At 42.7% G+C, this 72,089-nt stretch overlaps 1 protein-coding gene and 1 long non-coding RNA gene across 2 annotated transcripts; one reads left to right on the forward strand and one right to left on the reverse strand.

The window, feature by feature from the left end:
* Positions 1 to 13,783: 13,783 nt before the first annotated feature.
* On the reverse strand, positions 13,784 to 18,881 carry LOC140710804 (uncharacterized). Its single transcript, XR_012091870.1, has 3 exons — positions 18,571 to 18,881; positions 15,556 to 18,188; positions 13,784 to 14,844 (listed from the first exon to the last, which is right to left on the reverse strand). It is a non-coding gene; the product is annotated as an uncharacterized lncRNA (long non-coding RNA).
* A 216-nt stretch (positions 18,882 to 19,097) lies between these two features.
* MXRA5 (matrix remodeling associated 5) lies at positions 19,098 to 54,642 on the forward strand. Its single transcript, XM_007990963.3, has 7 exons — positions 19,098 to 19,724; positions 22,425 to 22,640; positions 36,841 to 36,970; positions 37,203 to 37,593; positions 42,502 to 47,469; positions 49,567 to 50,467; positions 51,593 to 54,642. The coding sequence occupies exons 1-7, from the start codon at positions 19,678 to 19,680 to the stop codon at positions 53,499 to 53,501; spliced, it is 8,562 nt and encodes a 2,853-aa protein (XP_007989154.3). The 5' UTR covers positions 19,098 to 19,677; the 3' UTR covers positions 53,502 to 54,642.
* The last annotated feature ends 17,447 nt before the right edge of the window (positions 54,643 to 72,089 follow it).

The following is a 72,089-nucleotide window of genomic DNA, read 5'->3' on the forward strand; positions in this document are numbered from 1 at the left end:
TCCCTGAACTACTCTTTCTCAAGGTGAAATTGACCTGTCATGGGCCCAGTCAGGGTTATCACTCAAAAAGCCAATGAGCCAGTGTAAACAGGAGATTCCTTTGAACCAGAGTATCCTCCAGGAGATGCACGATCCACATTCTACTTGCTTCAGAAACAACTTGGGTGTTTGCCAAAAATGCGCAGTCCCAGGTCAAACACTCAGATTAGTTCAATGAAGGTTTCTGCAATGGGGCCTCGACTATCTCATTTTCTGGTTTTCCAATGGGTCCTTCCTGGTATCACCTCCCATAAACACCTTACCCTCAAATCCTAGTCTCTGCTTGTGCTTCTCGGGGGAACTCAGTTTCCTACATTTAATTCTGCTTAAACCTCTACCGCAATAACCCTGTCATAACCCTACCATTAACTCTTTCAAGCAATCCATGTAAGTCGTATGAGCCATAGACAGATAAACTAAGTGTAAGAAATGTTGGAATAAACAGATCAAACATTTAGATTTCAACTCAAGTTTATTTATGTTTTTTCCAGTTGAAAAAGAAGGACAGCTTACACAGAATAATGAATTCCCTAAAGACAAAGGGAAAATATGTTTGCATGCTTATCTAATTAATATTGAAATCTGCATAAGATATTCATACATATTTAAGTGCATAACTTAAATTTATACATGTTTGAAAAAATGTGAATTTATTGTATTGTAATACATAAATATTTCATAATGCACAATATATTGATGTTGATACATTTACATGTATTGATATAATACTATAAAACATAAATATATAATTTATATAAATATAAATTTTATTTAGATGTTATAAGTTAGATAATTAGATAACTTGATTAGGTAAACATTAGATATTTTTAAATGAATGTACGATGTATAATATACAAATATATAAATACAATATATATGAATATATTATATAATAGAATGAATATATCATAATAACATAAATATTACATATTATAGAAAGATATTTATGTTATGATGCAAGTTATATATTCATACGTAACTTTTTTTTTTGAGATGGAGTCTCACTGTGTCGCCCAGGCTGGAGTGCAGTGGCGAGATCTCAGCTCACTGCAACCTCCGCCTCCCGAGTTCAAGCGACTCTCCTGCCTCAGGCTCCTGAGTAGCCACACCACGCCCGGCTAATTTTTGTATTTTTAGTAGAGATGGGGTTTCACCATGTTGGCCAGGATGGTTTCGATCTCCTGACCTTACGATCCACCTGCGTTGGCTTCGCAAAGTGCTGGGATTACAGGCATGAGCTACCACGTGTAATTTATATGCAATATATTATATATAATATAATATAGTGTGTATTTTATGAATGTGATATAATTTTGTAATATATCTTATACAGCCATATAACTTGTAAAATATACCTAAAGACACATATATTATATAATAGATATCATTTGCATTATTAACAATAAATACTACAATAATTACTACATTAAATCATTTGTGATACAATTATTGACAAATATACACAAGGTAAAGTTGTTCTAATAAATTTTGAAGAAACCAATGATAGAACACGATGTGCCTGGAAATCAAGTGATCCCTTATAGGTGTTATGTTAAAAATGAAGGCTAGGCATGATGGCTCATGCCTGTAATCCCAGCACTTTATGGAGGATCGCTTGAGTCCAGGAGTTTGAGACCAGCTTGGGCAATATAATGAGACCTTGTCTCTACAAAAAATATAAATGTTAGCTGGGCATGGTGGTGCACGGCTGTAGTCCCAGCTACTCAGGAGGCTGAGACAGGAAGATTACCTGAGCCCAGGAGGTCAAGGCTACAGTGAGTCATAATTTCACCACTGCACTCCAGCCTGGGTAACAGATTGAGACTCTGTCTCAAAAACAAAACAAAATAACAACAACAAAAAGACTCTCACTTTCCTTCGAAGTTTCCGTATTGTATAATTAGGAGATATTTACAAACAAATCTACTATCTTTGTTTCAGCAAATAAACTGATGTAAATCTTTTTTTCTCCCAAAAAAACTGTTAGAAAAATCTTTAAAAATTGAATTAAGATATTCTGTGTTGGCCGGGCGCGGTGGCTCAAGCCTGTAATCCCAGCACTTTGGGAGGCTGAGACGGGCGGATCACGAGGTCAGAAGATCGAGACCATCCTGGCTAACACGGTGAAACCCCGTCTCTACTAAAAAATACAAAAACCTAGCCGGGCGAGGTGGCGGCGCCTGTAGTCCCGGCTACTCGGGAGGCTGAGGCAGGAGAATGGCGTGAACCCGGGGGGCGGAGCTTGCAGTGAGCTGAGATCACGCCACTGCCCTTCAGCCTGGGCGACAGCGCGAGACACCGTCTCAAAAAAAAAAAAAAAAAAAAAAAAAAGATATTCTGTGTTAAAATTAGGTTTTAGTAGGCTGGAGAAGCACATTCCTAAAACTACACAGGCAAGTATGTTACCAATGTGATATGGTCTGGCTGTATCCCCACCCAAATCTCATCTTGAATGAATTCCCATGTGTTGTGGGAGGGATCCAGTGGGAGATAATTTGAATCACGAGGGAGGTTTCCCCCATACTGTTCTCATGGTAGTGGGTGGGTCTCATGAGATCTGATGGTTTTATGAGGGGTTTCCGCTTTTGCATCTTCCTCATTTTCTCTTGCTGCCACCATGTAAGAAGTGCCTTTCACCTCCCGCCATAACTCTGAGGCCTCCCCAGCAACGTGGAACTGTCAGTCCAATGAAACCTCTTTCTCTTCCCAGTCTCAGGTATGTCTTTATCAGCAGCGTGAAACGGACTAAGACACAATGCAATAAAAGTTTGCACTGAAGTAGCATTTGGACTGATGAAGGCAGGTGTGCTAATTGAATGCCCCTGTGTCCTCCTTTCTCCCAACCCTTGGCAGACATCAGTGATTTCTCGAAGTGATTTTCTCTGCTCAGCCCAGACACATCCCCAGACTGGTTCTCTATTTGCACTAGACAGGTTGCTACTGATCTGCAGGAGCAGACAGGCAAGACAGCACATGCTGCTCCCTGCTGAGATGTGGAGCGTAGCCACGAGTTCACATTCTAACCTCCCTGCCTGAGTAAAGAATTCAGCAAGTGGGATTAACACAGTTTAGTCCCGTGTGGAGTTCAATCTACATCAATACACTCGATAGTGTGTGATTCATTAATTAGACAAATGATTAAATCAACAAATGCATTTTTTTATCACTTGACTTTTTATAAATTATGACTGTTAGAAGCAGTGTAATTGGGTTTTTAAAAAATTTGTATTAATTTATGGGGCACAAGTATGATTTTGTAACCTAGATTGTGCAGTGGTGAAGTCTTGGCTTCTGTAACCATCACTGGCATAATGAATATTGTGCCCATTGAGTAACTTCTTATCCCTCAGCCCTTCCTACCCTTCCCAGTCAGCAATGTCTGTTGTTCCACACTCTATGCCTATTTGGAAACATTATTTAGCTCCCACTTATTAGTGAGAACACGTAGTATTTGTCTTTTTGTTTCTGAGTAGTTTTACTTAAGAAAATGACCACCACTTCCATCCATGTTGCTGCAAAAGACATGGGTGCATTCCTTTTTGTGGCCAAATAGTGTTCCACTATGTACATATACCACATTTTCTTTATCCCATCATCCATTGATGGACACTTCGGTTGATTCCATATCTTTGCTATTGTAAACAGGGCTTCCAGTACAGGTATCTTTTCTTTTAATTTTGAGATGGAGTCTCCCTCTGTCTTCCAGGCTGCAGTGCAGAGGCACTATCTCGGCTCACTGCAACCTCTGCCTCCCGGGTTCAAGCCATTCTCCTGCCTCAGTCTCCCAAGTAGCTGGGGATACAGGCGTGCACCATCACAACTGGCTAATTTTTGTATTTTTATTAGAGACGGGGTTTCACCATGTTAACCAGGCTGGTCTCGATCTCCTGACCTCGTGATCCGCCCGCCTCAGCCTCCCAAAGTGCTGGGATTACAGGCATGGGCCACCACGTCCAGCCAGTGCAAGTATCTTTTTGATATAATGATTTCTTTTTTTCTTTTCCTTTGGGTAGATTTCCAGTAGTGGGTTGCTGGATTGAATGATAGTTCTATTTTTGGTTCTTTGAGAAATCTCCACACCCTTTTTCATAGAGATTGTACTAATCTACATTCCCATGAACAGTGTATAAGTGTTCCATTTTCTCTGCATCTTCACCAACATCTGTTTTTTTCTTTTTTTTTTTTTTTAGTAATAGCCATTCTGACTGGTGTAGGATGAAATCTCACGGTATGTGAATAGCTGTCTTGCTAAAGGGTGTTTGAATGTACTTTGCTGTGTGGCTCACTTTACCATGAAACAAAATCACAGCCCATCATATCTTTTAGTGGCAATTAAAACGCTCACATGAGGCCAGGCGGGGTGGCTCACACCTGTAATCCCAGCACTTTGGGAGGCTGAGGCAGGCGGATCACTTGAGGTCAGGAGTTCAAGACCAGCCTGGTCAACATGGCAAAACCCCATAGCCAGGTGTGGTGGTGTACGCCTGTAATCCCAGGTACTTGGGAGGCTGAGGCAGAAGAACCACTTGAACCTGGGAGGCGGAGGTTGCTGTGAGCCGACATCATGCCACTGCACTCCAGCCTGGGCAACAGAGCAAGACTCTGTCTCAAAAACAAGCCAACAAAAAGTGCTTACATGTTAAGGATCTAACAGAAAATGTGGTATGCACACAGAGGTTACAGATAGGTCTAGGCTGAGTGTACTTGTGGCTCCATGAATCTACATAAAAATCAGTCATCTACTTTGTCATTTACAGCACTGTTCATATGGAAGGGGGGCAGGGAAGTGCTGCGTAGAAGAGGGTGTGGTCCCTGGCTAGGGCTCCACCTGTGGGCCTGTGCCCATGGACCTAAGTGAGGACAGGCACTCTTGTTTTCCTGCCCAAATGTTGCATTTCCCAAGAGCACTCTGGCCTGCTATACTCCCAATCTGTGCTTATAAAAACCTCGAGACCGTAGCAGGCAGACACGCAAGTGCCTGGACATTGAGAGGAACACATCAGCGGAAGAAGACACAGTAGCCAGACCTCGAGGGGAGCACGCGAGCGGAAGAGTGCACCGGCAGACGCCAGCAGGCTGGCTGGCCGGCCGGCCATTGACCGGCAGAACCGCAGGGAGTTTCACGGGGAAGGTCAGAGGAAAGCCGGGGCTGCTGAGCGGCCGGCAACTCCAGGCGAAAACCATCTCCCTTCTGGCTCCCCCATCTGCTGAGAGCTACTTCTACTCAATAAAACCCTGCACTCATTCTCCAAGCCCACGTGTGATCTGATTCTTCTGGTACACAAAGACAGGAACCCGGGGTACAGAAAGCCCTCTGTCCTTGTGATAAGGCCGGGGGTCTAACTGAGCTGAGTAACACAAGCCGCCTAGGAACGGCTAAGCTAAAAGAGCACCCTGTAACACATGCCCACTGGGGCTTCAGGAGCTGTAAACATTCACCCGCAGATGCTGCCGAGGGCAGAGCCCCGCAACCTCCCCAGCTGCCTGCCCCTCCAAGCGGTTTGCGCAGCGGGGCACTGAAGAAGTGAGCCGCACCCCCATTGCACGCCCTGTGAGGGAGATGGGGGAACTTTCCCCATTTCGCGGTGGTTGAGATAGTCAGATTCCTACATGATACTCATTTTCCCTTACTTCTTTACTCAGTGTACCATGCTGCATACAGGTGCCCAAAGATGTCCACATCCTAATCCCTGGAACGCATGAATATGTTACTTTGTCTGGCAAAAACGACTTTGCAGATGTATGAGGTTGGTGCAAAGATAATGGCAAAAACCGCAATTACTTTTGCAGCAACCTTATAATTAAGTGAAACGTCCTGAGATGGGGAGATGAGCCTGGTTGTCCAGGGGCACCCTGATGTCATCACAGGGTCCGTAGAAGAGGGAGCGAGGAGGGTCAGAAAGAGAAAGACTGGAAAACACTAGGCAGCTGGCTTTGAACATACAGAAAGGGACCACTAATTTCCCCACAGGAGCCTCCAGAAGGAACACAGTCCTGCCAGCACCTTAATTTTAGACTTCTGAGCTCCAGAACTATAAGATAATACATTTGTCTTGTTATAATCCACTAAATGCGTGGCAATTGGTTACAGCAGCTATAGGGAAAACCACTCACATACCCACACACTATGCAATATGTTCAACAGAAAAATTTATTCTTTTCTAAACACTCTTCCAATTGACGCTGTGAAAGTTCAGTGGTGCTGGGAGCTCCTGGAGGGCGTCTTGTTTTGTTTGTTTTTCTTCCTTCCTCCTGTTCTCCTGATTTATGTCTGGAATACAGATGGGGTGGCTGAAGAGTCAGCAGTTTTTGTCTTTTTTTTTTTTTTTTTTTTTTTTGAGGTGGAGTCTGGCTCTGTCCAGGCTGGAGGCATGACCTAGGCTCACTGCAACCTCCGCCTCCTGGGTTCAAGCAATTCTCCCGCCTCAGCCTCCTGAGTAGCTGGGATTACAGGCGTGTGCCACCACGCCTGGTTAATTTTTGTATTTTTAGTAGACATGGAATTTCACCATGTTGACCAGGCTGGTCTTGAACTCCTGACCTCAAGTGATCTGTCTGCATTGGCCTCCTGAAGTGCTGGGATGACAGGTGTGAGCCACCACGCCTGGGCAACAGCTTTTGTTAAACGTGGGAGTCCACATGCTAAGTAAGGGAAGAAGGTGCTGGTATCCCAGAACTCCAGCCTTGGGTTTTCCATCTCCAGAATTCTTATAAGTGAGGCAGAAACAAATGGTACTCGTGTTAAAACACTATTTCTGCCAAACAAACACAGTATTTAAATTGTACAAGCACTTTCAAGTCAAGTTTTTTATTTTTCTTAACACCCTGACCCCTTAGGAAACAGGAGAATGTACGGACTTTGAAGGATTGACTAAAAGAAAGAACTAGAAATCACCCTTTTTTTAGACACCTCCGATACATCACTCATCAATTAAGTCCCAAGAATTATATAAAGCCTGGATGATGAGAATAAAACAAATATTTTTGTTATTTGATTACCCACACTGTAGTACAAACAACAACAATAACAAAAACCAGACATACATACATGCAAAAAGTTTATATAGTGTTTTAGGAAAATCTCACACATTTGCCAAGAGAAAAAAAGTAAATGAAAGTATTACAATAAAGTCACTTTCTAAAGAATTTAGACTGTATTTTATTACAACTGCATTTTATTCTATTGAAGAAAAAAATAATCACACACGATTCTAGCTAACCTTTGAAGAAGGCTATTTTTTATGAAATTAATAAAAAATGAATGTTCAAACTTATCTCAAGTATGGGTAGGTGGATATAAAGATAGATAGAAAATAGATAGAAAGATAGACCATAGAGATGATAGATGATGGATAGACCAGCAGTCCTCAACCTTTTTGGCATGAGGAACCAGTTTCAGGGAAGACAATTTTTCCATGGACTTGATGGAGAGGTGGTTTTAGGATGATTCAAGGGCATTGCATTTATTGTATACTTTATTTGTATTGTGATTACATTATAATATACAATGAAATAATTCTACAACTCACCATCACGTAGAATCAGTGGAGCCCTGAGCTTGCTTTCCTGCAACTAGATGGTCCCATCTGGGGGTGGTGGGAGACAGTGACTGATCATCAGGCATTAGATTCTCATAAGGAGCATGTGGCAAACTCTAGATCCCTCACATGCACGGTTCTCAATAGGGTTCTCGCTCCTGTGAGAAGCTAATGCGGCCGCTAATCTGACAGGAAGTGGGGTTCAAGCAGTAATGCAAGCAATGGGGAGCAACTGTCAATACAGACGCAGCTTCACTCTCTCACCTGCTGCTCACTTCCTGCTGTGTGTGCCAGTTCGTTCCTATCAGGCCACCGACTGGTACCAGTCCATGGCCTGGGGGTTGGGGACCCCTGGGATAGAGGAGAAACAATCAGTAGGTGATAAATTAGACAACTGATAGAGATCAGATACATAGATATATATATAAGACAATTTATAGATTGATAGAAATATAGATGGATACATGGAGGATGGATAGATAAGTTTACCTGTTAAGAAAAAAATAGAGTATGCTGAGAGTTCGTAAATAAGAAGCCTGTGCTTGCTGTGCAAATATTGTCTATATAAGGGTTCTATTATAACACTCCTGGAGAAACATGGGAAGTGTGGTTTCACAGTGGCTTTCAGATGTTCTGTGCATCATACTCATGGGTGCTCATTTCATGATGTGCAGATTCTGTGCCTATTTCACTAGATTGAAAATGGATGCTAACATATTTGGTTCTTTACTAAAAAACATTACAGGCTGGGTATGGTGGCTCATGCCTGTAATCCCAGCACTTTGGGAGGCTGAGACAGAGGGATCACTTGAGGTCATGAGTTAAGACCAGCCTGGCCAACATGGTGAAACCCTGTCTCTACTAAAAATACAAAAAATTAGCCGGAAGTGATGGCACGTGCCTGTAGTCCCAGCTACTCAGGAGGCTAAGGCAGGAGAATCGCTTGAGCCTGGGAGGTAGAGGTTGCAGTGAGCCAAGATGGCGCCACTGCACTCCAGCCTGGGTGACAGTGAAACTCCGTCTCAAATAAAAAAAAAAAAAAAAAAAAAAACAGCGTGACATATAATTTTACCTATTCATCCAATGATCAAGGAATAAACAAAATATGTTCAATATGTTCAATTCCTACAGTCTAATATGATTCATTCATGAAATGGAATGAAGGTCTAATACAGGCTACTATATGTGTGAACCTTGAAAACACCATGCTCAGTAAAAGAAGCCAGTCACAAAAGACCACATATTCTATCATTCCATTTATATTAAATTTCAAGAATAGCTAAATCTATGGACAGAAAACAGAAAATAATTGGTTTCCAGGGACTAGGAGAAAAGGAGAATGGAGAGTGACTGCTTAATGGACATAGGGTTTCCTTTTGGGATGTGTAAAATGTTTAGGAACTAGATAGTGATGATAATTGCATAATATTGTGAATGCACTATAGCAGGGGTTTCTAACCCCTAGCCCATGGACCGACTCCTGTCCATGGCTTATTAGGAACCAGGCCACACAGCAGGAGGTGAGAGGCAGGTGAGTGAGCAAAGCTTCATGCCTATTTACAGCTGCTCCCCATGGCTCACATTACCACCTGAGCTCCACCTCCTGTCAGATCAGTGGTGGTATTAGATTCTCATAGGAGAGCAAACCCTACTGTGAACTGAGCGTGTGAGGGATCTAGGTTGCATGCTCCTTATGAGAATCTAAGGCCTGATGATCTGTCACTGTCTCCCGTCACCCCCGGATGGCACTGTCTTGTAGGAAAACAAGCTCAGTGCTCCCACCTATTCCACATGATGGTGAGTTGTAGAATGATTTCCTTATATATTACAATGGAATAATAATAGAAATAAAGTGCACAATAAATGTAACATACTCGAATTATCCTGGAACCAACCTCCTCAACCCCACCACCACCGTCCTTGGAACAATTGTCTTCCACTAAACCAGTCCCTGGTGCCAAAAAGGTTGGGGACCACTGCACTAAATGCCACTGAATCATACTTCAAAATGGTTAAAATAGTCCATTTTATGTTATATGAGTTTTACCCCAAAATAGAAAGAGAAACTCATGGAATTACTAAACTTCAGACACATTTTATTTAAACGAGTAGTATTTCTTTTTAAAAGATTATTTCGGCCAGGTGCGGTCACTCACGCCTGTAATCCCAGCACTTTGGGAGGCCGAGGTGGGCAGATCACGAGGTCAGGAGTTCAAGACCAGCCTGACCAATATGATGAAACCCTGTCTCTACTAAAAATACAAAAATTAGCCGAGTGTGGTGGTGCATGCGTATAGTCCCAACTGCTTGGGAGGCTGAGGCAGGAGAATAGCTTGAACTCGGGAGGTGGAAGTTGCAGTGAGCTGAGATCACACCACTGCACTCCAGCCTGGGCAATAGAGCAAGACTCAATCTCCCCCTAAAAAAGATTATTTCAGAGTAAAAGAAGAAAAAAAGAAAAACCAGGAGATGAAAAGCACAATGCGCCTTGGTCTTTTAGGAGTTTAACTAGGTTAACCTCATATTCCTTAATGGCTTTAAGTTTAAACGTCAAGGCAATAAAACATTCAGTGGTCCTTTTAAACATAAAAATCAGAAGACATTCTTTCTAAATCAGACAAATCCCCCTTTTGGGTATAAAACCAAAAATGCTTAGAGTAAAAAAAAAAAGAAAAAAAATTCAGTACTAAGCTTTTTTGTCTATCGCCTCTCTCTTCTTCCAGTCTTAAACACAAAGTAGCCTTTAGGAATTTCTTTTAATTTCTCAGAATTTTTATATATAGCAAATCATTTATTAATACATATAGTTGTGTGCCAATTAAAATATTTTAAATAATGAAAGAATAACACTCATACTTATGCCTATCTTTACAATGATTATGCCTGAGAAATAAATGAGGAAAGACTGATCATAAACAATTATCTTATAATAATTTAGTCTTATCTAATGTCATTAGATAAGATATTATATTATTAGATAAACTATTAATAATTATATTATCAGATAAGATAATATTAATAATTGATCATGTCTAATAATTTTCAAGATAAAAACCCATGGGTAAAATACTCTGCCTTATAATAAAAATACAATATAACATAATAATAAAAACAAAGCAAAACCTACCTTCATGTGTTGGTTCTTGGTTCTTTCCTCTAGTTCCTTACCAGAGGAGTAGTGGATTTGGTAATTTAAGAAGTGTCAAATCTTCCCTTCAGCAACCACACGCCTGTCCAGGGAGTCAGCTCACAAATCACGTGTCAATTATCAGGAGAGATGGTAGACCCTGTGCAAAAGCTCTGTATGAGTTTCCTGTGGCTGCTAAAACAAATACCAAAAACACTGGTTGAAAACAATGCACATTTATTCACATGCAGTTCTAGAAATCAGAAGTCCTAAATGAGTCTCCTGGGGCTGAAATCAAAGTGTCAGCCAGGTTGGTTCCTTCTGGAGGATGCAGGAAAGAATCCATTTCCTTGCAGTTTGTACCTCCTAGAGGCTGCCTGCATTCCTTGGAATGTGGTTTCTTCCTTCATCTTCAAAACCAGCAACAACCAGCAGAGACCGTTTCACATCTCATCATTCTAACCTCCATTTCTGCCTCCCTCTTCTACTTTTAAGAGCCCTTGCAATTACATGGGGTCCACTTGGATAACCCAGAATAATCTCCTCATTTTAGGATCAGCTGATGAGCAAACTTCATTTTCCCTCCAACTTTGATTCCCCTATTGACATATGAGGTAACATTTTCATAGGTTCTGGGAAAGAGGATGTAAAAATATTTAGTTAAGGATCTTGGGAGGAGATCATCCTGGAATTGACCCTAAATGCAATGACAGGTGTCCTTCTAAGAGACAGAAGAGGAGATGGTGCAGACACAAAGGAGAAGGCCTCGTGGAGACAGAGGCGGAGACTGGAGTGATGCGGCCACAAGCTCAGGAACGCCTGGAGCCCCCAGGAGCTGGGAGAGGGAGGAAGGATCCTCCCTTAGAGCCTCCAGAGAGGGTGCAGCCCTGCCCACACCTTGATCTCAGACTTCTGACCTCCAGAACTGGGAGAGCATACATTTCTGTTGTCCTAAGACGCTCAGTGGCGGTTTGTGTGGCAGTCCTGGGAAACGCATACAGATTGTGCCCACGTTTGAAGGTTAATTAGGAATAATTACCAAACCACACAGTTTCTGTTTAAGCTAAATACTACATTTGCCTTTTTCTTTGTAAGGTATTCAGGGCAATATTTACAAGCTGAATTTTCTCATCCAGGCTTTCTAACGGGTTTGAGTTATTTGTTTCTTTTACTTTATTCATAAAAGAGTTATATTTATATCTTTAAAGTGCATGTTCCAAAGTGTTTTGATACTTCTTTAAAATACATTAGTGCTCCTTTGAATTTAGTTTGAGTTTTAGTGAATCTCTAAGCTTGTCCACTTACAACACACACCTGTATTTAAAATCGAGTAAATCTCAGTATGTTTCAGTCTCATGATTAGGCACACATGAAGGTCACTGTGTATAAGAACTAATTTCCTCTTCTGTATTTTAAGAATAACTTAAAACTTGCTCCGTGAGTCACCCCTGGTCTGTTAACTAAGGCTGCTTCTTCTAATTCATGAAAGAGACATCTTACCAAAACGGAAAGCACTTCACGCAGTGTCCTATAGAATTCTGAGTGTTCATTATTTATAGGACATCTTTCTGAATTAATAGTTTCATGCTGAAGGAGAGACCATTTGCCATTTTTATTTTGAAAAGTGAGATGGGTCTTGGAATCCATCCACATGTAAGAAGAATGTCATACGATAGGGGTTTGCAACCCCATAGGCCATAGACTGCTACCAGCCTGTTAGAAACCAGGTTGCACAGCAGGAGGCGAGCAGCAGGCCAGTGAGCGAGGCTTCGTCTGTGTTTACAGCTGCTTCCCATCCTGAGCTCCACCTCCTGTCAGATCAGCAGCAGCATCAGATTCTTACTGGAGCAGAAACCCTATTGTGAACTGCACATATGAAGGATCTAGGTTGCAGGCTCCTTAAGAGAATCTAATGCCTGATGATTTGTCACTGTCTATCCCATCACCCCCAGATGGGACTGTCTAGCTGCAGCAGAACAAGCACGGGGCTCCCATGGATTTTACATGATGGTGAGTTGTAGAATTATTTCATTATATATTACAGTGGAATAATAATATAAATAAAGTGCACAATAAATGTAATGTGCTTGAATCATCCCAAAACCATATGTCCCACCCCCATCCTGCTCCACGGAAAAGCTGTCTTTCATGAAACTGGTCCCGGTGCCAAAAACATTAGGGACCGCTGCCCTAGGAGATTTCTAGACCATGCCACTCGAGGGCAAGGTCTCCACCAGCCATTAGTGCTCAGACTAGTTTCAGTGACATTCTTTCCTTCTTCCTCACAAGCTTCTAGGGCAGCTTCCATGTGGAATCCCCTAGAAGCCATTTGGTTTGTATTCCAAGAGGCAGCTTGTCTGAAAGAAGACGAATCAGCAAAAACGTAAGCCAAAACAGAACGCGGGAAAGAAAGAGTCTCAACTCTTTAAATACAGACTTTTAAAAACTAGACTTTATTTTTAGAGCAGTCTGAGCTGCAAAATTGAGCAGAAGGCACAGAAATTTTTACATATCCCTTTCCTACACACACACCCGCTCTTCCATGATCAATATCTCTCAGCAGGGTGAGATGTTTGTTACAGCAGATGAACCCACACAGAGACACCGAAGTCACCCAAAGTCCGTAGTTTTCATTAGGGCTCCCTCTTGGTGTGAATTCCAGAATTGTGAGTGTTCATCATTTATAGAACATCTTTCTGAAATGAATAGTTTCACGTTGAAAAAGAGACCCTGTGCCATTTTTATTTTGAAAAGTGAGATGGGCCGAGTGTGGTGGTTCACGCCTGTAATCCCAGCACTTTGGGAGGGCAAGACAGATAGATGACCTGAGGTCAGGAATTCGAGACCAGCCTGGCCAACATGGTGAAACCCCGTCTCTACTAAAAATACAAAAATTAGCCAGGCATGGTGGTGCGTACCTGCAGTCCCAGCTACTCGGGAGTCTGAGGCAGGAGAAACGCCTGAACCCAGGAGGTGGAGGTTGCAGTGTGCCAAGATTCCATCACTGCACTCCAGCCTGGACAACAGAGTAAGACTTCATCTCAAAAAAAAAAAAAAAAAAAAAAAAGTGAGCTAGGTCTTGATTTCTGCTGAATTACCCATCTAGGATTGAGGTCTTTGAAGGGATTCATTAATAATTGCTGACATTTCCTTGCCTTTCCCTGTCTGCAATTCACTGACCTGTGTGGTCTGGGTTGGGGAGGAATGGGACAACCTTCCGTGATCTCATCTTCTGCAGCAGGTTTTCTACCAATTGAAATTTTAGGGATCCAGAGCGGAGAAGCCTGTGTCTGTGAGTTCCATGTTCTAGGTGCTGCTGGTCACGGTAAGAGACAGTAGTAGATAAACAGCTTCCATTTTGCCCAGATATCCCCATCAGCACGTCCGCCCAAGCTGGGTCAGGCAAGTTCACTTCTCCACGACGTGTTTTCTCTGTAGGCTGATGTGCACCATGCTAAGCAGAATTTTCTCCAGCCTAATTTGCAGAGATAACTCAACTGTGTTCAGGAGATCTAGAGGGTTTCTCTGACATGTTCTTTGTATTTATTTACTTATTTTCCACGCTGCTGTTCTATTTTAAAGTATGCTGTTGAGAAAATCTGGGAACATTTTAGTACATGCAACAGAACAGGGTATTCCTCCTGACTGTGCTAAGAGTATAAGAAGGAAAACAAAAATACTCCCTCCTTTTCATTGAGGTGGCCAGTAGCCCGTATTTTCATTTAAGGTTTACCCTAGACGGATGAGGGCAAGTTCCCATGGAAAATTCCTAAAAGTCTGTTTCTGCTCAAATAAAGATACAACCCCACTAGCTATTAGTCTGCCCCCGGGATTTCTGAGCTATGCAAGCCCATGAGTTTGAAGTAGAGATTTCCTGTGTAGACTATTTTTTTTCCCTCCAGTCATCCAAGGGTATTCACTAGGTCAGCCCTTCTCCTGATTACAGAGTTTGGGAAGCAGTGGGGTTTGCAGGCATGTGACTAAGAAAGTTACTTTTACAACCCCTGTTAAGAAAATTACATAGTGATCCACAGAGTCCTTTAGAATATTAGATTTTCACATTGAAATCAGAATCGCCAGGAACTGCAGTTCATACACAAAACAGCCAGTGCACCTCTAGAGACTGCATTGGAGTAAAACCTGGATAGGAAGATGAAAGACACAGCAATAAAGTTGAAAAAATGACTGTAAGTTCACTGGATCCTATATATAAATATTAACTACAGATGTGGTGCAGGTAGTATGTTCAGTTCTCTCTATACAGCATTGCATTCTGTCTTTACGACACCTCCAAGAGGTAAAATTATCCTTATTGTACCCCTGAGAAATCTGGTTTTAGGAAGGGAGAATAGTGTGTTCTAGGCCCTCTGGCCAAGAAATAGCGAGTAGTAGGAGGAGGTGGTTTGAGCTCTACTATCTGTCTGACTTAACCACCTATGGCTCTGCTGTTGGTTAAAGCCTTGCAAGAAAAGTGGATTTTAAAGATCTTATGACGGAGGCAAAGGGATGATGGCTTCCCCATGGTAAGGGCCTCCTGGGTCTCCTGGGCTGCAAGTTTCCCTATCTCCACATTTCTAGAGGAAAGAGGGTCTCTGTGGAGGGTCAGGGTTGGGTAATGGGAAGTGAACTAGCAAACCTGTTTGGATTTCCTTCTGAATGCATGAGTCTAGCGGGTTGAATTTAAAGGGCAGGCACTTCTCAATCATGTCTTTTCCACACATCGCTTTTTAAAACTGGCATGCCACCAGCCTGCTTCAGGGGCATCTCAGCAAACAGGATTGGTTACACAAGGAAATGGTACCATTAGGCTTGTCAAAAAAAAAAAGCTTTTTTTTTTTTTTTTATACTCACAGATGTCTTTTGCAGATCAAAGACAAAACAAGCAAACGCTGATGATAAGGACACGTTGTCAAAATGCTGGCTCAGGAAGAGAAATGCTGCTAACCAGAGGAACAGTGAAAAGCAGTGGCTGGTAAAAGTCACTTTCACTGGTGCATCCTGCAACAAACTGCAATCCGTCAGGTTCCATGGCATTTGGCGATTAGGAAGGCTCTGACCTTTTGTTAATCACTGAGCTCAGTATCATTCTTTTGCTTGAAGTACATTCTGCAGCTACAAGGACTGACCTGCCCGTCATTTGATCATCCCTCCTCATCCTCCACATGGTGGAATTATTAGCAAACAGATGAATTTAATTTAGCCAACATGTACTCCAAACCTCCTGTATTTAAGGAACTCTCTTGGCACTTCAAGGGATTCGACAATGAATAAAACATGGTCCCTGCTCTAGGAACACATAACCAAGCAAGCAGGCAACATTAGCAGGACAAACATCAAAACAAAAAAAGACTAAATGCAGCAAAATATGCATTTTATTTTAAGAAAGGACGGAATGACGAGATTCCATAATGCTTTATGTGTGGATTTATTGTGCAAGTTACGCCCTGGGACTTTTCTAGTCTAGGCATTTATTTTTATTAGTATGTGTGTTATTAAAAATAATTTATTGAGATGAAATTCACATCATAAAGCAAACCATGCTAAAGTAACAATGTAATGGCATTTTGTACATCCTCAGTGTTGTGCAACCATCACCAACATGTAGTTCCGAAATATTTCTGTCACCCCAAGCTAAAACCCTGCGCCCATTCAGCCGTCTCTTTCCACTGCTCACTCCCCCTCATCCCATGCACGAAATTTTCAAAGCAGAATTGAATTAGTTGACTTGGCATTTTATTTACTTCACACTTGTAAGGAATTAAAACCGTTATGTTTGAGTTAACCATCTCATTTCCGTAAATCTACGCCTTTAACTAGACTTCGATAAACCACTTTTGGGGTGCAGATTGTACAGGTAGCACAAGTATTTAGAGGTATTAATAGATACTATCTATTAAATGTGCCAATAATAATCCCCCTGGATAAGGTAGTATAAACAGATTTCCTTACTGCAGGGAAATTCGGACTTTTTTTTTTTTTTTTAAGGCAGGGTCTTACTCTGTTACCTTGACTGGAATGCAATGGTGTGAACTTGGCTCACTGCAAACTCTGCCTCTCAGGCTCAAGCAATTCTCCCTTGTCAGCCCCCAGTGTGTAGCTGGAACTACAGGCATATGCCACCATGCCTGGCTATTTTTTTTTTTTTTGTAGAGATAAAGTTTTGCCATGTTGCCTAGGCTGGTCTCAAACTCCTGGACTCAAGCAATCCTCCCGCCTTGGCCTCCCAAAGTGCTGGGATTACAGGCGTGAGCCACTGTGCCTGGCCAAATCTAGACATTTCTTAACAGAATTCAACCTCAGTCATGCACACATTCATTCATTCAATTGAACACCTAGTGTATGCCAAGCTCTGTGCTATACTCCAGGTGTCAAGAAGCTGTGATGGCATAAAAAGAAGGTGAGTGATTGTCCACAATGCAGGAAAAAGCCCACATTAGCAATGGGCACGGAGGTAAGGAAATACTATACAATGGAGACTGAGGAGAACTTTGTCAAAACAGTGGCATGAACCAACAACAAAAATCAGGGATGTGCTACCTGATCTTGACAAGCCAGTCCTATCACCAAAAGGAAGATCCCAGGGACAGGCAGGCTGGGAAGCACAGGGCATGGCACCGGCCATCCATGGAAAACTTCAGCCTTGGGTGTGAGGATGATGGCACCCCTCTAAGTCTCAGTGATGGCCTGGAAGGGATGAATGAGAAGGAGTTGGTGGAGGAAGAAGTTGTCAAAATCTAAGACATATCCATGCAACTGCAGTGAGAGAGGTGGAGAGAAGAGCACGTTGGGCCCAGAGATTCTTAGGCATCAGGATCTAAACTTGGCAACCAGTTGACTGTGACGAAGACATGAAAGAGAGGCAGAAGGCAACGATGGCTTGAGTTTCTAGTTTAGCTGACGAGATGGGTGGCAACATCATTAACAGAGGTAAAGACATGTTCAAGAGACAGTTGTTTTCTGTTTTGTTTTGTAATTTAATCAGTGGATTTGGGGCATGCCCAGAAAGAGGCTACCTAAGGGTATTATTTGACTATTCCCTGGAACTATGTCAACACACACTGAAAATGAAAGCTAGAGAAGGAATGAATTTTCATTTATGAACCAGTGTTTCCTGACTCTCAACTCTGTGGAAGCCACCCTAGGCATGGGAGGCAGGTGGTGAGGAATTCCCAGACGTTGTGTTTCTTTGGAGGAGCTAAGATGGTCCAGGCTCCATGCAGGGGAAGCAACTTACTTCTTAGGCTTAGTCCTTCCTTCCTCCTGAAAGCCCCCTGACAGAGTGCTAGATGTAGGGCAGGACTTCTGAACCTAAAGAGCAGACACTTCTCAATTATACTTTTTCCATGCATTGCCTTCGAAAAACTCCATGCCTGCTGGGCTCGGTGGCTCATGCCTGTAATCCCAGCACTTTGGGAGGCGGAGGTGGGTGGATCACTTGAGGCTAGAAATTCGAGTCCAACCTGAGCGACGCAGTGAGACCCTGTCTGTACAAAAAAAAAAAAAAGTACAAAAGTTAGCCCAGCGTGGCGGCGTAAGCCTCCAGTCCCAGCTACATGGGGGGACTGAGGTGGGAGAATCGCTTGCATCTCGGAGGCAGAGGTTACAGTGAGCCGAGATCACACCACTGGCACTCCAGCCTGGGCAACAGAGCGAGACTCCGTCTCAAATACATACATACATACATACATACATACATACATACATACATACTGCATGCTATCAGTCTGCTTCAGGGGCATCTCAGCAGACAGTATGTGTTGTACAAGTACATGGTACCACTGGGCTTGTAAAAAAAAAATATATATATATATTTTTTGCTCACAGATGGCTTTTGTAGATCAAAGAACACAACAAGCAAACACTCACCCTAAGGACGTGTTGTCAAAATGCTGGTTCAGGGAGAGGAATGCGGCTAACCAGAGGAACAACGAAAAGCAGTCGCTGGTGCACCCTGCGACAAGCTGGTGCAATGGTGCCTTTCCGGGCCCTGCACACCTGTCTGAGCTCCATGTTTTTACCCCAGGTGGGCTCTGCTGACTGAAGATCCTCGCCTGACCTCTCCCCACCATTCCAGGTGTGACTTATCCAGGAAGCCAGACAACCGCCTCCCCCTCCTCCTCTGCCTCCTGGAATAGGGACCTACCCTCTGCACCCTCTACTTTTTGCCTTGTCGCCAGGTCGCTCCCCCCATCCCTCCGCCCCCTCCCCGGACAATACCATCAGACTCTCCGAACGTCCCAGCCCTCGCCCTGCCCCTCGAAGGCTCCCCACGCCGGAAGGGAGCCGTTCCACCTTTCAGGCTAGAAGACTGGCAGGGGGAGGGAGGCGGGCGCCGGGGAGTCCCGGAGAGGCGGGAGGGCGTGGCGGCGGCTCTCACGTTGCAGCCCTGCCTGCAGCTAGCTGGATGCCGGCGGGGCCAGCCCGCTCCTGCCTGCACACGGGCTGGGAAGAGCTGCCAGAGAAAACGCCGTCTGGCCGGGAGAAGCGCAAACCCTGCTCCTTCTCTCTCTCCTGAAAGGAACGGAAACGTTCCCAGCGCTGCTTAGGCGCTCTCCAAGCGCGGACTCAACTGCGGCTCCCACCGCGCTCCCTGCATCTAGCCCTTCTCTCCTGGGTCTCCAGACTTCTCTCTGACAAAGAGCCCTCCTTCCCCGAGCCGCCTGCGTTTCTTGCAGCGGGAGTGGGCGAGGCATGCCCACCCGGGCCCAGGCGCAATGAAGACGCGAGAAGAAGGCTGAGCGCAGAGCGGCGCGGCCAGGGTCCCTTGGCTCGGGCCCGCGCCCCGTCTCCCCGGGGTGGGGCAGGGTGGGGGTGTGCCGAGGCGTGGACTTGGGGAAGCCTTGCAGTGCCGGGAATAAAAGGGCGCCGGCTCGCTGTGCCGCGCTGAGAAGCCGAGCTGCCTCACCCCTGGCCCCGGGAAGGGCATGACCCCGGCAGACTCCCGGCCGTGACTCGCGCGCCCCAGCTCGGTGGATGCTCTCGGCGCACCGCTCCCGTGTGCGGCGGCTTCTCAAGGACAGGTGAGAACCCAGGGTGGCCAGGGCGCCCCAGGGCTGCCGTTTCTGCCCGCAGGGGGTGAAGGGATTTGAGACACCCAAGGGAAAACTGGGGGTAAAGGACCTGCATGCAGGTAGGTTGCACCGTTCCCCAGCACTGTTTGAAGTTGCTAAGAAATCAGGATACCTGAATTCCTGCAAATTTAAGTAACTAAAGATCAGTTAGGGAGGAGAGCCGGATCTTGAAGGAGGATGCACTGAATAGGTCTAATTAAGCCCAGACATCCCATGCCTCCTTTCCTCCCTCTCCCCAACGCGCTCCCCATCCCTCGCTCTCTCTGGAGACCTTCAACCCCGCCATCCCGCGTTTCTGGGAAGCTGCCAACGGAATTCCTAAGTGAAGCCCACTCTGCTCTTGCAATCGGTGGGGGAAAGGGCACTTGAGGAGCCTCTTTCCAAGTTGCTCAGGCTGTGGCTACTTCAAGTCTCCTCTCCCTCTTCTCTTGCCCCACTCCTTCCCCGCCTCTTTCCTCCTACCCTTACCCAGGCTTTCCCTGGAAAGGGGACAACCCAACGCCTAGAGTGAGCTGAGCCATGCAAAAAAACCGGGACGGTCATCACGCAGATAGAAGGGGTTTGATGTCCGAGTCCCGGGCGGCGGGGACTCGCAGGGCCACCCCAGCCGCATTCCGGGAAAGCGCGTAATTCACCCCGCAGCCAGCTCGACGCGACTCAGCGGACTCTGGAAGCTGGCCAGAGGCTCAGGGCTGCCCGCCCGGCCACTCCAGGTTGTCCGCCCCGGGCCAAAAAGAAAGTAGACGGCCTCACGCCCCCACCCCCGCTTCCCGACGGGATTCGCAGACCGTCTCTGGCGGCCTAACTGGCGCGTGGCCGCTTTCTCCCCGGCGGAGAGAACAGACCCCGCGTCCCTGGGATTAGGGTTGTCTGGGGGCGAGTTTCCTGGGTCTCCCGAGAGGTTGGTGCCAGGGAGGGGGCGGAGGGAGGCCGGACAGGGAGTTGGGGCTGAAGAGTCCTCTGGAACGCCCGGGCCAAGTCGGCCCGCAGGCACAGGACGCTGGGGACTGGCGCGGCTGCCCTTGGAACCAGCCCACCGCCGAGGTCAGGCGCGCAGGCAGGGGCGGGGAAAGCCCGGGCTCTGGCGAGAGAGGAAACTCCGAGGACTTTTGCAGAGCTGCAGGAGCCGGTTTGTTCCAGCGCTCAGAGGCGGAGCCCGGAATTGTTTTTTTTTGCAAAGCTACCTGTGTGCAATCAGTTCTTTATGGGCAGCTGAAGGGAGACGCGCCCCCGGGCTTAAGAGGATAACCTTTTCTAGGTCACTTAAAGGCAGGGAAAGCTACAGATTTGCGATGCTCCTCTCTATAGGAAGGGTTTTAGATTTTTATTTTTATTTTTTGGGACGGAGTTTCGCTCTTGTTGCCCAGGCTGGGGTGCAATGGCTCGATCTCGGTTCACCTTAACCTTCGCCTCCCGGCTTCAAGCGAATCTCCTGCCTCAGCTTCCCGGGCAGCTGAGATTTCAGGCATGCGCCACCACGCCCGGCTAAATTTTGTTTTGTTTGTTTGTTTGTATTTTTAGTAGAGACGGGGTTTCTCCATGTTGGTCAGACTGGTCTCGAACTCCCGACCTCAGGTGATCCGCCCGCCTTGGACTCCCAAAGTGCTGAATGACAGACTTGAGCCACTAAGCCCGGCCTGGATTTTAGAATTTTTAATCAGCAGTTCGCGCTCGTTCAGAACCCGGGCGAATGGGCAGGCGCGTGTTTGTTGTGTATCCCTATTTACTTTCCATGTGTGCCACTATTTTTAAGTGAACGCCATTCAAGAGATGACAAAAATGTTAGATGACATAGGCATTGCCAGGGCACGAAGAAAATGATCACCGCCATTCTAAATGAAGTAGCTGATGCAATCTAGCATTTACCCGAGCTTTTCCATTTTTTAGTGACTCCATTTTTTTTTCTGTTTGCCTGAATATATTTCATAAGCAGTCCCTTCCTGTTTATTGAATGATCAGAGGTTCCCCCAAACTTCCTCCCCGATTAACAGCAACTCTAAATCATCACAAAAACTCTCTGGCTTTTCCAAGAAAAACAAACAAACAAACAAATAAATAAATAAATAAATAAAATATAGTAAATAAACCCAGAAATAACAGGATGACTATCCTCCTAGCAAATGCCTCTTTAAGCTCTTCAAGAAGCTAGAATTAAAGGTTTGAGAAATATCATTAAAGGAAAGAATGCGAATAAACACTTTTCTTGGGAAGTTTTAAATTCAAATATATGCAATATATAATAGCTCAGTCGTTGTTGGAGGCAGAAACATAATATTTTATTATTTCTTTTATTATAGAAACATAAATATAAACCTCTCTTTTTCTTGTTTCTCTCTCTCGCTCTCTCTCGCTCTCTCCTCTCTATTTCATACCCACAATTACAGAGTGCAAGATAGATTTCCAAATCACAGTATCCAAGCCAAGAATCAAGACTATATTCTATAGTCATGATTAAAGTGAATGGTGAAAAGTTTAGAAAAAACCATGTTTCATATTTCTCAATTCCCATGGTTTAAGCATCACTACAACACATCGTGTGAAGTCCTGGGAAGCTTGAAACCCTGATGCACAATTCAAATTTAAAAATTGCCCACAGGAAGTCGGTGCTACCTGTGAATAAGCGCATCTCTTTTCCTTGTTCTACCTCAGGTATCCGAGAATCAGGCACCCCGACAAGATGCCCAAGCGCGCGCACTGGGGGGCCCTCTCCGTGGTGCTGATCCTGCTTTGGGGCCATCCACGAATGGCGCTGGCCTGCCCGCATCCTTGTGCCTGCTATGTCCCCAGCGAGGTCCACTGCACGTTCCGATCCCTGGCTTCCGTGCCTGCTGGCATTGCTAAACACGTGGAAAGAATCAATTTGGGGTTTGTACCACCTTCTTCCCGAACCATTCCACTGTTAGTGCGTGCGTCTTGATCTGGTTTTGCATGTTTGTATGTGCATTTACTTAACTTCATATGTGCATTTCCTCTGTGTAGCTCTGTCGAGAATTATGGAGCTGCAGATGGGCAGAATAGAGAGGAAACCTTTTAGTTATGCTAAACGCAGCTTTTTCGATGATTATCTGAATATATCCATCAGCTGCCACTGCTGTGAGGTCTATCAACGAGCAGCATAAACAACTTTAGAGTTTGTTGAAAAATTCCCTTGATACCATTTCTTTAATACATTGTTGAGGTGAATGAATGAGACACACACTTAAACATATGAAGATGATTTAAACAGACTTCAGCAACGATTTAAGAATAATAAAAATAAGCAGAACATCTGTGCCATTTTATAAGTCATGTAGATGATAGAATTGTGACTTTGAGGCAGTAAAAGAATTCCTGCAGATTTTGGCTATTAAAAATATCAACATCTTTTTAAAAACATATTTTGATGTGGGGTGCCAGGTAAAATTTTAATATATTGGTTTCATTTTATACACACGAATGTTTCGTGGACCTAACTGTTAGTTGCTATGATCTACAGGTACTCAACTGCAATTTTAATAGTCAACAATCATTTGGAGTTCTTCAACAAAATATATTAGCTACTTTCTAGCGTCTATCCCCAGAACAACCGATTAAATTAGTGTTTGAGAAATATCCACCATGGAGATGTTTTAATAAAAATAAAATGGTCAGATTTGAGCCAATGCAAAATAACTGTAAATGTACCTGGACATCTTATAGAACAAAGTTAAAAAAAAAAACCAAAACTCTCCTCTATCGACAGTGGTAGAAGAAGAGAATGAAACATTGACATAATAAGATGGAAATTTCTCTATTGACAGTGGTAGAGTCAGAATGAAACATTGAGGGAGTAAAATGGAAACTTCCCTATTGACAGTGGTAGAACAAGAGAACAAAATGTTGAGGGAATAAGATAATAATTTCCCTAACCCATGGCAACAGACGATTAAATAGGTTTCTCAATGAAATGCTGTTAGACTCTAGGAGTTGACCATCTGAACATCCAACCACAACGATGATAGCTCATTGGGGAAAACAGCTTGGCGTTGCCAGAGGAAGGAATAGTAACATGTAAGCCAACTTCCCTTTTCACAATCTTGTAATTTATCAGGACACATTTCTTGTGTAATGGAAGTAAGAAAAAGGAAGAGGTGCTAAAGCCCATTTGATTTATTTATTTATTTAACTTTAAGTTCCAAGATACATGTGCAGAGTGTACAGGTTTGTTACATAGGTATATGTGTGCCCTGGTGGTTTGCTGCACCTATTGACCCATCCTCTATGTTCCCTCCCTTCACCCCCCACCCCAAGCAGGCCCCAGTGTGTGTTGTTCCCCTCCCTGTGCCCATGTGTTCTCAATGTTCAACTCCCATTTATGAGTGAGAACATGCAGCGTTTGGTTTTCTCTTCCCCTTGTTAGTTTGCTGAGGATGATGGCTTACAGCTTCATCTATATCCCTGGAAAGGACAAGATTTCATTCCTTTTTATGGCTGCATAGTATTCCATGGTGTCTATGTACCACATTTTCTTTATCCAGTCTATCATTGGTGGGCATTTTTGTTGGTTTCATGTCTGCTAAAGCCTGTTTGAATCCTGGGGGATGGCGCATGTGATATTTGCAGAACAGAAAGTGGAGCTTTAACTGTAACTTCTTTTTCTTCTGCCCTTGGAGTGCAAAATGGCTCTGTCTAGGAATTGTTTTTTATACATGAACCATTTTAACACATGGTCCCACTTGCTGGGATTAGCCACCTCGTCTCTCAAACCCGGCACCTTGGCAGGTCCCATGCTGGGGGCACCATCAGCCAGGACTTGGTGGAACCCTCTAAAAAGCATGGGGCTGATGCAGAAATATATATATATATTGAGGTGCTTCCTGCACAGCAGGTTTGTGTGTTTGTGTTGGATGTTGGGAAGGGGGCTATCAGGCTGGAAATGAGGGTGGGGACAGTCCCTGCCTGCACCCTCCCCAAAGAGGTGATTTGTTTAATGGCTTGAGACTCATAGCACCAATAAGACTATTACCTCTGAAGTTGCATCTCATTTACAGTTTCTGGGATGCTTTTCTTCCCATTCATTTTTAAACTGAAGTACTTTGTGAGAGCAAAACATAACTAACCTCTAAATCACAACACCGTTTCTGATGGTTTCATTTTAAACAACTCACAATAAAGATTGATTTTAGCATGGGAATAAAACAGACAAACCAACATGTTAATGTTTCTTTTTCCTGTTGATGCCAGTAATATCTAAAGACAGTTTTCAGTAATATTAAAAAGAAAAGAAAAATATAAAAACCCTAGAGAATCACTTCACTGTATCAACATCTATTACCTCCATCTAGTTTAATTTGTAGCATGAATTAATATACTACTTGAAAAAATCACTAATAATATCATAGTAGCATTGTTTTAGAAAAATCCACCTCGAATTAGGGAATGAGTCTGGCATCTTGCATCTTTTTGGGGAAAAAACTGAAGCAAGAGCAATGTCTAACAGATAAAACTCGGAGACTGATCTGTGTTTTAGCAGTCTGGAGAAAATATAAGACTCTCAAGGAATAAGGAATTGTTGGCCAAGTGTTCATGAATCCTTCTATTCCCACACAGCTGTTTTTAGGGTTCTTTGTCAGCGTTGCTGTTTCCTGCTTGGACAAACTAAAAGCATTTCTGAAAATTGCTTTCCAAATATTTTTTCCAGGAGCCAACAACATAGCATCCACTTAGAGATGGATTTACAGACTCTTAAATATTTTTTTTCTCTTGATTAAAAGACTGGTTTTGATGATGCCTTTCTGCAGCTTCGACAAGGGTCATACTTGCCTATTTTATTTTAAGTTCTGCCTTGTGATATTAACCGGAACCTTTGACATAATTTTGCAAATATTGTCTGCCATAAACATTTCACAGAGTTGGTTATACATTCAGTGATTGCCAATCAATAGTGATGAAGGTAGTCTGGAATGTAAGCCAAAGGGCTAATGAGCCACGGAAGTGCACTTCATGCAGGGTCATCCCAGTCTCCAGTTAGATTCTGTTCCCTGAGTGTGGTGCTCATTTCCCAGACTCTCTGCTGATTTTTAGAAGGATGCAAAAAGGGGACATGTATACCCTCGGGTTCTGAAAGGGGGTACTCAGGTGATTCCCCAGGCTTCTGTCTATTCCAGAATATATACCCCATTCTCACGTCTGGCATCCTTGGCATTTGCATCTACAAGCTCTCTAATGCCCCGTAAAAACAAGCAGGGGGTCCCGGCGCGGTGGCTCACACCTGTAATCCCAGCACTTTGGGGGGCCAAGGAGGGCGGATCACGAGGTCAAGAGATCGAGACCATCCTGGGTAACACGGTGAAACCCCGTCTCTACTAAAAAATACAAAAAATTAGCTGGGCATGGTGGCGGGCGCCTGTAGTACCAGCTATTCCGGAGGCTGAGGCAGGAGAATGGCATGAACCCGGGAGGTGGAGCTTGCAGTGAGCCGAGATCGCGCCACTGCACTCCAGCCTGGGCGACAGAGCTAGACTCCGTCTCAAACAAAACAAACAACAACAACAACAACAACAACCAAGCAGGGAGAAGATGACAGGGTCAGACAGGTTTACTGAGCTGATGTGGAGCCCGTTCCAGACTTTGGGTGCCTTCCCGAACAGGGGGATTTATTCAGATGTGAAGGGAAATGAACCAGTATTGATCCTTTGTTCCTATCTTCCCTTCTTCTCCACCTTGATAGTTGTCATCAAATTTCTCAGGTTAAATTTGACATTCAGCTATCCATGGCTTTAGTATGAGCCATTATGTTTTTCTCAATATCTCTCTCTCTCTCTATTATTTATCTATCATTTGCCTATTACCTGTCTACCTACCTATCATCTGTCTCTATCATCAATCAACCAATCTATTTCTCTACCTATATCTGTATCTATATCTATCTATCTATCTGTCATGCATCTGCCTCTCACCTATCTACCTACCTATCATCTATCTCTATCATCAATCTATCTCTCTACCTACCTATCATCTATCTCTATCATCAATCTATCTCTCTACCTACCTATCATCTATCTCTATCATCAATCTATCTCTCTACCTACCTATCATCTATCTCTATCATCAGTCAATCTATCTCTCTACCTACCTATCATCTATCTCTATCATCAATCTATCTCTCTACCTACGTATCATCTATCTCTATCATCAATCTATCTCTCTACCTACCTATCATCTATCTCTATCATCAATCTATCTCTCTACATACCTATCATCTATCTCTATCATCAATCTATATCTCTACCTACCTATCATCTATCTCTATCATCAGTCAATCTATCTCTCTACCTACCTATCATCTATCTCTATCATCAATCTATCTCTCTACCTACCTATCATCTATCTCTATCATCAATCTCTCTCTCTACCTACCTATCATCTATCTCTATCATCAATCTATCTCTCTACCTACCTATCATCTATCTCTATCATCAATCTCTCTCTCTACCTACCTATCATCTATCTCTATCATCAATCTATCTCTCTACCTACCTATCATCTATCTCTATCATCAATCTATCTCTCTACCTACCTATCATCTATCTCTATCATCAATCTATCTCTCTACATACCTATCATCTATCTCTATCATCAATCTATCTCTCTACCTACCTATCATCTATCTCTATCATCAATCTATCTCTCTACCTACCTATCATCTATCTCTATCATCAATCTGTCTCTCTACCTACCTATCATCTATCTCTATCATCAATCTATCTCTCTACCTACCTATCATCTATCTCTATCATCAATCTGTCTCTCTACCTACCTATCATCTATCTCTATCATCAATCTATCTCTCTACATACCTATCATCTGTCTATCAATCTATTGATCTATGTATCATCTGTCTGCCTATCACCTACCTATCATGTATCTCTATCATCTATCTATTGATGTACTTATTCTATCTATCCATCTATCTATCTGTCTATCTATCATCTATTAATCTACCTATCTATTCTCTATCATCAATTTATCAATAATCTGTCTACCTACGTATCATCTCTATCAATCAATCTATCTCTGTCTATCATGTATTCTATCTACCTACCTACCTATCATCTATCACGTGTCTATCATCTATGTACCTGTGTTCTATCTCTATCATCTATCAGTCTGTCTGCCCATATATTATCTATGTTATCTATGTACTTATCTATCATCTGTCTGCCTATCTACCTACCTATGTGTCATCTGTCTGCCTATCTATCTATTATCTATCTATTGTATCTATCATCTATCTGCCGGCCTATCTATCTATCTATCTATCTATCTATCTATCTATATCTATGACAGTAGTTAGCAACAATGGATGAGTTTGCCCCTGGAGAACATTTGGCAACATCTGGAGACCTTTTTGATGACCACAACTATGGAAGGAAAACATATCACACCCTTGAAGTAAAATGTGCTGAGGAACATCCAGCTGCTTCTGACCCACTTCAGAGACTGAGCCTCAGAACCCTATCTCCTCTGTCTGAAGATCTGCCTCCTTCTTCTGGGCTCTGTTCAGGTGATATTATTTACTCCCAGAGCTCTATTCCATTGGTCGGTTGGCCAGTCTTGCCTGAACGTGTATCTTGGGTCTCCATCTTGGTCTTGAGCCCTATTATCCCCTTAGATTCTTACAAAATTCTCAAACATCCCATGGCAAATACAGCTTTGAATTCTTTCCCCAACACCTGTCTCTTCCAGCCTTTGCTGTCCAGCAAATGGTAGAATCCACCCACTTGCTCCCCTCCAAGCAGAAGTCCTTCCCCCAAGTTTGTCCTCATTCTCACTCCCACCACTCAGCAATGCCTGCTGGCTCTTTCTCTAAGTACATTTGAAAATGTTCTGTGTGCCTTCATGTTTACTGCCACACCTGGTCATGAATCCAATATCCCTCAATATCTCTGCAGGATTCACCACATTTCTGCCTACTTCTCTTGCCCAGCTCTGACACGTTCTCCAGATAGTGGCCAACATTGCTGTTTTAACACATACTTCAGTTCATGTCACTCCCTTACTTAAACCCTCCAATCACTCCCTTTTGCACTTGGTGTGAAGAAAACATAGTCCTTCCCATGTTTTCTCAGCTCTTAGTTAACCTGGTCCCTGACAATCTCACCTACTCACCTGATACCATTATTTCCCCTGCTTGCTGTATCTAGTGAAATGTCAGCATCCAAGAAATGGAAAAGGATTTTGATGCTGACATCAGTTCCCTTCTGTGTGTTCAAAATTCCAGATAGATTACTAAATCTAGAATTCTAAATAACAATAAAGAAAGCACATCTGCCCAAAGATTATCTATGATTAGAGCAGGGTTTCTTCACCTCAGCATAACTGACATTTGGGGCACTATTACCATTTTGGATAGGATCATTACTTTATGTGGTTGTCCTGTGCATTGTAAGACTTTGAGCAGCTTCCCTGACCTTCACCCATTAGATGCCAGTAGCACCCCCTTCCGTAGTTGTGATCACCAAAAATGTCTACACATGATGACAAACGTTCCCTAGAAGCAAATTTACCCCTGTTTGAGAACTACTGCCATAGATAGACAATAGACAGACAGACAGACAGATAGATGATAGAATGATAGAGTGATAGATTGACAGATAGGATGATAGACTGATAGATGACAGAGATAGATGATAGGTAGGTTGTTGATAGATAGATAATAGGATAATAGATAGATGATAGATATGATAGAATGATAGCTAGATAGGATGATTGACTGATAGACTGATAGATGATAGAGATAGATGAAAGCTAGGTATGTTAATAGGTAGGTGATTGAATGATAGATAGAATAGCTATACATATATAGAAAGATGATACATAGATGATAGATGTCTTGGATGGATAGATAATAGACGATAGATAGATGTGATGGATACATAGATATTAGATAGATAGATGCCATGGATGGAACAATAATAGATGATAGATAGATAGATACATGTGACGGATGAATAGACATATGATAGATGCATAGAGAGATAATAGATAGATGATAGGATAATAGGTAGATATTAGAATAATAGCTAGATAGGATGATAGACTGATAGATGATAGGGATAGATGAAAAGTAGGTATGTTGGTAGGTAGATGACATGATGATAGATAGATAGATGGAATAGAGAGAGATACATAGATAGATGATAGATAGGTGGATAGATAGATACAGAGATACATAGATACATAGATAGATGTGATGGATAGATAATAGATGATAGATGTGATGGATGATAGATACATGATTGATAGATAGAAAGATGGATGTGATGGATGGATAGATAATAGAAGATAAATAGATATGATGGATGAATAGATATATAATTGATATATAAATGATAATAGATAGATGCTTGATAGATGATAGGATGATGATAGATGGATTGATAGAGAGATAGAGAGGATTATAGATAGATTGATAGATGATAGGTAGGTAGGTAGGTAGGTAGATAGATAGATAGATACAGACAGAGAGACAGATAGACAAATTTGCACATGCTAAGGTAAGGTTACCAAATTTCTGCAATCTTGATGTTTAGGACTCAATCAATCTGGGTTGTAGGGGCCATCATGTGCACTACAGGATGTTGAACAGCATCTCTATAGAGAACAAATCAATGGCTGTGCCATAAAGTGGGCAAGTTTGGTGAGTCTAAGGAACAGAAAGATGGCCAATAACTCTGAACTTTATGGCAAACAGCAAAAACCAGAGAGCTAACTAATTGTCCACCATGGAATATTCTTCTAAAATGATGAGGCCATGCCCAAGTGGACCAAGAATGAATCACTGGAAATAGAAGGAGGCATCTTGGAGCTGAGAGTTAAGAAAGTGAATGAACTATAAGTTAACCCATAATGGAGTGAAACACTGAGGCAGCACCCAAACCAAGTTCCTAATCAGGGTCAACAAACCAAACAGTGGGCTTTTGTATAAAGCAATGAAAATCTTTGGGTGTCTTCCTCCATTGGGAATGCCTTGCCCCAAGAGAGGTGTACATGGTCACATCCCTTTGTTTCTTAAGCCCTATTTCAAATCTCAACTCCCCAGAGAGCACTGCCCTAGACATTGGCCCACCAAACCCCTTCTACTCTCCTTCCTGTGCTTTAATTATTTCCTTATGTAATTTACAACTACCTGAAATGATCTTTTTCATTATTTTTACCCTTCTAGTCATCCTTCTTGCTAAGAGAGCTGAGCCCTTGCCTATTTGGTTGACCCACCCAGAATAGTAAGTTGCAGACACACAAAGCTCAAATTATAGCTGTGATTGCGTTGCAGAATGAATCCATGCATGTAGAATCTGTAGCAGACATTGTTTCATATTGAGGGAAGTTCAAACAGCATCTGCCTTGTTTTTCCTTTTATTTCTCCATCTCTAAAAGCATTAGAGCTTGTTTTCAGAGCCCACTACATCCTGAAGGCACATACAAAGCTGACCTGTACAACGTTTTTGCAATTTTTTAAAGTAAAATTCAAATGATATGGCATTCACCCTTGTAGACTCTACAACTCAGTGCCATTTAGTACATTCAAACTATTGTGTACCCATCATCTCTATCTTGTTCAAAACATTTTCACCACCCCGAAAGGAGACCTCATATCCATTAAGCAGTCATTCTCTACTCCGTCTCCTCCTCCAGCCTTTGGGAACCACTGCTTTGTTTTCTGTCTCTATGAATTTGACTATTCTGAACATTTCATATACACGGAATCATACAATAGATCAGCGGTCCCCAGCGTTTTTGGCACCAGGGACCAGTTTCATGGAAGACAATTTTTCCACAGACAGGGTTGGGGAGGGGGTGGTTTTGGGATGACTCAAGTGCATTACATTTTTGTGCACTTTATTTCTATTATTATTACATTGTAATATATAATGAAATAATTCTACAATTCACCATAATGTAGAATCAGTGGGAGCCCTGAGCTTATTTTCCTTCAACTAGACAGTTCCCTCTGGGGGTGACAGGAGACAGTGACAGATCATCAGGCATTAGATTCTCATAAGGAGTGCACAACCTAGATCCCTTGCATGCACTGTTCAGAATAGGATTTGTGCTTCTCTGAGAATCTAATGCCGTCGCTGATCTGACAGGAAATGGAGCTCAGGCAGTAATGCCAGCAACGGGGAATGGCTGTAAATACAGATGAAGCTTTGCTGGCTCACCCACTGCTCACCTCCTGCTATGCAGCCTGGTTCCTAACCGGTCCGGTACTGCTCTGTGGCCCGGGGTTCGAGGACCACTGCAACAGGTGACCTGTAACGGCTTCTTTCAGTGAACAACAGGTTTCAAGGGTCACCCACATGGTAGCCTGTGTCAGAGCTTCATTCCTCTTTGTAGTGTGCATCGTGAGCAATGAATATTGCCACTGCATAGTGATTTTGCAGAAAATCAATTTAAAGAGTGAATGAGAAAATGTGTCAGGTAAACTTCTACTCTATAGTCGGTGACTCTGAAACATACATTTAGACTCTCTTTGCTTCTCACTCACGTGCATTGCATTTTTCCTCATAGTTGGTATTTCAGTCAAACGAAAACCTGTGAACAATTCTGAGGATGCCATCGGCAAACCCATCCTGTAAGACTTTCTTGGCCCCCTCTTGTGTGCTGGATCATTTTTGCTTGTGTCTAAATAAGAAGAAATAAGGTCTTCTTTTAAAAATAAAAATGGCGGCCGGGTGCAGTGGCTCATGCCTGTAACTCCAGCACTTTTGGAGGCTGAGGCAGGCAGATCACCTGAAGTCAGGAGTTTGAGACCAGCCTGGCCAACATGGTGAAACCATGTGTCTACGAAAAATACAAAATTAGCCAAGGGTGGAGGCACACGCCTGTAGTCCCAGCTACTCGGGAGGCTGAGGCCAGAGAATTGCTTGAACCCGGGAGGCAGAGGTTGCAGTGAGCCGAGATGACACCACTGCACTTCAGCCTGGGCGACAGAGGGAGACTCCATCTCAAATGAATAAATAAATAAAATAAAACAAAAATAATAAAAAATAAAAAATGGCAACTTAGTATGGTCATTATACATGATTGGCACTTCATTTACCCACAAGATGGGAACGAAAAAACCCTGCAAACACAGCAACAGCAACAATAATGTCCCATTATAGAGGAAGGGAGACTCATAGAAGACACTGAACACATCCAAGAATACACAGTCACTATGGTAAAATACAGGTATCTTGAGACCAAAGCTTCACCTTGCATTCAGAGACTGAGGCGGGAGAGGCTGCCAATATTTACTTGACACTTTATTTTATTTAGTGAGTTGAAACATATGTAATCAGACTGCAAAGTTCCTTGAAACATAACATGGCAAAGAATGAATTAGAAATATATCAGGTAGATTTCTACACTGGAGTCAGCTGAAATCAGGTCTGAAATTGGTCACTTGAGTGTCTCTGAGAAGAATCATTGAATGGACGTGTTTACGAATAGTATGATTCCTGTATGATTTTTACATTATTCATATTATATATAAATTTTTGAACATCTGAATATGTTTTCATTGAATGTCTTTATTCATATAATATATTGCTCATTATTCCCCTGCCTAACTACATTTTAGTTGCCATTTTTAACTCACAGGTTTTTATCATGTCTCTTTTTGTGTCTTGCTTGGCTGTGACTTTCCCTTTGATCTCCCTGGTGTTAGCCTTGTTGTACCTATTCCCTCCAGAAACTCTGTAGCAGTCCTTGACACAGAGCAATGTCTGAGTGGCTGCAGACATTATGTCCTTTAACCCACACATGGCTCTCTGAAAAAAGAATCCTCAGCAACATTACTAATGAAGAATTTGAGCTTCCAAAAAGCTTGGTAACTTCTCTGGCATAACCAGCAGGCAACGTGAAGTGTGCCTGACCTCAAAACATGAGGCCTGGTCAGGTGTGGTGGCTGACACCTGTAATCCCAGCACTTTGGGAGACCGAGGCGGGTAGATCACTTGAGCTCAGAAGTTCAAGACCAGCTTGGGCAACATGGTGAAACCCCATCTCTACTAAAAATACAAAAATTAGCCAGGTGTGGTGGTGTGTGCTTGTAGTCCCAGCTATTCAGAAGGCTGAAGTGGGAGGATGACTTGAGCCCAGGACACAGAGGTTGCAGTGAGCTGAGACTGTGCCACCACACTCTGGCCTGGACACCAGAGCCAGACCCTGTCTTGAGAGAGAGCGAGAGAGCAGGAGAGAGTTTTCTATGCTTCTATCTCAGCTCTACACACTGGGACCCCCATTCCCCACCCAGCTTGCAGGAGTCAACACCTTCCTTCCCCTTTATTACACTCCGCAGGAAACTGCTGAGCTCATGATTGGAAAAATGCACTTCTTTCTTCTCTTACGTGGAATTTTACCCACTGAGGAGGTTCATGGTCCTTAACATGAAATAAAACTTCATGCCCTTGAATTTCACTTATCTCTGCAGCATGATATTTCGGGGAGTTTTGTACCATGATTCCATACATTTGAATTCACTACATAAAATACAGCGTCAAGTTGATATTGACAGCTTCTCCTGCTTCGGTGAACAGTGTCTGAATGCAGGTTGAAGCTTTGGTCTCAAGATGCCTGGATTTCACTCTCACTGACTGTATTCCTGAATGCATTCAATGTCTTCTGGGAGTCTCCTCTTCAGTAATGGGGACATTATTGTTGTTACTGTGTTTGTTTGTGGAATATTTAAGTTCCCATCTTGTTTTAATAAGACCAAAATACCACTAGGTAATAGCAAAAAAAACTTTGGAATGGAACATTGCATGGTTTTACCCCCCTTTTTTCCTATTCCTTGAAAAATTTTGGAAAGTTTCTTTTTTTCTTTCTTTCTCACTTTTTTTTTTTTTTTTTTTTGAGATGGGGTTTTGCTCTGTTTCCCAGGCTGGAGTGCAGTGGCACAATCACAGCTCTCTGCAGCCTCGACCTCCTGGGTTCAAGTGGTCTTCTCTGCTTAGCCTCACCAGTAGCTGAGACCACAGGCATGCACCATCACACCCAACTCATTTTTGTATTTTTTGTAGAGATTAGGTCTCACTATGATGCCCAGGTTTGAACTCCTGGACTCAAGTGATCCTCTTGCCTCAGCTTCCCAAAGTGCTGGGATTATAGGCATGAGCCGCCATGCCCAGCCTGGAAACTTTCTTGAATCTCAGTTTCTGCTGTGGAAAATTAGCCTGCTTCATGGGGTTTAGGTGATAAAGGGCAAAAAGTAATACAAAGAGGACAAGACTCACTTCCAGCTAAGTTTCCCACCTTCTATGGAATCCAAAGCATGTTCATAAGGTACACAAATAGCTATGAGCCCAATTCTTTTAATATTTTACCTCTCAGCAGTGTTAAATAAAGCAGAGCTTAGTTGACAACACACTGGAGTAATGCACTAAAAAGAAGAGTGGAAATGTCATCTAATGAAGAAGAGAGAACCACTATATATGATTGTTCATTGACTACATGAGTCAAAATGATGAACAGGAAATAGGATCATCTTCTACTATATTTTCCCCATGCGCCATATTGAATCTATACATTATTTCAATAAGGTGGGATGCATTTCATTCCATCTGATGTTTTCTTTGCATAAATTGTTTTTAAAGAGAAGAATGCAATTATGAAAGGAGGTCTTTGAAAAGTTTGATGCAATCAAGGTGAATGGTTTTTGAAAATAGAGTTTATAAATTTCCTGCACTCAAAAATTTGTAGCTGAAAGGAGCTTCCTAAGGCTGGGTCTTCGGGGAGTCACAGCTAACCTGGTGTTTCTGTTGACTTTGGAATTGTAGTCCAGGTTTGGGCACACATGAGTATGAGAAAGTTGGGCCATGCTAGCCTCTGCTGCATTGAGCTATGAGCTATTCACTTATGTTCTCTGCTAATCGATTTCTTTTTATTTAAGTGACAAGGAGAAGCAATGGATGATATCAGGCTAGATGTGTTATATCTCAGCAGAAACAGTGATTTATGGTAACAGCATGCAGGCTTCTCTATTCATTTTTCAAATTGCTTATCCAGGGATCAAGTTTAAGCATTGTTGTATACTGTTACCAATATGGCAATGAGAAATTTCTGAATTCGTCAAGAAAGCATCTTGACAATTATATACACAACAACAAAAAGCCAAACATTTCAAACAAAAAGAACTCCTCTTGAGGACAGGTTACAGGAAAAAACAAAACAAAAAAAGAAACCTAGCGTGTCTACAAGTAACTTTGATCATCCATCAGACATGGCAACCTGTCCATGGGAAATAAGAGTGTCGGTGTCTGTGGTCAACGTTTCTCTTTGGCCCTTAGCATGAAGCTCTCTCCTTTCTTGCCATATGCAAAGCAAATTCCAATGCTGTGGATTTGGCCGTCCCTGCTAGCCATGTGTCCCTTTTTATTACTGTCACTTCAGCACAGAGTTTCCAAGAAAGAGACATGTGGAACAGCCTCATGTTGAATTCTAAATCCTACTGATGGACACCAAATAGCCTCCTGATCACATTAGCATATTCCAAGTCAAAGTTCTCCGTGAATGTTCCTTAACAGAACGAAGACAAATAAATATGTGTCACTTTTTTCTTGACCCCAGAGATAGGGACACAAAGGGATAAACATCTTTCAGAATGGCACCCCTATAACCTCAGAATCACTATTTCATGACCAGGTGCAGTGACCAGGTGCATGTTTGTAATCCCAGCACTTTGGGAGCCCAGGCAGGAGGATCACATGAGGCCAGGAGTTCCAGACCAAGCTGGGCACATATCAAGACCCTGTTTCTACAAAAATAAAAAATAAAAAATAAGCCAGGGATAGTGGCCTGTGCCTGTACTTCCAGCTACTTGGGAGGGTAAGGTGGGAGGATTGCTGAAGCCTGGGAGGTGGAGGTTGCAGTGAGCTACGATTGCACCACTGCACTCCAGCCTGGGTGACAGAGTAAGATTGTCATAAATAAATAAATACATAAATAAACTCACCATTGTACTAATTTGCTCTTGGGCAGGCTAGAGAATGTTTCCCATGTGGGAGTTAAGCATTTGCTATTTATTTTCTTAAAAATAATTATTATTATTACTATTCCTTAGGTTTAATAGCATACAGGCCCTGTCAGAAACTTCATTTGCAGGACTGACCAAGTTGGAGTTACTTATGATTCACGGCAATGAGATCCCAAGCATCCCCGACGGAGCTTTAAGAGACCTCAGCTCTCTTCAGGTAAACCTGCGGCATTTGTAAGTGTCACTAATTGCATCCTCTAAGACCAGTAATAAAGAATGGAAACTATGTCATTCTCCTTAATGATCAATAAAACGGCTATTTTTTGACATGAAAGACAAGTTTCATGTTATTATTCTCCAGCCCTTTGTACTGGTTTCTATTTGGGGCTGTGGCTTTTAAACTATAAACAGGAGCCTTTTGTTTTGTTTGTTTTCCCCTGCCCTTGTAGGTTTTCAAGTTCAGCTACAACAAGCTGAGGGTGATCACAGGACAGACCCTCCAGGGTCTCTCTAACTTAATGAGGCTGCACATTGACCACAACAAGATTGAGTTTATCCACCCACAGGCTTTCAATGGCTTAACGTCCCTAAGACTACTCCATTTGGAAGGAAATCTGCTCCACCAGCTGCACCCCAGCACCTTCTCCACGTTCACATTTCTGGATTATTTCAGACTCTCCACCATAAGGCACCTCTACTTAGCAGAGAACATGATTAGAACGCTTCCTGCCAGCATGCTTCAGAACATGCCGCTTCTGGAGAATCTTTACTTGCAGGGAAATCCGTGGACCTGTGATTGTGAGATGAGATGGTTTTTGGAATGGGATGCAAAATCCAGAGGTAAGAAGAGAGGAGAGTAGCTGCACATTCTTTTATCTTTTTGGAGATGTTCCTTTCTCCAAGGTTCTTATATTGACTTATTCATCTTGCCTTGGATGAAATCTGAGCACCCAATCAGTAAGATAGGAACCCACACTTTAAACGTTACCACTTAAATGTTAAGCCACCTCCATTCCCCAATGCAAATGCAGTTATCCCTTAGTGAAATGTAGTGGCCAGTGTAATCAGTTACATACAGGTGATGTGGGTTGCCATGGAATGGGTATCTGGAGAATCATGCCAGCCTTGAACTGCAGCTTAATGTGGGAAACTGGGACTGGGGAGGGGCTGTGAATGCATGTTCCATGAGAAAGTTACAAAGGATGCTTAGAAAAGAGCAGGCTGGTGAGGAGTGGCTACAAGGTCGTTATTTTACGGACAGGGAAGCGATGCTCAGTATTGATCCAGAGAGCTATGGCAACAACCAGGACTTATATGTAGCAGTTGCAACAAAGTAGATTGTGATTCCTTTCTCCCCTTCCTTCCTTCCTTCCTTCCTTCTTTCTCTCCTTCCTTCCTTCCTTCCCTCTTTCCTTCCTTCTTTCTCTCTTTCCTTCCTTCTTTCCTTCCTTCCCTCCTTCCTTCCTTCTTTCTCTCCTTCCTTCCTTCTTTCCTTCCCTCCTTCCTTCCTTCTTTCTCTCCTTCCTTCCCTCCTTCTCTCCTTCCTTCCTTCCTTCCTTCCTTCCTTCTTTCCTTCCTTCTTTCCTTCTTTCTCTCTTTCTCTCCTTCCTTCCCTGGTTCCCACTTTCCCTCCTTTGCTCCTTCCTTCTCTCCTTCCTTCATTCCCTCCTTCTCTCCTTTCTTCCTTCTTTCCTTCCGTCATTCTTTCCTTCCCTTCCTGCTTCCCACCTTCCCTCCCTCGCTTCTTCCTTCCTCCCTCCCTTTCTTCCTTCCTTCCTTCCTTCCTCCTGACTTCGCTCCTGCCTTCCTTTCTTCCTTCTGTCCTTCCTTTCATCCCTCCCTTTCTCCCTCCCTCCCTCCATCCCTTTCTTCCCTTTCTTCCTTCCTTCTTTTCTCCCCCTTCTCTAAGCCCTACCTTGCAACCTATCCCCATCCTCAGATTGCATTGTGTTTACCATATCCTGGATCTATTTCCTCAACTCCATTCTCACAGCCGCTGGCCTGGATCAGGCTCCTTTCCTTCTCTCTCTGGTAGGAAAGGGGAACATTCTAAACAAGTGTCCCCAAGGCCCTGTCAGCCCTGTTTTCCATCCACTCTCTACAAAGCAGTGAGAACATTTTTGCAGAATGTGCATCCAGCCAGGCCACACCTCTGCATAACTGATTTTCATTGCTCTTAGGATAAGATGCACATTTGCACATTCCCTCCAAGAAGTCTCCACACAATGGTCGCTCCACCTGTCCCCACTATTCTCTAGCATGGTGGTACCATTGTTCTGCTTATTCATCTATTTCTAGCCACACAGTCTTCCCGTCTGTTCCTTGCAGCTTCTAAACTTATTTCCAACTCAACATCATTAGATTTGCTCAATTGCCTGCTTGGGAGTCTTTACTGCTAGACGTTCAAGAGGCTTGCTTTTTCTTAGCTTTTAGAGCTTCCTTCCAAGAGACCATCAAGCAATGGATGGAGGAAAGACAGAGGTATACCCACTTGTGAATGGTATTGACCAGAAAAGACACACACCTCCTCCACTCATATTCCATTCGTGAGAACCAGTCCTCACACCCCAGTGAATGCAAGGGAGCCTGAAAATGCATTGGGATGGCTATTTTGTAGCATTAGCACTACATTATGGATGTGGACCCATAAAACTTTGCTGGGCAAAGAACCATCTCTGCTACTGTCTGGAGATGCTCATGCATGTCTTTGTGTGTGCATGTCTATGCATGTATGTGTCTGTGTGCATGTGTGTACATCTGCATATGTGTAGATTTGCATGTATGTGAAAGAAACCCAAGATTTTAAAGTATTAAAGTTAGTCTTATATAGTGAGCCTTTCTGAAGATTGCAATCCCAGAATCTTTCAGAGAGTTTCTGTTAGACTGTTCCATAGCAGTGTTTCAGCCCACAGCTTATACACAGGTGGTGGAGCTTCTGCAGGTGCTCAGAAGTCACATCAAATGTGGTCAGAATTCACATCAGATGTGCTCAGAGGTTACATTAGAGCTGATTCTCATCAAAGTTTGGGTGCCAGGGGACATCTGCTTACAGGTTACAGAGGCATAGTCATTAATCCCGCCAGACATTATCTTATGTGCAGAAAGAGGCAGGGGCTAGGAGCTTTGAACTCATCTTTTCTAAAAGTGCAGTGACTCAGGCAAGTGACATACGGACCTGTGCTCCATCCTGCTCATCATCTTCAGGGCATTCATTTACAGGCTGTGCTCATTCCCTGAACCCTGAAATTGAGCTGGCCAAGGGATTTTGTGAAATGCTGCTGATGTTTGCTGGTTTGTCTCACAGCATGTATGTGTGTGGGTATGAGTGTGAGTGTATGTATGTGTGTTGGGGGGAGACGTGCAAAACAATCCTATTTGCATGTTGAGGTGTTTACTTTGAAAGTCACACAGAAAACCATGGTCAGAAGGGCAAAAGGAAAGATGGCAAAGCCAGTTAGGAGTTTTATAATTCTCCAAGTCATAGATGAAGCAGTATGACTGGCTTCTTCCCAATGTGAATGGGCAGAAGTAGGCAGAGGACTATTAAGAAAAACTCCTGGTCTTCCAGTTTTCCCAAGCAGAGAGAGTATGCCATCACTTACTGAGATAGAACAGGCACGAGACTCTACATTTAGGTCAGGGAGAGAATATAAGTTTGTTTTGTAGATGTCAGTTCGAGGAGCCTTCATGCTATCTAAAAAGACATATAAAGAGGCAATGGGGTGTGGAACTCAGAGAATGTGTTTGGACTAGAGAAGCACATATGATAGTCATCACTGGCGGGTGGATGGTAATTGGAACCACACATGTGGGAGAGACCATTGATGCTGAAGCAGACCAGGAAAGAAAGGGGCTTAGGACCAAGTCAAGGAGAACCCGCCGGGCGCGGTGGCTCAAGCCTGTAATCCCAGCACTTTGGGAGGCCGAGACGGGTGGATCACAAGGTCAGGAGATCGAGACCATCCTGGCTAACACGGTGAAACCCCGTCTCTACTAAAAAATACAAAAACCTAGCCGGGTGAGGTGGCGGGCGCCTGTAGTCCCAGCTACTCAGGAGGCTGAGGCAGAAGAATGGCATGAACCCAGGAGGCGGAGCTTGCAGTGAGCTGAGATCCGGCCACTGCACTCCAGTGTGGGCGACAAAGCAAGACTCTGTCTCAACAAAAAAAAAAAGGAGGACCCAGTCAGCAAAGATTCAGGCAGAGGAGGAAGAGCAAGCAGTGACTGAGACTGAGTTGTGGCCAGAAAGGATGAAGAAAATTCCAGAGGATTTCATATCCAGGAGACTAAGAGGACAATCTGAACTCAAAAGCAAACCCTCTGTGAAGTATTTACTATAGAGAGAGTTATAAATATAGATATAGTTACCTAGATACATACATATTGATTATACATACATTATATTTATATTGTGTATATATAATATATACATTATATATTATAAATGTATACATATAGAGAGTTATAAATACAGATATAGTTACCTATATACATGCATATTGATTACATATAAATTATATATTATGAATTTATAAATATATAGAGCTATAAATATAGATACAGTTCCTAGATACATACATATAGATTATATATAAATTATATATTATAAATTTATACATATATAGTTATAAATATATAGTTCTTAGATAGATACATATTGATTATATATAAATTATATGTTATAAATTTATATAGAGTTATATATAGTTACCTAGATACATACATATTGATTATATATACATTATATATTATAAATTTATAAATATAGAGAGAGTTCTAAATATAGACATAGCTACCTAGATACATATTGATTATATATATTTATATATAAACATATAAATTATGTATTATATGTTTATAAATTATTTATAATATAAATATGCTGATTATCTATTTATAAATATATATACATCTATAAATTTATATATTTTTATGTAACGATTAAAAAAAGTAAATATGATGTGATACATGCCAAAGATTCTTCCTTTTATCTGAAAATGCTTTCACAGGTTTATATATTTATATCCATATATATTTATATAATATTTATATATATTTAGACATACATAAACATTGATTATATGTCCATATATCTACATATTAATACATATTTATTGATATATCAATATATGTTTATATATTATGATAGATATATATCTATATATTATATAAAAATATATCTATTATTTATGTATATATTATATAAATATATATTTATTAAGATAGATACATATTTGTATATATTGAGATAGATATATTTCAAGATTTTTAAATATATATTGGTATATATATATCAAGATGAAAAAACAACAAAAAGTAGATATGATGTGATACATGCAAAGATTCATCTTTTTACCTAGAAATGTTCCCCCACTTTGCAGTTATTTATATAGATTCTCCTAAACTTTCACAGAAGGTACATTGTATAATGTATGTGAGTGAAGTTGCTTTCTTTAACTTAGAAACGCTTTTTAAATACCCGTTAGTAAGTATTTTAAGGTATTTTTAAGTAAAAATTATTATTACTGGTTAAGCAGTTATAAAGCATCCATTAGTTACCACACAGTGTGCTAAAACTCTGGTTTAACATGAAGCCTCAAAGGCAACTCATGTATAGGATTCCTTGGTTATGGGATTACAGCTGGGTGATAAAGACACAAACATAGGCTTTATTCTCTGGCCATGTGTAAGGCGTGCCATTCTTTGGCTCATTACACTATTGAGTGTCTATTTGCTTATTTGTTTTAGGAATTCTGAAGTGTAAAAAGGACAAAGCTTATGAAGGTGGTCAGTTGTGTGCAATGTGCTTCAGTCCAAAGAAGTTGTACAAACATGAGATTCACAAGCTGAAGGACATGACTTGTCTGAAGCCTTCCATAGAGTCTCCTCTGAGACAGAACAGGAGCAGCAGTATTGAGGAGGAGCAAGAACAAGAAGAAGATGGTGACAACCAGCTCATCATGGAGAAATTCCAACTCTCCCAGTGGAATGTCTCTTTGAACATGACTGACGAGCACGGGAACATGGTGAACTTGGTCTGTGACATCAAGAAACCAATGGATGTGTACAAAATTCACTTGAACCAAACGGATCCTCCAGATATTGACATAAATGCAACAGTTGCCTTGGACTTTGAGTGTCCAATGACCCGGGAAAACTATGAAAAGCTATGGAAATTGATAGCATACTATAGTGAAGTTCCCGTGAAGCTACACAGAGAGCTCATGCTCAGCAAAGACCCCAGAGTCAGCTACCAGTACAGGCAGAATGCTGATGAGGAAGCTCTTTACTACACAGGCGTGAGAGCCCAGATTCTTGCAGAACCAGAATGGGTCATGCAGCCATCCATAGATATCCAGCTGAACCGACGTCAGAGTACGGCCAAGAAGGTGCTACTTTCCTACTACACCCAGTATTCTCAAACAATATCCCCCAAAGATACAAGGCAGGCTCGGGGCAGAAGCTGGGTAATGATTGAGCCTAGTGGAGCTGTGCAAAGAGATCAGACTGTCCTGGAAGGGGGTCCATGCCAGTTGAGCTGCAATGTGAAAGCTTCTGAGAGTCCGTCTATCTTCTGGGTGCTTCCAGATGGCTCCATCCTGAAAGCGCCCATGGATGACCCAGACAGCAAGTTCTCCATTCTCAGCAGTGGCTGGCTAAGGATCAAGTCCATGGAGCCATCTGACTCGGGCTTGTACCAGTGCATTGCTCAAGTGAGGGATGAAATGGACCGCGTGGTATATAGGGTACTTGTGCAGTCTCCCTCCACTCAGTCAGCTGAGAAAGACACAGTGACAATTGGCAAGAACCCAGGAGAGCCGGTGATGTTGCCTTGCAATGCTTTAGCAATACCCGAAGCCCACCTTAGCTGGATTCTTCCAAACAGAAGGATAATTAATGATTTGACTAACACATCACATGTATACATGCTGCCAAATGGAACTCTTTCCATCCCAAAGGTCCAAGTCAGCGATAGTGGTTACTACAGATGTGTGGCTGTCAACCAGCAAGGGGCAGACCATTTTACCGTGGGAATCACAGTGACCAAGAAAGGGTCTGGCTCGCCATCCAAAAGAGGCCGACGCCCAGGTGCAAAGGCTCTTTCCAGAGTGAGAGAAGACATCGTGGAGGACGAAGGGGGCTCAGGCATGGGAGATGAAGAGAACACTTCAAGGAGACTTCTGCATCCAAAGGACCAAGAGGTGTTCCTCAAAACAAAGGATGATGCCATCAATGGAGATAAGAAAGCCAAGAAAGGGAGAAGAAAACTGAAACTCTGGAAGCATTCGGAAAAAGAACCAGAGACCAATGTTGCAGAAGGTCGCAGAGTGTTTGAATCCAGACGAAGGATAAACATGGCAAACAAACAGATTAATCCAGAGCGCTGGGCTGACATTTTAGCCAAAGTCCGTGGGAAAAATCTCCCTAAGGTCACAGAAGTACCCCCAGTGATTAAAACCACAAGTCTTCCATCCTTGAGTCTAGAAATCACACCACCTTTGCCTGCTGTTTCTCCCCCGTCAGCATCTCCTGTGCAGACAGCGGCCAGTGCTGAAGAATCCTCAGCAGATGTACCTCTACTTGGTGAAGAAAAGCACGTTTTGAGTACCGTTTCCTTAGCCAGCATGGGACTGGAACACAACCACAATGGAGTTATTCTTGTTGAACCTGAAGTAACAAGCACACCTCTGGAAGAAGTTGTTTATGAGTTTTCCGAGAAGACTGAGGAGATAACTTCCACTGAAGGTGACCTGAAGTGGACTGCAGCCCCTACACTTATAGCTGAGCCTTATGAACCATCTCCTACTCTGCACACCTTAGACACAGTCTATGAAGAGCCCACCCATGAAGAGACAGCAACAGAGGGTTGGTCTGCAGCAGATGTTGGATCCTCACCAGAGCCCACATCCAGTGAGTATGAGCCTCCATTGGATGCTGTCTCCTTGGCTGAGTCTGAGCCTGCGCAATACTTTGACCCAGATTTGGAGACTAATTCACAAACACATGAGGATAACATGAAAGAATACACCTTTGCACACATTACTCCAATCCCCACCACCTGGGTTAATGACTCTAGTACATCAAAGTCATTTGAGGATTCTACTATAGGCGAACGAGGTGTCCCAGGCAAATCACATTTACAAGGACTGACAGAGAACATCCAGCTTGTGAAAAGTAGTTTAAGCACTCAAGACACCTTACTGATTAAAACAGGTATGAAAGAGAAGTCTCAGACACTACAGGAAGGAGATATGCTAGCGGGAGACCCCACACACTCCAGAAGTTCTGAGAGTGAAGGCCAAGAGAGCAAATCCATCACTTTGCCTGACTCCACACTGGGTATAATGAGCAGTGTGTCTCCAGTGAAGAAGCCTGCAGAAACCACAGTTGGCACCCTGCTAGACAAAGACACCACAACAGCAACAACAACTCCAAGGCAAAAAGTGGCTTCGTCATCCACCATGACCACTCACCCTTCTCGAAGGAGACCCAATGGGAGAAAGAGATTACGTCCCCACAAATTCCGCCACCGACACAAGCAAACCCCACCCACAACTTCTGCCCCATCAGAGACTTTTTCTACTCAACCAACTCAAGCACTTGAAATTAAGATTTCAAATCAAGTGGAGAGTTCTCCAGTTCCTACAGGTTGGGTGGATAACACAGTTAATATCCCCAAACAGTTGGAAATGGAGAAGAATGCAGAACCCATATCCAAGGGAACGTCACGGAGAAAACACGGGAAGAGGCCAAACAAACATCGATATACCCCTTCTACAGTGAGCTCAAGAGCTTCCGGATCCAAGCCCAGCCCTTCTCCAGAAAATAAACATAGAAACATTGTTACTCCCAGTTCAGAAACTATACTTTTGCCTACAACTGTTTCTCTGAAAAATGAGGGCCCTTATGATTCCTTAGATTACATGACAACCACCAGAAAAATATATTCATCTTACCGTAAAATCCAAGAGACACTTCCAGTCACATATAAACCCACAACAGATGGAAAAGAAATTAAGGATGATGATGCCACAAATGTCGACAAACATAAAAGTGACACTTTAGTCACTGGTGACTCAATTACTAATGTCATACCAACTTCTTGCTCCTTGGTCTCCACTACGGGAGAATTTAAGGAAGAATCCTCTCCTGTAGGCTTTCCAGGAACTCCAACCTGGAATCCCTCAAGGACAGCCCAGCCTGGGAGGCTACAGACAGACATACCTGTTACCACTTCTGGGGAAAACCTTACAGACCCTCCCCTTCTTAAAGAGCTCGAGGGTGTGGATTTTACTTCTGAGTTTTCATCCTCTGTGACAGTCTCCACACCATTTCAACAGGAAGAAGTTGGTTCTTCCACAACTGTCTCAAGCATAAAAGTGCAGGTGTCTTCAAGTAAGGCAGAAACCACCACTCTTGATCAAGATCATCATGAAACCACTGTAGCTATTCTACTCTCTGAAACTAGACCACAGAATCACACCCCTACTGCTGCCCAGATGAAGGAGCTAGCATCCTCGTCCCTACCCACGATTCTTATGTCTATGGGAGAAACCACTACCACTAAGCCAGCACTTCTCAGTCCAAGAACATCTCAAACATCTAGAGATTCCAAGGAAAATGTTTTCTTGAATTATGTGGGGAATCCAGAAACCAAAGCAGCCCCAGTGAACAATGAAGGGACACAGCATATGTCAGGGCCAAATGAATTATCAACACCCTCTTCCGACCAGGATGCATTTAACTTGTATATAAAGCTGGAATTGGAGAAGCAAGTATTTGATAATAGGAGTCTACCACATGGCCCAGATGGCCACCACCAGGATGGAAGAGTTCATGCTTCTCATCAACTAACCAGAGTCCCTGCCAAACCCATCCTACCAACAGGAACAGTGAGGCTGCCTGAAATGTTCACACAAAGTGCTTCCAGATACTTTGTAACTTTCCAGCCACCTCATCACTGGACCAACAAACCAGAAATAACTACATATCCTTCTAGGTCTTTACCAGAGAACAAACAGTTTACAACTCCAAGATTATCAAGTACAACAACTCCTCTCCCATTGCACATGTCCAAACCCAGCATTCCTAGTAAGTTTGCTGACCGAAGAACTGACCAATTCAATGGCTACTCCAAAGTGTTTGGAAATAACAACATCCCTGAGGCAAGAAACCCAGTTGGAAAGCCTCCCAGTCCAAGAATTCCTCATTATTCCAGTGGAAGATTCCCTTTCTTTACCAACAGGACTCTTTCTTTTCCACAGCTGGGGGTCACCCTGAGACCCCAGATACCCACTTCTCCTGCCCCAGTAATGAGAGAGAGAAAAGTTAATCCAGGTTCCTACAACAGGATACATTCCCATAGCACCTTCCATCTGGACTTTGGCCCTCCAGCACCTCCGTTGTTGCACACTCCGCGGACCACGGGGTCACCCTCAACTAACTTACAGAATACCCCTCTGGTCTCCTCCACCCAGAGTTCTGTCTCCTTTATAACATCTTCTGTCCAGTCCTCAGGAAGCTTCCAGCAGAGCAGCTCAAAATTCTTTGCAGGAGGACCACCTGCATCCAAATTCTGGTCTCTTGGGGAAAAGCCCCAGATCCTCACCAAGTCCCCACAGACTGTGTCCATCACTGCCGAGACAGATGCTGTGTTCCCCTGTGAGGCAACAGGAAAACCAAAGCCTTTCATTACTTGGACAAAGGTTTCCACAGGTAAGATGTTTAAGCATCTACTTTTTTATTTTTTTTGGTCAATTTTTATTTTATTGGCTAGCAATATAATACATTAAAACAGCATGTGTTGAACAACGTAAGCACATTAGAAGAAATTTTTATAACACATTTGGGGAATTGTTTTTACTTGAATAAGCGTTTATTGTTATTTTTATGATTTCAGCTTTTGTTTTAGATGCAGGGGTAGCATGTGCAAGTTTGTCGCATGGGTAGATTGCATGATGCTGAGGTTTGGGGCACAAATGATCCCATTACCCAGGTAGCTAGCACAGCACCCGATAGGTGGATTTTTCAGCCCTTGCCACCCCTCCCTCTCTCCTCTAGTAGTCCCAAGGGTCTATTTGTTCTATCTTAGTGTCCATATGTACCCAATCTACACTTTAACCAGAGTTTGTGTAGGAGAGTTACTGGAGTCTTACTTTAGGATTAATTCACCTTTCTTATAGACTCAAGGGCCTCTCTGGGCAGGGGTGGCTGGCCACTGCAAGCCTGGCATGCCCATGCAGCCAGCTAGCCCGAGGAGTTCAGGAGAACAGCATTAGCCTAAATAAATAAAGGAGAGGCTGTGTCTCTAGTAATTGAGCTTGTGCCATCTTAGCTCACCTTGGAAGTGGCTGGGACTCATGCCTGCTTCTAGAATTCTCTATTAAACCCATGTTTGCCCTCCTTTGCCTGAAGATGGCCCTGTTTCTGGGACTAGTGTAAAAATGAAAAAGAGAAACAAAACATTCTTTTTCTCTATCCTTTTTTTAATAGCATACTTATTTCGTATGTGTTTGATGACAACACAAAATCTACTCTCAACAATTTTCAAGTATAAGCTAAATTGTTATTAACTATAGTTGCCATGAGTATAATACCACTTAAGCATATTCCTCCTAACTGAACTTCATACTCTTTAATTAATATCTTCCCTTTACTCCCACCCCCAGCCCCTGGTAACCACCATACCACTATCTGCTTCAGCTTCAGTGAGTTCAACTTTCTTACATTGCACATATAAATGAGATCATGCAGTATTTGTCTTTCTGTGCCTGGTTTATTTCACTTAACCTAATGTCCTCCAGGTTCATTTACGTTGTGGCAAATGACAGAATTTCCTTTTTATTTTTTTTATTTTTATTTTTTTGAGACGGAGTCTCGCTCTGTCGCCCAGGCTGGAGTGCAGTGGCGCTTCTTTTTTTAAAAAAAAAAGAAAGAAAGAAAAACAAAAGACAGAATGATATTTCATTGTGCATATATGCCACATTCTCTTTATCAATTCATTCATTGATGGACACTTAGCTGAATTCCATATCTTGGCTGTTGTGAATAGCACTGTAGTAAACACGGGAGTGCAGATGTCTTGTCAACACACTGACGTTATTTCCTTTGTCTAAATACCCAGTAGTGGGATTGCTAGACTATAGGCAGCTCTATTGTTAGTTTTATGTGGAACTTCCATACTGTTTTCCATAGTGGTTGTACCAAATTACATTCCCACCAACAGTGTACAAGGGTGCCCTTTTCTCCACATCTTCACCAGTGTCTGTTGTTTTTGGTCTTTTTGATAATAGACGTTCCAGCAGGCATGAGATGACATCTCAGTTTTTCATTTCTTTGACGGTTAGGACCAAAACAGGCTGGGTGTGGTGGCTCACGCTTGTAATCCCAGCATTCTGGGTAGCCAAGACAAGAGAATCACTTGAGGTCAGGAGTTTAAGACCAACCTGGGCAACACAGCAAGACCATATCTCTACAAAAAAAAAAAAAAAAAAAAAAAATTAAATTATCCAGGAGTGGTGGCCTGCACCTATAGTCCCAGCTACTTAGAAGGCCGAGTCCAGGAGGTTGAGCCTACAGTGAGCTATGAGTGTACCACTGCACCCTCACCTGGGAGACAGAGCAATACCCTATCTCTAACAAATAAAATAAACATTAAAAAACCGTTAAAAAACACTAAAACATTCTACCTTCTACATTTGCTTTTGCTGTCTGAGTGATAAAGTGGAGAATTAGATTAACTAATACTGCTCGTTTGAGCATTATCAAAAGGGCACAGTTTATGCCAAAGCTGACTGTGTTACTTTTCTCCAGGAGCTCTTATGACTCCGAATACCAGGATACAACGGTTTGAGGTTCTCAAGAACGGTACCTTAGTGATACGGCAGGTTCAAGTGCAAGATCGAGGCCAGTATATGTGCACCGCCAGCAACCTGCACGGCCTGGACCGGATGGTGGTCTTGCTCTCGGTCACCGTGCAGCAACCTCAAATCCTAGCCTCCCACTACCAGGACGTCACCGTCTACCTGGGAGACACCATTGCAATGGAGTGTCTGGCCAAAGGGACCCCAGCCCCCCAAATTTCCTGGATCTTCCCAGACAGGAGGGTGTGGCAAACTGTATCCCCCGTGGAGGGCCGCATCACCCTACACGAAAACCGAACCCTTTCCATCAAGGAGGCGTCCTTCTCAGACAGAGGCATCTATAAGTGCGTGGCCAGCAATGCAGCCGGGGCGGACAGCCTGGCCATCCGCCTGCATGTGGCGGCACTGCCCCCGGTTATCCACCAGGAGAAGCTGGAGAACATCTCGCTGCCCCCTGGGCTCAGCATTCACATTCACTGCACTGCCAAGGCTGCGCCCCTGCCCAGCGTGCGCTGGGTGCTCGGAGACGGCACCCAGATCCGCCCCTCGCAGTTCCTCCACGGGAACTTGTTCGTTTTCCCCAACGGGACGCTCTACATCCGCAACCTCGCGCCCAAGGACAGCGGGCGCTATGAGTGCGTGGCCGCCAACCTGGTGGGCTCCGCGCGCAGGACGGTGCAGCTGAACGTGCAGCGTGCAGCAGCCAACGCGCGCATCACGGGCACCTCTCCGCGGAGGACTGACGTCAGGTACGGAGGGACCCTCAAGCTGGACTGCAGCGCCTCGGGGGACCCCTGGCCGCGCATCCTTTGGAGGCTGCCCTCCAAGAGGATGATCGACGCGCTCTTCAGGTAGGCAGCTCTGCGTGGCTTCCTGTAAATTGCTGGGCTGGTGGCCCCAACGAATATGAGTCCATTTTCAGGACGAATATGCACACACACTGCTCCCTGCGTCCGATAAAATTAAATGAAATTAATTAGCAGGGCACGGTGGCTCACGCCTGTAATCCCAGCACTTTGGGAGGCCGAGGTGGGCAGATCACTTGAGGTCAGGAGTTTGAGACCAGCCCGGCCAACATGGTGAAACACTGTCTCTAATAAACATACAAAAATTTGCCGGGCATGGTGGCAAGTGTCTGTAGTCCCAGCTACTCGGGAGGCTGAGGCAGGAGAATTGCTTGAACCCGGGAGGTGGAGGTTGCAGTAAATCAAGATCACACCACTTCACTCCACCCTGTACGACAGAGTGACAGTCCATCTCAACTAATAATAATAATAAATTCATTAGAGACAGGGTGTCACTCTGTTGCCCAGGCTGGAGTGCAGTGGTGTGATTATAGCTCACTGCAGCCTCAAACTTCTGGGTTCAAGCGATCGTCCAGCCTCAGCCTCCTGAGTAGCTGAAACTACTGGTGTGCACCACGAGGCACGGCTTGTTATTATTATTATTATTTACTTTTTGTAGAGATGGGATCTGCTATGTTCCCAAGGGTGATCTTGAACACTTCACCTCAAGCAATCCTCCCACCCTGACCTCCCAAAGTGCTGGGATGACAGGCCTGAGCCCCTGTTCCTGGCCCGGTGTGTGATTTTTATGCAATGAAATGTTGTCCCTCTAAACTCGGATCCAGAACAAATACCTAACTTCTTAACAAATACTTAACTTCCTCCTCTCTTGCCCAATGGTTTTTACAGCCTGGAGAAGGTTGTGGAAAGTGATTGACTGCAAATAAGAACTCCCTGTTGAATCTGATGTTAGGTTGGCCTGACCATGGGTTCAAGGGCATGAAACGTAGTCAAAGATGTCAATCCTATTCCTGCAAGTGTGTGTGGATCAAACCATTGGGCATTTTGCAATAGTAGCCATCTGGGCTGATGCATCACAGAACCAACTATTTTTGTGTTATTCCAGTGACCTAATGCCACAGTAGAGCATTTGGGAAACTGACATCTACTCCTTTTTCTTTTTTTCTGTAGTTTTGATAGTAGAATCAAGGTGTTTGCCAACGGGACCCTGGTGGTAAAATCAGTGACGGACAAAGACGCTGGAGATTACCTGTGCGTAGCTCGAAATAAGGTTGGTGACGACTACGTGGTGCTCAAGGTGAATGTGGTGATGAAACCGGCCAAGATTGAGCACAAGGAGGAGAACGACCACAAAGTCTTCTATGGGGGTGACCTGAAAGTGGACTGTGTGGCCACCGGGCTTCCCAATCCTGAGATCTCCTGGAGCCTCCCGGATGGGAGTCTGGTGAACTCCTTCATGCAGTCAGATGACAGCGGTGGACGCACCAAGCGCTATGTCGTCTTCAACAATGGGACGCTCTACTTTAACGAAGTGGGGATGAGGGAGGAAGGAGACTACACCTGCTTTGCCGAAAATCAGGTCGGGAAGGACGAGATGAGAGTCAGAGTCAAGGTGGTGACAGCGCCTGCCACCATCCGGAACAAGACTTACTTGGCTGTTCAGGTGCCCTATGGAGAGGTGGCCACTGTAGCCTGTGAGGCCAAAGGAGAACCCACGCCCAAGGTGACTTGGTTGTCCCCAACCAACCGGGTGATCCCCACCTCCTCTGAGAAGTATCAGATATACCAAGATGGCACTCTCCTTATTCAGAAAGCCCAGCGCTCTGACAGCGGCAACTACACCTGCCTGGTCAGGAACAGCGCCGGAGAGGATAGGAAGACGGTGTGGATTCACGTCAATGTCCAGCCACCCAAAATCAACGGTAGCCCCAACCCCATCACCACTGTGCGGGAGATAGCAGCCGGGGGCAGCCGGAAACTGATTGACTGCAGAGCTGAAGGCATCCCCACCCCGAGGGTGTTATGGGCTTTTCCCGAGGGTGTGGTTCTGCCAGCTCCATACTATGGAAATCGGGTCACTGTCCATGGCAACGGTTCCCTAGACATCAAGAGTCTGAGGAAGAGCGACTCCGTCCAGCTAGTATGCATGGCGCGCAACGAGGGAGGGGAGGCCAGGTTGATCGTGCAGCTCACTGTCCTGGAGCCCATGGAGAAACCCATCTTCCACGACCCGATCAGCGAGAAGATCACGGCCATGGCGGGCCACACCATCAGCCTCAACTGCTCTGCCGCGGGGAGCCCGACACCCAGCCTGGTGTGGGTCCTTCCCAATGGCACCGATCTGCAGAGCGGACAGCAGCTGCAGCGCTTCTACCACAAGGCTGACGGCATGCTCCACATCAGCGGTCTGTCCTCGGTGGATGCCGGGGCCTACCGCTGCGTGGCCCGCAACGCCGCTGGCCACACGGAGAGGCTGGTCTCCCTGAAGGTGGGGCTGAAACCAGAAGCAAACAAGCAGTATCATAACCTGGTCAGCATCATCAACGGTGAGACCCTGAAGCTCCCCTGCACCCCTCCCGGGGCTGGGCAGGGACGTTTCTCCTGGACGCTCCCCAACGGCATGCGCCTGGAGGGCCCCCAAGCCCTGGGACGCATTTCCCTTCTGGACAATGGCACCCTCGTGGTTCGTGAGGCCTCGGTGTTTGACAGGGGTACCTATGTATGCAGGATGGAGACGGAGTACGGCCCTTCGGTCAGCAGCATCCCCGTGATTGTGATCGCCTATCCTCCCCGGATCACCAGCGAGCCCACCCCCGTCATCTACACCCGGCCCGGGAACACCGTGAAACTGAACTGCATGGCTATGGGGATTCCCAAAGCTGACATCACGTGGGAGTTGCCGGATAAGTCGCATCTGAAGGCAGGGGTTCAGGCTCGTCTGTATGGAAACAGATTTCTTCACCCCCAGGGATCACTGACCATCCAGCATGCCACACAGAGAGACGCCGGCTTCTACAAGTGCATGGCAAAAAACATTCTCGGCAGTGACTCCAAAACAACTTACATCCATGTCTTCTGAAATGTGGATTCCAGAATGATTGCTTAGGAACTGACAACAAAGCGCGGTTTGTAGGGGAAGTCAGGCTGGGGAATCGGAGCTCTTAAATAATGTGTCATAGTGCATGGTGGCCCCCTGTGGGTTTCAAGTTGAGGTTGAACTTGATCTACCATTGTTGGGAAAAGGAAGCAATACAGACACCAGAAGGAGGGCTCAGCCTCGCTGGGAACTTTCTTTTGTGTTTACATCATTCCAGAGGCTTCATTTGGGGTATCTGTGCTCTGACTGCAATTTTTCTTTTTTTGCAAATGCCATTCAACTGCCTTCATAAGCGTCCATAGGATATCTGAAGAACATTCACCAAAAATAAACCATAGACACGAACAATCCCCCACTACCCCATTAAAGACGCATCACCTAATTAACCTGCTGCAGTTTTTACATGATAGACTTTGTTCCAGATTGACAAGTCATCTTTCAGTTATTTCCTCTGTCACTTCAAAACTCCAGCTTGCCCAGTAAGGATTTAGAACCAGAGTGATTGATATATATATATATATTTTTAATTCAGAGTTACATACATACAGCTACCATTTTATATGAAAAAAAAAACACTTCTTCCTGGAACTCACCTTTTATATAATGTTTTATATATATTTTTTTCCCTCTCAAATCAGACGATGAGACTAGAAGGAGAAATACTTTCTGTCTCATTAAAATTAATAAATTATTGGTCTTTACAAGACTTGGATACATTACAGCAGACATGGAAATACAATTTTAAAAAATTCCTCTCCAACCTCCTTCAAATTCAGTAACCACTGTTATATTACCTTCTCCAGGAACCCTGCAGTGGGGAAGGCTGCGATATTAGATTTCTTTGTATGCAAAGTTTTTGTTGAAAGCTGTGTTCAGAGGAGGTGAGAGGAAAGGAAAGAGAAAACTGCATCATAGCTTTACAGAATTGAATCTAGAGTCTTCTCCTAAAAGTTCAGAAATTTCTCTGCAGTATCTGAGCTGTCCATCCAGTCTAAGGTGGCTGCTTCTTCCCCAGCCATGAGTCGGTCTGCGCCCATGAATAATACAAGACTTGTTATTTCCATGACTGCTGTACTGTATTTTTAAGGTCAATATACTGTACATTTGATAATAAAATAATATTCTCCCAAAAACCAGGCAGTGATGACAATGCTCTTTTCAAACAAAAGAGAGTCACATGAATTTGGGTTTCCATCAGCGTGGTTGAAAAAACTGCTTTCATTCACCTTCTCTCAATGATTATCTTCTCTACACATTTTTAACAGGCAAGGAAACTGAGTCAAAGGTATTGCTTCTGATGACAGATTTGGCAGGCAGGAAGGCAGAGTTTGAGTGTCACTTGCATGTAGTGACAATTTCAGTATGCAGCAAGACAGTGTGGGGACTGAGAAGCAGTGTTCTAGGAAATCCTTCAGGATTTTTCTTTTTTTATTTTTTGTCAAAGAGACATCTGGAAATACGTGTACTGGTGTTCCACAAATATGCAAAACTGTCCTTCTTTTGCTTCCCCTGAGAGGAAGGAAAAAGGCAAACAAGATAAACATTTGGGAAAAATATGACTGTCAGCATTTCAAGAAATGCACTGTCGCCAATTGTTAAAGAATGTCGGTCATGGAAACTAAAGAATGCAGTTTTTTTTTTAAACTCTGTGGGAGGCATAGAGCCTGTCTCTCATTCATCAATCCACTTATCTGCTTAAATATATCTGCACAGCCCTTACTGTGTGTTGGATATCAAGAGAGGCCTGAGGAGGCAGAGAGGTGGAGGAGGAGGTGGTGCTTGGAGTGTTTATCCTCAATAGACAGGCTCTTCAGATGATGCAGGGTGTCTCAAAATGCACATGAATGACATTTGGGGCTGGATGATTCTCTGGGCTGGGGTGTCCTTTGTAGGGTGTTGAGCAGGTAGATTCCCTGGGCTCTACCCGCCAGATACTAGTACCCTCCACCCCCCAAAATTGTGATGACCAAAAATGTCTCTGGACATTGCCAAATGCCCCTTTAGGGGGTGCAAACTTGCTCCTAGCTGAGAGCCACTGACATAAAGAACAGATGAGATTGGTAGATAGATAACTGACAGAAGATTGATATAGATAGATAAGTGATAGATAGATGGTAGATAGACGACAGATAGATAATAGATATGGATAGGAGACATAAATAATGATTGATACAGATAGATGATTTATAGATATAAATAGATAATAAATATAGAAAGGAGTAAGATAGGTCGATAGATAATAGATGGTTGGATGGATGATTGATTGATAGATAAATGGTGGATGGTTGGATGGATGATTGATTGATAGATACATGGTGGATGGTTGGATGGATGATTGATTGATAGATACATGGTGGATGGTTGGATGGATGATTGATTGATAGATAAATGGTGGATGGCTGGATGGATGATTATTGATAGATAAATGGTGGATGGCTGGATGGATGATTGATTGATAGATAAATGGTGGATGGCTGGATGGATGATTGATTGATAGATAAATGGTGGATGGCTGGATGGATGATTGATTGATAGATACATGGTGGATGACTGGATGGATGATTGATTGATAGATAAATGGTGGATGGCTGGATGGATGATTGATTGATAGATAAATGGTGGCTGGCTGGATGGATGACAGATACACAGATGGATAAATGATGGATGGTTGGGTGAATGTTAGATAGATAGGTATATAGATAAATAGATGATGGATGTTTGGATGAATTATAGATAGATGATAGGTAATAAATCATTGAATGGATGATCAATAGATGGATAGATACATACATAGACTGATGAGAGATGGTTGGGTGGATTACATAGGTAGTTGGGTAGATGATAGATGGGTAGATAGAAAAATAGATGATGGATGGTTGGATGGGTGATGGATGGATGGAAAATAGATAGATAGATAGATAGATAGATAGATAGATAGATAGATAGATAGATGGATAATAGATTGAGTTTCTCATGCTAAGGATTTCTCAGCCTCAGCACTATGGACATCTGGGGCTGGAGGATTCTCTGTGGTGGGACCGTCCTGTGCACTGTAGGGTGTTGAGCAGCGTCCCTGGGCTCCACCCACCAGATGCCAGGAGCATCCACCACCCCAGTGTGACAACCAAAACTGTCTCTGGACATGGCCACATTCTCCCCATGAGGCTGTACCATCCCTGGTTAGAAAACACTGTGCTAGATAAATACACGCAGCAGAGGGTTTTAGAAACACATTCATTTGGACTCCCTGCTTCAGTGCATGATGCGGAAACTGAGATCTGGGGAGGTAAATTCTCCTAGGTGTAGAGAATGTTTCTGCAGGACATACCTTGGTGAAATTTTACCTGGAAAAAAATGGTAAAAACATCCTATCAACCCAAATTTCTGCATTCACATGAGGTGATGGGCTGAAGAGGCATTTGGGAACATTCAAAGTGGTTCAGAGAGCATTCAGATTCTAGAGGATGAAAAAACAGGTGGGATTGTAGTCCCATTAAGAAAGAGCTATATTTTGATGGCTGAGATAGCATTTTCATGGAGCCAAGAATAGAAGAATGGCTGGGCAGAATGATATGGACAAATCGGGGGACGTGTTCTCCTGGCAGCAAAAACATCATGAAAAAAGTTCAAGCCTCAAGCAAGGAGACCTTGGGCCTAGTGATAGATAAAATGTAATAGTGGTGCAGGCCCATAGTCACAGCTACTTAGGAGGCTGAGGTAGGAGGATCACTTGAGCCCAAGAGTTTGAGGCTGCAGTGAGCTATGATCACACCACTGCGCTACAGCCTGGGTGATAAAGTGAGACCCTGTCTCTGAATATTAAAAAGTAATAATTAATTTTTTAAAAATAATAGACATATTTGGACTGCAGTCTAACGTGTTTCATTTGGGGTTGAACATGGTAGGATATTGTAATTGGTTGAACAACATTCTGCAAAAAAATCATCTCTACCTGGAACCTGTCAGTGCAACCTTATTTGGAAAAAGAGTCTGCAGATGTGATCATGTGAATGATCTGGAAATGAGATTATTCTGGATAAGGATGGGTCCTAAATGCAATAAGTGTCACTATAAGAGACAGATGAGGGGACACAGACACAGAGGAGGAGGTCACATGGAGACAGAGGCAGAGACTGGAGTGACATGGCCACAAGCCCAGGGATTCTTGGAGCCCCCAGGAGCTGGAAGAGGCAGGAAGGATCTTACCCTAGAACATCCAGAGGGAACTGCATACAATTGTAGTGTATTGAGCAGTGGCCCCCAAAATATATGCCCATATTCTGACTCTCAGAACCGGGGAATGGGACCTTATTTGGAAATAGGGTCTTTGCAGGTGTAATTAAGGTAAAGATCTTGAGATGCGATCATCCTGGATTAGATGGGCCCTAAATCCAATTACAGGTGTCTGTTTAAGAGACAAAAGAGGACACACAGACACAGGAGAAGGCCACATGGAGATGGAGGCACAGACTGGAGTGATGCCCAGGGACGCCTGGAGCCACCAGGAGCTGGGAGAGGCAGGAAGGATCCTCCCCTAGAGCCTCCAGAGGGAGCATGGCTCTGAGATACCTTGATCTCAGACTTCTCATCTCCAGAGCTGGGAGAGAGTTCATTACTGTTGTTTTAAGCCCCTATTTTGAGGTGATTGGTTACAGACGTCCTAAGAAATAAATGCAAATATTTTAAATTTTCTTGTAGAGATGGTCATGATGAGAGATACTTAGCACCTCATGACTTAGGTAAAATAAGAGCCATTTAAACCAGTGTGTCCAGAACACGAAGGTGTGTGATTTGAGCAGATCATTAATCAGAATCACATATGGCTGTATCATTATTTGTAAATAATACACTAACTGGAAGATAGTTGTTTTTTCTCCCTAAATGGCTAAGTTCTGCCATCTGGTATATGTGCTTGTAAACCTGTGGACACAAGCAAAATCCCTAGCTAACAGTCCACTGTTACCAATTAATTACTCTCAGGACCTCACAGAAAAACAAAACTTCAACCAGGTTCTAGTCCTTGAAGTCTGGTTTGTAATTGCAAAGGCAGCTCTTGTTTCAATGAAGTTTGGCTGAATGTGGGACAAGATGAGGAAGACCCCAAACCTGCTGCTGAATTCAGTCTGCAAGACACTGAACTCCACAAGATCCTTTTCTGCACTTTTGTCATTAAAGACCCAAGTCTCACCTGTAATCCCAGAACTTTGGGAGACCAAGGCCTGCAGATCGCTTGAGCCCAGGAGTTCAAGACCAGCCTGGGCAACATAGCAAGATCCCATCTCTACAGAAAATACAAAAATTAGCTGGGTGTGGTGGTGCACGCCTGTAGTTCCAACTACTCTGGAGACTGAGGTAGGAGGATCACTTGAGCCCGAGAGGTTGAGGCTGCAGTGAGCCGAGATCGCACCACTGCACTCCAGCCTGGGTGACAGCGCAAGACGGTCTCCAAAAATAAGAAAAGGACCCAAGTCTTTTGGAGGTGGAAGTTCAGTAACAGATTAATGATGAAACTAAGAGGGGTAGTGTTAGTGAGTTTCTGGATGGCCAGCATGAACTGACTCTGTTTTGGAAAAAAACAAACAAGCGTTGGTTTACCTTCATCCAGAGAGGCTGTTCGGCTTCCTTTTTAGCAGTATTTTTTAACCTTTGGTTCTTATTGGCTTTATGTTATCATCTCCTGGATTGATTTAAACATCCTCATGTCCAAGTGTCTTCATTTCCTGGGACTGCGATTGCAAATGACCACAGAACTGGTGGCTTAAAACAACAGGAATTGATTATCTCACAGTTCTGGAGACCAGCAGTCTGAGGTCAAAGTGTGGGCAGAGCTGCGCTCCTTCTGGAGGTTCTAGGGGAGGATCCTTCCTGCCTCTCCCAGCTCCTGGAGGCTCCAGGAATCCCTGGGCTTGAGGCGGCATCAATTCAGTGTCTGCCTTGGTCTCCATGTGGCCTACTCCTCTCCATCTGTGTCTCCTCTTCTGTATCTTAGAAGGACACCTGTCATTTGCTCTAGGGCCACACTAATCCAGGATGATCTCATCTTGAGATCCTTGATTTAAGTATATCTGCAAAGCCCTTATTTCCAAATAAGGTTCCATTTACAGGTTCTGGGGTTAGGATGTGGACATATCTTTTTGGGAGACTATGGTTCAATCCATTACAATTGTATCCTGTTCCTTCTGGAGGCTCTAGGGGAGGATCCTTCCTGCCTCTCCCAGCTACCATGGGCTCCAAGCATCCTTGGGCTTGTAGCTGCATCACTCCAGTCTCTGCCTCCATCTCCATGTAGCCTTCTCCTCTGTGGCTCTTTTTCTGTCTCTCTCTCTCTCCCCGTTTTTTTTTTTTTAGACGGAGTTCCACTCTTGTTGCCCAGGCTGCGTGCAATGGCGTGATTTCTGCTCACTGCAACCTCCACCTCCCAGGTTCAGGCGATTCTCCTGCCTCAGCCTCCCAGTCCTCTGTCTACTATAAGGACATTTGTCCATAGATTTAGGGCTCATCTAATCCAGGATGATCTCATTTTGAGATACTTAAGACAATTATATCTTATGTAAATAAGTTCACATTTATAAGTTCCAGAGGTTATGACATAGATAGACACATCTTTGGGAGCCACCATTCCACCTGTTACACCAGACTCTGACCTACAAATCAGAATCTCTGAGAGAGAAGCTTGGGTGAGTACAAAGTGCAGCAAGAATGTGATGAGGAAGTGGCATCTTTAGCGCTGGAATTCATTTGTTTCTGAAGAGGTTTGGCAAAACTATACTGTGATCCATCACATATTTCTTATTATTTAACCCTCTATGGGGCAACCTATTGTGCTAATTTGTACCATATTGTGTGATACCTCCCCCCATGAAGACATTAGAACCTTGGTGTGGTGTTGAAATTCTGCATGCTTCTGTTTTCAGATTTGTGGGAAAAAGGAAACTTATAGGGCACTCACCTCATAAGGCCATTGTGAAAATAGAAGATGAGGTTCTTAGAACAAAGCCTGTCCAATCACAAGTACTCAGTATATGTTGGTTATTTTCATATTTATTGCTATTATTTCTCCAGTATTTTGAAGAGCAATGGTTTTCAAAGTGTGTTCAAGTTAAGAATCACAACCACTCTTGGGAGAGTTGAATTCTGAAGAAGGGTGCTTAGATATGACCACTATAATGGTGTAAGATTGGAGCATTGGTGTAGGTCCAATCCTACACCATCCAGCTTCAGCTGCAGCTTATGCATCCTAAGCCATGTAGCATAACCAGAACTAGAAACCAAAACTAGAACCAACGTGTGTGCTGTGCTGTGTTGTGCCTAACCATGGAGCTTTGGGAAAACATGGCCGATCAAACAAGGTTTTGAGTGGATGGGACACTTGGGAAAACATGGCTAATTAAGGCTTTGAGTGGATGAGGAGTCTTGGAAAAGCATGGCTGATCCACAAGGTTTTGGGTGGATGGAAAGCCTTGGGAAAACATGGCTGATCAAACAAGGTTTTGGGTGAATGAGAGCCTTGGGAAAACATGGTTAATCAAACAAGGCTTTGAGAGGATGAAAAGCCTTGGGAAAACATGGCTGATCAGACAAGGTTTTGAGTCGATTAGGAGCCTTGGAAAAACATGGTCCATGAAACAAAGCTTTGAGTGAGTGAAGAGCCTTGGGAAAACATGGCCAATCAAACAAGGTTTTGGGTGAATGGGGAGCTTTGGGAAAACATGGCTGACCAAATAAGACTTCAAGTGAATGAGACACAAGCTTGAATTTAGGTCCTGTTCTTGAATAGCTGTGGGAATGTAGATGTCATCTACTTAAACTTCTGTTTCTTTGTGTGTGTCAAATGGGGATGACACCACTCACTTTACCGGGTCATTGGGAAAACCACTGCATATAGCTGGTGGGACAAAACTTGAAAGTTCCATTAAAAAAAGAAGAAAAACACTGAAGCTGTGTCCACTCCCTGGTAGGGTAGTATAAATTATCTGAAAGAAAAACATACCTTTTTTGTTTTAGAAAACACTCTATGATGCTTTCTGATTATGTAAATAGAAAAAACTTCAGGGGCTAGTCAGTGTTTTCGGTCAAGGGAAATTACTAAATGGTGTTGTCTGCAGAGAGAAAGGAAGGGCTGAGGAGCCCAACTAGAGCAGTAGGCATCCCAGAGAGTGAGTTGCAGAGTGACGATGTATCACTTGTGGCTGCAACGTTGCTGCCCAAGGCTGAAACAGAGGAGATGCACCCACCTTCCATTCCTCCCACTTCTCCTCCAAACTCCTGCTAACCTGTCCCACTGCTGACTTCAGTAACAAGCCAGCTGATAGAAGCTCTGTTGGGAACGTCCTCCTTGCCACGCAGAGCTGAAGATATATAGGAAGTAGACCAGGGAAACGGGTGACAGGAAAACTGGTATAGAAGAGAACCACTACTCACAATGTCTGGTTGAAGATGTGTCTAGTTTCTTCAGTGCTGTGTGCGCATTGACCTGGCCAGTGTGTGGAACATGGTAGATACTAAAAAATGTCTTGAGTGGCTATGATAAAGGTGTTTGAATTTTCTCTTTGGCTGGGAGATGATTCTGAAGTTGACTCATTTTGTCTTCCCCTGGGGAAAGCCTTGAATTCTGAGCTTTATGGCAGTAATAAGGATCATATGAACTGTTATATTTATAATTACTTCTTAATTTGTTCCCACTTATGCACAATTTTCATCCTCCAACATTTGCAAAACTTTAGTAAAGTTCTGTGACACAAAGCAACCTTGGGTTGGTGGTGTGTTGGGGCATGAAGAAAGATGGCTGCTTTCTCTTCTGTTGATGAAGACTTTGAGAGGGAAAAACAGCAACCTGAATAAACATAATATGAAGATCTGAGAGATTATCAAAATCCAGATGAAGAAAGTAAACAGAGCCTGTGGGCTATTTGAAATACTAGGAAAGACCGCAAATCTGCTTGACACTCAACTTGACTCAATGTATGCCGTCATTTAATTAAGGATAGTCCCTGGAAGCCTGGCGAAACTGAAAATCCTTAGATTGGGGTATAAAACCTTTATCTCATGTCTGCCTCATCATGGATTCTCATAAATAAGGATGCTCCTTTCCCACTATCATCTTTTCTTTGATTCCAGGAAAGCATCCACTGCCATTTAACCTAATGTTATGCTTTATCTGCTGGGTATCTTCAGGGATACAATTTTTTTTTAGGTTTTTGTGATGCTTGTAGAATGCCATAAGGATAGGAAATGATTCCTGCCCTTATTATCTCTCCCTTCCCACCTGAAACCCACTCAAATGAACTACAGCATGTAAGAAAAGCAAGGGTGATCTTCATACGAGCTTTTCACAGTAGCCCAGTTCTGTGCATGTGTGGGCAAGTGAGTAGAACCATGATGCAAGCATCCATGATATTGTCTAAGCTTTTTATGACCAAGGGACCTTTGAGAACAATCTGGAAATTCTACATATTCCTTTACTCTTTATATCTGTTCTAGGGTAGGGTCCCACCATAACTGTCACTGCTGATTTTCTTTGTACTGCAATGTCTTTTTTCTTTCTCAACTTTTATTTACCCAATTTTATTCTTTTCTATCTTCAATCCATTCTTTTCTCTCCTCACTCATGAATCCCACTAGCTTCAACCATAACTTTTAGATATTAAGGGATTTTACTTATGTTTCTTTTTCCTGAGTTCCATTTCTTCTTGTTTTTCTGCAACTTTCTGCCACTCTCTCTCTCTCACTCTGTACTCACTAGAATATTCCACTGTGTTCCAAACTGCATTCACCATCTGGGACAAATTAGATTATGTTCCCAATGAGCTGCTTCCTCAGATAAGAAGGAAATTATACAGATTCTCTCATGATCATATGACATGTTTAGACCAGTGAAATGTAAGTGGATATGATGTAAATTTTATCCAAGCAGAGGACTCAAGACATTCCTTAACCCTGTACCTCCAGCCCTCCACCATGAGGGCAGAAGGAAATATTTCTTTTGGCTCCAAAATAGGAACCCAGCCCGACTGAACTCAGCAGAGCCCAACTGAGCTGTAGCTGACCTGAAACCTTCCTATCACACAAGCACATTTATTTTTGAATTGGAGTATTTGTTACTGCAGCAGAAGCTGACGTATACACCATCTTTCTTCCAAATTTAGCTTTTCCTCCTTTGCTATTTCTGTTAATACCACCACCTCTTTCAGTTCATAAAGCTAGAATGTTTTATGATACTTACTCTTCCTTGCTTTCCTTTCAATCACTCACCAAACTATGTTGAGACACCTTTGTAACACTGATCTTATCCTTGTATTTCTCCCTATTCCTGGTCTATCACTGCTCTGGAGCTGATGCCAAATTTGAGATCTCACTTGGATTATTGCTGATGTTGCCTACTAAAGTCTTCAACTTAATGCATTCAACACACAATACTGCTAAGCTAGTCTTATGCTCTAGAGTTCCAGTCATGCTACTTCAGTCAAAAAGCCTCAGACTGGATCTTCAAATTTACATAATAAACTCCACCACTTTGGATTAGTAAACAAGGGCTTCAGCTACCTTTCAAGTCTTCCATTTCATTTTTTACTCCATCTTTTAACACAAGAAGGATTCTTATTGTCACCCAAACATTTATGACCCTCTATCAAAGACTTTTCTCACCATCACTATCATCATCATCATCATCATCACAACCATCACCATCATCACCATCATTATTGATGTCATCATCATCATCCTGTTTATCAACTGCAAGGTCACTCCTCTTACTCCTCTCTCCCTTTCACCATCACACTTTCACACCATGCAGTCTTAGACTGGACATCAGCAGAGGTAAAATTGTGCAAAAGCTTCCCTTTGGAAATAAAGCTTTGCCTCTTTGAAACATACTTGGTAAACTAGAAATGAAAATCATAGACCTTGTAAAAGATTTCTTTGTCTTTCTTAATCTCACCATTCTCTCAGAATTCGGTCAACATTTACTGAGATGTAGCATGGGATAAGCACTGAGTCAGACAGTGGAATGAAAAGTGAATTGCATGGGATTCCTGTATCCCAGTTAACTTATAATACAAGTTGTAGATTCAGACATTAATTGTAACATGATAAGATAAGCATCTAATGATGTATGTACAAAGGACAAAGATTATGAAAACAATTAGATGAGAATTATCAGTTGTTGATAAATGTAAAATAATGGTACTGGTTTATTTTCTTTTTTTGAAAGTTTATTTTATTATTATACTTTTTTCAGAAGCTGGGTATGGGGAGGGTCTTCCAGGCTCAGTGAGCAGCTATGTGTATAACACTCAGGTGCATCATTTTCTATCTCCTGTCTTTATCCCTTCTCATATTTATGGCCTTTGACTTTTCTATGATGGTGATTTAAAAACGAATATTCCCTGTTATACCACTTTCCCCTACATTCCTGACTTTTACTGCCTCTAGAATTCCCAAAAACTGCCTTTGCTTATTATATATGTCACCCAAATGACAAGTTCTCCCTCTGCCCTTCACTTAAACATGCCGGTAGAATGATTTAGGTACTCTCCCAAAGACTACGGAAAGCCCATAGCTACTTCCTATTCTGAGGTGCTTCGGTGGGAGAAAGGCGAATAATTGTTCTCATAGCCACTGAGTTGCAATGTGCCTCCTCTTGCTTCAGTCTCCAGCTTCTGGTAAAATTCTCCATCAATTCTACCTGCCAACGTATGACCACGGAAGGCTTCTGTCTCAATGACTGGGTAAATTTGTCCCAATCTCGTATTCAACTTCTCTCCTTCATCTTACAAAATTCAATACTGATGATAATAATTGGTATCTATGTAAAGTCTTGACAGTCTTGGCCAGTTTCCATATATTACTTATTTGATTATCACAACCACCCTGCAAGTTGGTGCTGATACCACTGCTCCCATTTTACCTAGTAGGAAGTTGAGGCACAGTGAGTTTGAACAGCTTGCCTTTGGTCATTCAGTTCGAAAATGGTACAATTACTATTCCACCTTCCTACCTTCTTAATGAGAACTTTAAATCTAGAAAGACTGTGCTTTAAATTCGTGTTCCTCTTCTGTTCTATGAAAACTTCAGAACCTAGGAAGTTTCTGCGCTACATTCCATTATCTTAACCTCTGTACAACCTTGTCACATGAACATGGGTTAGAAGATAATGAAAGGCAATATCATATAGGATGGGGCATATGGGGACAATAAAACTTCAAATATCACCACTCTTTAAGGCAATGGAAATGTCAAACCCTGATAAATCTCCTCATCAGTGGTTCTCAATTTTGGATGCACTTTGAAATCATTGTAAGAGTTTAATAAATCTGATGTCTGATAACATCTCTCTCTTTCCCTTACCCCACTGTTAGCAATTCAGATTTGATTAGTTTGGGGAATGTTTTGGGTATTGGTATTTGTGCAAGCTCCCTGGTGATTCTAATGATCAGCCAAGATTGAGAACTTCTGTTCTAGCTTGCGTCTCTGTAGACTTCACTCTACCTCCTTACTTTCATTCTAAGAACTTTACATCCAATCTTGCTTGAAGCTCCAACCTTTTGTTCCCCCAACTGGTAGCAGTAAACCTTCAAATTCCAATCACTATGCGGAGCTGAGCCATCGACATCCTTACTTTGCCTGAACCTGTTCCGTACACACCAGCACTGGGACACACTCCACCCTTTGCAAAGTCAAAAAGGCTCATTGACATTTTAGCTTACTCTCCCAAAAGAACAAGTTTCTTTCCAAATAGAATTATTTAGCACTTTAGTGCACTGACTTAAATAGTATTTTTTCCTTCTAAAGAGAAACTATCCTCAGAATATATGTTATTTGAGCCATTTAAAAAATAATTATTAGTCTGGGATAAGTAGATAGATAGAATATATAGTATATAATATAAAACACATAAATATAAAATATAAGCATAAAATTATATATATGAGTATGTGTGTGTATCAATAGATTCAAGATTGAGGGACTCATTTTTGAGACTGCTATTAAATCCATTTTAAAATAACCTGCTAAATCCTTTATTACACAAACACTTACCCAAATCTCACACTGTAATTACTGCTCTGCTGACTGTTTTAGTCCACACCATAAAAATAGCATACCTTGCACCTTTAGGATTCATTAAACCCAGTTAAAGAATTTCATTTGAGCATGTCTGTCATCTGTTTATAAAAAGCTTCCTATGTGTAAAAGAGAATACCACACTCGTGAATATTACCCAAGTTCTCGGACACATCTTAACGTAGCCTAAATTGTTCATTCTTATTTTAAAAGTCCTTTTCTATTTCTCTTTGGAAGTTATGGAATAACAGATGGAGAAATGAAGAGATGGGATTCCAAGTGGAGAGATGGATAATCCAAACAGTCACATGTAGGAGGGAAAACATAATTTAGGGGACATTTTCAAGCACAAATAATAAATTAAAAAGAAATCTTGGTTATTTTTCGTTTGACACATTCCTCCTTTTTGAGTGCAAAAGAAAACATGTGTTAAAGAAGCAGTTCTGCCATAATGTTAGCCTGGACCTACATCTGACTCCCAGTTATTGAGTTGCCCAGTTCCTTGACCTGCAACATTGATGGTGATGCGACTGCCCTGAGGCAGAGGTGCCTACCTATCCACTGAGCACCACGCACTTCCTGCGATATTGAATGTAGATCCCGAGGCAAAGACTACATTTCCCATGCTCCCTTGCTCTGAGGTGGAGTCATGTGATGGATTCCCGCCAATGGGGTGATGTGATGAATTCCAGTCAATGGTGTGTGTCCTTTCTTAGCTCAGGAGTAAAGAAGCAAGGACACTTTTCTACCTCTCTGTTCTCATTCCCCACTCAATAAAGGGATTATAAGGCACTAGGGGATGGGGAAGGCAAGGTGGGAAGAACTTGAGTTCTTGAATGAATTCAGAGCACTTTCAATGGGTGTCCACAAAGTCTCTCTATTATCGTACTATACCTTATCTTCTTACCCTTACTGCTGCCATACCTCTTGAGAAACACTCTTGCTCTTGACATCAGAAAGCAATACTTATCAAGGTATGCCTTTGTTAGACTGAGGTTTATTTTACCCATAGTATATTTCCACAGAGCCACAAAATGTTGCCATGTTTGAATGAAATAATATTTGTGAAAGCCTCCCCTAGAAATGATATGTAAATACCATCTATTATTGTTATGATGATGATTATTATTATTTCTTTGATGCAATGGTATTAATGGCATAACTCCAATTTACACAATGAACTGTAATTTTTTAAAAGCATTCCCTTATACTGCCATTTAAAGGGTATAACAATACTGGAGGCTGAACATTATTTCTTTATTCCAGATTAGAGGACTAAGGTTCATGGGATTATGTACCAACTTAAGTTCTCCCCACAAGTAAGTGATAGAGAAATGTTGTCTGCAGCCCAGGCAAGTGTCCCTGATACAATTTAGTTGAATTATTAATCACAGCATACATTACAATTTTCTACAAGTCCCCATTCACAATCTTAAGACTCTTAGCCCTCTTTATCATCTAAGAGATTTCTAAACAAGTATATTTTATGTTTTAAAAAAACCATAAAGAGGTTGGGGAATAGGGAAGCATTGTTAGTGGAAACTAGCTTCAACTTTCTGTTGTGAGAAAGAAATATGGACATGTGGCTTTTGGAAGAAAAAAAGCAAAGCTATTTTTCATTAATGTCCAGCAACATGAATTTTAAGACAATAAGAAAAAAACAAGCAAACAAAAAATCTAAGAGTTTCCATGTATAACAGGAGGCTTACACAGTCTTTTTTCATTATTTTATGTTATATAAGCTTTTGTGAAATATGTCAACATAATGCAATCACACATTTTCTGGGCTTGGCTGAGGGGTTGAAGTTTACAGTTTTTCCTCAAGATTTGGCTTTGAATCATTATAAAAATAGCTTATGTGTATAAACATTTTCTATCTTACTTTCTGGATGATGGTAGGAGATTGAGGTTCATTTTAAGTAAGTACTTAAAGGAAGAGATAAAAAATGATTTTCAGATGACTGGATTAAAACCCACTGCAGTTTTATTTTTTTAGCGTTGATTCTGGAAAAGTGAGACTTTTATTAGGCAAGGATTTAAACTAATAGGAAAAAAAAAACACACTGATATTTTGCTACAGAAAATACTGAATTTAATACATTCTTAAACAGAGAAAGATAATGTGTCTTGATATCCTCCTTGCTGAAACAAGAGCAGGCACAAAAACCCACCCTGCAGCCAGGTGGCTGGAGGACAAGGGGAAGTAGGAGGAGGAGGAAGAGGAGGAAAGGAAGAGGAAGAGTAGGAGGAGAAGGAGAAGGAGAAAGAAGGAGGAGGAGGAGAGAAGGAGGAAAAGGAGGAAGAAGAGAAGGAGGAGGAGGAGAAAGAGGAGGAGAAGGGGAGGGAAAAGGAAAGGGAAGAGGAGAGGAGAGGGAGGAGACCGGAAGAGTATATCCCTTTGTGACTATCAAATTAGTTGTTAAAATGATAGCAATTCTTGGGAAGCGTGGAGGTAAAATGTGCACTCTCATAGGCTGGCATAGTGACAATATAAATTGAAAAAAACCTCTTTTAAGGGCATTTAAGGAGGAGAATCGGCCCCTGTTTGGAGAGGAAAAACAAGTTTCCAGCATTTTCACACACATAGCTGGAACTAACCTCTGACTTTGTGAAAAGCCTTTATTTCATAGTGTAACTGTTATAAATAACAAGACATAGAAATATATTAGAATACGATATTCTGTATAATGTAATATATATTAGAAAAGAAGATAATGAATAAATAAAAATTATTTGCAATCTCATTCCTCAAAGATAAATATTCTGAACAAGTCCAGATTTTGGTCAGTGTGCATGCACACTATGTAATTGCAGTTTGGATTATAAATCAGATCATGTGGTTTAAAGTTCACCTCCGCCTCCCAAAACCCCAATATGTGATTTGCATAGCTCAACATTAGTCAGCCCCATCCTACGGATGTATAGACATGTCATTAAGTATTTAATCCTACCTTGGGGGACACTTAGACTGTTTCACAACTTTGCCCACCTCTGCAAACCATCCCCACAGTCTCTGAAATTCTGAGACATGGAATGGCCACAGTGAAGTGTATGAGCATATTTAAGGCTCTTGCAAAACATTTCCAAAATGCCCTTCAAAGAGATTTTTCCAATTTGTATTGTCTCCGTGCCAGCCTATGAGAGTGTACATTTTACCTCCACGCTTCCCAAGAATTACTATCATTTTAACAACTCGTAATTTGATAGCCACAAAGCAGTATGCTCTTCCTGTCTCCTCCCTCTCCTCTTCTCTTTCCTCTTCACTCTCCTCATTCTCCTCCTCCTTTCTCCTCCTCCTCCTCCTCTTCTTGCAGTAGCACAAATAATAACTTAAAAAGAGATCTTGGTTATTTTTTGTTTGGGTGTTGGTATTTGTGCAAACTCCCCGGTGATTCTAATGTTCAGCCAAGATTGAGTACTGCTGTTCTAGCTTGTGTCTCTGTAGACTTCACTCTACCTCCTTACTTTTATTATAAGATGAAATCTTAGATTGAATCTTTAAATGCAATCTTACTCCAACCTCTCATTCCCCCAAACGGTAGGAGTAAACCCCCAAATTCCAATCACTATGCTGAGTCGAGCCATCAACATCCCTACTTTGCCTCAACTTCTTTTATGCACACCAGCACTGAGACACACCCCACCTTTTGTAAAGTCACCTGTCTCGATGACCTCCTCCTCTTCCTCCTCCTCCTTCTTCTTCCTTTCTTCTTCTTTTCTTCTCCCCCTTTCTTTTTACTCCTCCTCCTCCCGATCCCCTTCTTCTTTGCCAAACGACCTAATTTGGCCATCTCTTGGAAGAGTTTTATTTCTTGTTTTGTCCTTACATTTCTTTTTAAAAGTTTTTAACTGACATAGGATAATGTAGGGGGTACATAGTGATGTTTTGATGCATACGACGAATACTGATCAGATTAGGGTAATTAGCATATTCATCATCTCAAACACATATCATTTCTTTGTGTGGGGAACGTTCAGTTCCCTCTTTCTAGCTATTGGAAACTATAGAATATATTTGTATTACTATAGTCATCCTACAGGGACGTAGAACACTAGAACTTATTCTTCCTTTCTAGCTGTAATTTTGTATCCTCTATATACTGAGCTGTTCAGCATTAGTTTGCTGAGCAGTAAGAATTAATCTACATAGCAAGCCTTAAATACAGCAAATACATAAGAAGGCATTAATATTGTTCTAAATATAACAAATACTTTGTTCACAGTTATCATTTTTCTATTTTGTTTATGGAACTGCATTTTTGGAAGGTAGTGTTAAATTGTTTGTAGCTGTATTTTTCAGTTTTTTTCCTTTGTTATTCACTCTTCTTTGTGTTTAGAAAGTCACTCTTCTTTCTGACATGAGATATTGCTCACATACTTTTATAATATTTTTCATCTTTAAATATTAGAATTTGGTCAGGTGCAATGGCTCACACCTGTAATCCTAGCAGTTTGGGAGGCTAAGGTGGGAGGATTGCTTAAGGCCAAGAGTTCAGACCAGCCTGGACAGTGCAGTGAAACCATCTCTACAAAAACTTTTTTTAGAAATTAGATGGGTGTGGTGGCGCATGCCTGTAGTGCCTGCTACTTGGGAAACAGAGGAAGAGGATTGCTTGAGTCCGGAAGCTGGAGGCTGCATTGAGTTATGATTGTGTCACTGCACTCTAGCATGGGTGGTAAAGCAAGACCTTGCTTCTAAAATATAGATATAGATATATATATATAATGTGTCATATATTATGTATATAAACTGAAAGCATTTGGAACTCACTGGAGTATATGGTGTGAAATCAAGATCTACCTTTGTTTTACCTGAATATTAAACCAATTATTCTAACATCATGTATTAATTTGTTCTCATGCTGCTATGAAGAAATACCCAAGACTGGATAATTTATAAAGAAAAGAGGTTTAATTGACTCACAGTTCTGCATGGTTGGGAAGGTCTCAGGAAATTTACAATCATGGTGGAAGGCACATCTTCACAGGGCGGGAGGAGAGAGAATGAGAGCTGAGCAAAGGGGGAAAAACTCCTTATAAGACTATCACCCCCAGTGATTCAGTTACCTCCCACTGGGTCCTTCCCATGATATGTGGGGATTATGGGAACTGCAATTCAAGATGAGATTTAGGTGGGGACACAGCCAAACCATATCACACCATGTAGTAAGTAATTTATTATTTCCTCAGTGACCATAAATGTCACTCACATTAAATACCCATGTGAGTTTCTGTTTTCTGCTTTATTGTAGGGTGTCTTACAACATATTTTAATGTGAAAACCCATGCTTTCTTATATTTTCCATATTGTTATATGTGTTCACACTAATTTTTGTCTATAAATAAATTTCATTTACTAAATATTTATCACCAAAAATCATTGAGATTTTAATTGGATTTCTTCTAAAAGATGAATCAAATTTTTAGTATGTATTCTTTATAACATTGTGTTTTCCCATGCAAGAACATATATGTTTCCAGGTTTTCAGCATCTTTGTAGAAGCCTTGAAC

The sequence above is a fragment of the Chlorocebus sabaeus genome, chromosome X (genome assembly GCF_047675955.1).
Source record: "Chlorocebus sabaeus isolate Y175 chromosome X, mChlSab1.0.hap1, whole genome shotgun sequence".
Taxonomy (NCBI): Eukaryota; Metazoa; Chordata; class Mammalia; order Primates; family Cercopithecidae; genus Chlorocebus; species Chlorocebus sabaeus.

Excerpts from the sequence above, each read along its gene's own strand:
- MXRA5 (XM_007990963.3), top strand. The coding sequence starts at position 19,678 with ATGCTCTCGGCGCACCGCTCCCGTGTGCGGCGGCTTCTCAAGGACAG. Across the intron at positions 19,725-22,424 it reads CGGCGGCTTCTCAAGGACAG|GTATCCGAGAATCAGGCACC; the intron begins GTGAGAACCCAG and ends GTTCTACCTCAG. Across the intron at positions 47,470-49,566 it reads TTGGACAAAGGTTTCCACAG|GAGCTCTTATGACTCCGAAT; the intron begins GTAAGATGTTTA and ends ACTTTTCTCCAG.